This window comes from Cynocephalus volans, chromosome X, assembly GCF_027409185.1.
Source record: "Cynocephalus volans isolate mCynVol1 chromosome X, mCynVol1.pri, whole genome shotgun sequence".
Classification (NCBI taxonomy): Eukaryota; Metazoa; Chordata; class Mammalia; order Dermoptera; family Cynocephalidae; genus Cynocephalus; species Cynocephalus volans.
The window spans coordinates 116,519,346-116,591,434 of NC_084478.1; the positions used below are offsets into that span (position 1 = coordinate 116,519,346).

The 72,089-nt window shown below is 36.1% G+C and overlaps 1 protein-coding gene across 5 annotated transcripts; it reads left to right on the forward strand.

Annotated features, from left to right (window-relative positions):
* The first annotated feature begins 2,817 nt into the window (after positions 1–2,817).
* PWWP3B (PWWP domain containing 3B) lies at positions 2,818–26,730 on the forward strand. Of its 5 annotated transcripts, none has more exons than XM_063083983.1 (7): positions 2,818–2,899; positions 6,094–6,256; positions 9,992–10,130; positions 12,344–12,529; positions 18,175–18,280; positions 21,170–21,332; positions 22,358–26,730. In XM_063083983.1, the coding sequence occupies exon 7, from the start codon at positions 22,579–22,581 to the stop codon at positions 24,661–24,663; it is 2,085 nt and encodes a 694-aa protein (XP_062940053.1). In that variant the 5' UTR covers positions 2,818–2,899; positions 6,094–6,256; positions 9,992–10,130; positions 12,344–12,529; positions 18,175–18,280; positions 21,170–21,332; positions 22,358–22,578; the 3' UTR covers positions 24,664–26,730. The 5 variants fall into 5 exon arrangements, with proteins under 5 accessions (XP_062940053.1, XP_062940052.1, XP_062940055.1 ...); XM_063083982.1 differs by having other exon boundaries at positions 2,845–2,958; XM_063083985.1 differs by having other exon boundaries at positions 2,845–2,958; positions 21,175–21,332.
* The last annotated feature ends 45,359 nt before the right edge of the window (positions 26,731–72,089 follow it).

The window sequence follows — 72,089 nt, forward strand, 5'->3', positions numbered from 1 at the left end:
CTCTTGAGAGAACTTACTATTAGAAATTATATGAATAAACAAGTGGAGCAACATCAAACTAAAACTTTTCTTTACAGTAAAGGAAGCAATCAGCAAAACAAAAAGGCAACCCACGAAATGGGAGAAAATATTTGCAAACCATACATCTGATAAGGGGTTAATACCCAATAAATATAAGGAACTCATACAACTCAATAACAATAATAAAAATCAAATAAGTTGATTAAAAAATAAGTGTTGATGCTGATGTGGAGAAAAGGGAACCCTTTTACACTGTTGATGGGATGGTAAATTGGTATGCTCATTACAGAAACCATTATGAAGTTACCTCAAAAAACTGAAACTAGAACTACCATATTGTACTAGTCTATTTCTGTTGCTTATAACAGAATACCTGAAACTGTGTAATTTATAAATAAACTAAATTTATTTCTTACAGTTTGGAAGCTGGGAAGTCCAAGGTCCAGGAAACACATCTGGTGAGGGAGGACCTTCTTGGTGGTGACTCTCTACAGTTACACAGTGTCACATGGAGAGAATGGCCTGAGCAAGAGAGCTAACCTTCTTACTCACACCTTGTAAAGCCATTGGAACCACACCCATGATAACTCATTACCTCATGAATAGATTAATACATTCACCATTCATGAGAGCACAGTCCTCATGATCCAATCACCTCTCAAAAGCCCCACCTTTCAAATAGCATAATTGGATTTCCCACCCTCTTAACACTTTTACAATAGAGATCAGAGTTTTCAATACATGAAGTTAGGGGGGACACGTTTGACCCATAGTGCATATGATCCAGCAACCCCATGTCTGGGTTTATATCCAAATGAAATAAAGTCACTTCTAGAAGAGATATCCAAACTTCCATGTTCATTGCAGTATTATTCAGAATAGCCAAGATATGAACACTCTAAGTGTCTGTCAATGGATGAATGGATAAAGAATAAAAAGCACACACAAACACATACACACACACACACACACACACACACACCATGTGCACACAATGGAATACATTCAGCCTTAAAAAGAAGAAAATTCTGCCATTTGTGACAACACGGATGAACCTGAAAGACATCATGCTAAGTGAAATAAGCCACACAGAAAGACAAATACTGCATTACCTCACTTATCTGTGTAATTTTAAAAAATTGAACTCATAGAAACTGGGAGTAGAAGGGTATTTATCAGGGGTTGGGGTTGGAGGAAATGGAGAGATATTGGTCAAAGGGTACAAACTTTTAGTAATAAAATGAATAAGTTCTGTACAAAATGGACAGCATGGTGACTGTAGTTCATAATAATGTAGTGTATATTTGAAATTTGCTAACAGAGTAGATTTTAAGTATTCTCACCAACTCACCACAAAAAAAAAGGTAATCATGTAAGGTGATGGATATGTTGTTTAGTTTGGTTGTGGTAGCCATTTCACAAAATATACAAATGAGTATATCAAATCATCACCTTGCACTTCTTGAATATATACAAATTTGAATATATACAATTTTATTTGATAATTATACCTACATAAAACTGAAAACCAAAAAGAAGGAAATAAATCATATGAAACACTACAAGACCAAAATAAATAGACTTTACTCTGGGAAAAATCAAAATACTTTCTATGTTAAGAGATCCTCAGGAGGAGCCGACCAACATTCCCAACACCCCATTTCTGTTAGAGCTAATCAAAATTTTACTTGCCCAAGAGTGCATTTCTCTCCATTTTTGCATTATCACACATGTTGAGGTAACTTAGCAAGTGCATGAATGTTTAGAATTGTTATCTCTTGAAAATAATGAACAAATTGTAATAAAAACAAATGGAATAGCAGATGAAACCAAAATGTCAGTTTTATTAGTAGGGAAAGATAAATTACAGGATAATACTTATTGTGAGAGTGAAAGGGGACTAACAGATCCGCAGACATCGGCAAAACTATCCATCAGCTTACAAGCCTGTCTCTCCAGTCTAGAAAAAGCAGAGAGCCCTCGGCTGTGCTGCTTGAGCTCTCCTCACAGGGAAGTAAATATCAGGAGTAGGGAAGAATGTTGTGAATTGTCCTTTTGTGTCTGTTGTCCCTTTCTGTACTCTGTTGTTAATTTCTTTGTCATTGAAATATAATAACTGATGGAGGCATGTTTTTTGTTCATCCAATCATATGCATTGAAAAGCAGTTTAAGTTGTAGTTGATTTTTGAATTTGGCTTATTGTGATTTTACTGTTGATATTTTTTTTCCAATTTCAGTATAATCAGATTTTGTTTGAGGATTTTTTTATGTGGAAATGTCCTAAGAAAGGAAATATAAGAAATTTGAATAAAAAGAGAGACATGTTATTTCCCAGATTCAGATTCAAAATTGGAAAGAATTAATTCTAACTAAAATAAAGTATTAATTCACTGCAGTCCTAATCAAGATTCTTAGCATGCTTTTTTAGCGAAGCTTGACCAGTTCGTCTTAAATTTACCAGAAATAAAGTATGAGAGGCCAGAAAAAAAATGTAAGATATGTAAGGAATATCTTCAGTACATCTTTATTGTATGAAAAAAAAGATTTGCTACCTCTTTTTTCTTTCTTTCTTTTTTTTTTTTTTTTCCAGGACATCAAGCACCCTAGGGACTGAATGGAAATTGAACAGACATACGTTGCCAATATGCTTTAAAGTTGTTTTTTAAAAATCCACTTCTTTCGTTTAACTGTATTTCAGTTTAACTTGGTTATCCTCCTCCCTCTAAATGAAGGGAGGACCTCCTGCTTTCCCCATCACGGAGAGGGGGCGGAGCATCGTCTAGAAGCTTGGGAGCGAGCTGCGCCTGGCCAGTCTTGGAGGAGGGGCTGCATTACATACAAGATTCGTAGGCTTCCGCTGAAGAGGAGACGCTTGGAGGTAATGGCTGTCGTAAAAGCTAGTTATTTCTGGAGACTTCTTGAGGATTTGGAGTAATGGTAAGAAAAGAAGGGACTGCTGCTTTGAAGTAATGGGAAAGGAGTGTTGTTTTCTGAGAGTCGTTGTTTCTTACCTGGATTTTGTGTTCCTCCAGATATATTAAAAGTCCACAATGGGGGAGGTGATGATCAGATTACACCTGCGGGGGCGGGGGGGGGGGGGAATTATTCATGAGGTTGTAAAAGCTAACTTTTGAATAGGGCATTTTATGTTTAAGTCAAAAAGCAGTAGTGGCTGAGATAAATGCTGAAACAAATCTAGGGAAATTAATCTTATTTTGAAAAAAAGAAATGACAATCAAATGAAAAACTAAGTTGTAAGTTGGGAATGTTTTTTTTTTTAAATATTACTTTGGATGTGTTAATTTTCTAACAAATCTTACTGTTTTGGTGGAGTTTGGATAATAATCTAAAGTAATGTGTAACTGTAGATTCAAGTACCTCTGAGAATTAGCAATTTGGTTATTTGTCTGAGCATACTCAGCCTTACTATTGCTTTTTAGTTGAGCTCATAGAAATAGAGAGTAGAATTTTGTTTACTAGAAGCTGAAAAGGGTAGCAGGAGGGGAGGTAGGGAGAGGTTGGTTAACTGTGAGAGCTTACAGCTAGATTAGTGGAATAAGTTCCGGTGTGCTATAGTACTGCTAGATGACTATAATTAACAATAAGTTATAGCATATTTTCAAATGGCTAGAAGAGAGGAGTTCCAAAAGTTCTCAACACAAAGAAATGGTAAATGTGTGAGGTGATAGATATGCTAATTACCCATGTACACACGTATCAAATATCACTGTGTACCTCATAATATGTACAATTATTAGGTGTCAATTAGAAAATAATGATAAAAAATTTTGAACTGCAAAGAAAAAAATGCTTTTTCAACGATTTGCAAAAGATGATCTTTGTTTACATCTCTACCTATCTACGAAGAGAATGGCATATTCCTATTTGTACTGTAATATAAAAATCTGAGAGATCATATAAAACAATAGACATATTTTAATATAATAAAACACAACACACAATATATCTAGTAATAAAAGATGTCTAGTATTAAAGGATGTCCAGGGAAAAAAGAGGAAATTTTCCACTTCTTCCACATTTCACCTAGCATGTAGTTCCTATGTGAGCATGGAAATAACTGAGATGAGAATTTAAAATGATGGAAAGAAAAGCTACTTCCTCAAAATGGTGTACACATACATAAACATGGAAAGATGTTCAAATATGTGGGTGAATAAATGTAATTTCAAATAGTATATTCAAATATATATGTGATGAAGGAAAATATCAAAGGGCTTAGACTCAAGTGTAAGCAGTAAACAACTCAGGAATAAGAGTACTGACGATGTGTGTTTTTTTCTTTAGGTTGTATGTACTTTTAGATTCTTTCCAAAACAGCAAGGGAGCTGAAAAGGGAATAATCTGTTTTGTTACAGACCCTTGAATAGATAGTCACACACACTCCATTATCTTTTAGCTGAACTTGGATTTTTCTGTGGATCTCAGAAGGCTGGTTACCTGGTTGCTTGTCCTTTTTTTTGCAATTCAAATTATTTAGGCCATAGTCCAGACTCTTGTTCAAGCAGAAGATATTTATTTGTATACTCTTGAGAAAGAATTCAAAAAATGTTTAAAACATATTATGGATTAGTCATTTGGGATAGTATATCCATAATATTGAATTCTGTGCAGCTGTGAGAAGAATGAGTGAACTCTAAGTGCAATGATAAGAAAAGATGTCCGGGCTGGCCCCGTGACGCACTCAGGAGAGTGCTGTGCTCCCGCCGCGGGTTCGGATCCTATATAGGAATGGCCGGTGCACTCACTGGCTGAGCACGGTGCGGATGACACCAAGCCAAGGGTTGCGATCCCCTTACCAGTCACAAAAAGACAAAAAAAAAAAAAAAAAAAAAGATGTCCAAGGTATATTCTAAAAATAACCAAATTGCAGAATGGCCTGTATCATATAATCTCATCTTTTCAAAAAAAAAAAAAAATGTGTACATTAGTACAATGTATGAGAGAGAAATCCGGAAATACAATGCTAATTTATTATTTGGAGATATAAGCATAGTTGGAGAGAAGAAACATTTTAACCTTCTGTATTATTGCATCTGTCCATTTTTAAAAGTTATTTTGAAAAGAGCAAGCTTAATTTTCGTTACAAGAAAATGAGAGAAAATTCTGTAAATGTGGAAAAATCTTATAAAGTAATTCACAAAAAATGATGTAGAAAGTATTTAATCTACATAGAAAGATGTTCAAATATATTATTGGAGAGATAAAATGTCTTGTTTCCAAATCAATGCACGTTTATAAGTATCTATAGGAAAAATCTAGAATTTTATAGAGCAAACCATTATATTTGACTATTATGGAAATTTGCTTTTTTTCTTTGGAAATTCATAAGATGAAGAAAGATATGCAATATGCATGAGATATATTATAATGGAAAATATTAAAATGAGGATATTATAATCCCATTTTTGTATAACACACACACGGCTCTTAAACTGAGAATGAAGAATTCTAGAAGCCTAAGAAGGCTACTGCCTGGATGGCCATGGTTCCCACCCTTCCTCACTAAAGACCTGAGTTTCTGCAGTTCTGGTTCTGGCCACCAGATTCCAAGTTTCCTAACTCTCCAGGCAACCATTTTTATGAAGTGGACAAAGCGTGAAATATATTTTATATTATCACATTATGAGACAGCATGTAGAGTGTGATTGAAATATGTTGAAAAATTGCACATGTATAACACAAAAACTTCACACAAGGACTGATGTAAGGATTCACACAGAAAGTATTAAAAAAAAAAAAGCCACACTGAATTTTGCCTGTAAAAGACACAAAGCAATTGTTACTTCTCTTCTCTCATGTCTCCACCTCATACTTTTCATTAGAGAGATGATTTTAACATGAACCATTAACATAGCCATGTCTCAGACAGCATTTCAAATATTGAGAACAAAAAGGGATATAAACATGGCATCTACACCATGGGTGAGATTTCACCCTCATTCATGTGTTTCAGAATAACATGCCTGCTAGAGTTTTGGTAGGAAAATTTCTTCACACTTTTTCTATTATACTTTTTCTAGTGGTTTGATTTACTGTCTTCTTTTTGGACAGCCTAGGTTAATATCACAGATGCACATGACCTGGGGAATCTACATGTAACACCAGTTGAGCCCCAGAAAGGCAGTGCAGCCACAGAAGTGCTGAGAAGAGGAAGGGCCCTGCTGGTCAAGCAGTGGGACTGACAATCAAGACAGCTGGATCTACGTAACAGTGGGTAAGGTTTTTCCCATTTCAAGAAATATTTCATGTTAACTTGATGCGAACATGGGGAATAATGTATTTTGCTTCTTACTTCACAGTCAGAATTTTACATGAAAAGCCACATTTCATATTAAAGTCATGTTCAGTTAAGAATTTAGGGTACGATTCACTTTACTCCCCACTCTGCAGCCATAACATTTTATAATTAAAAGTCACGTCTTCTAGTTTTGGGAAAGAATCTCATGTATTAAGCCTCTATGAAAAAATCATTCAAGAGGATGTTCAGATGTCTACCTGAGGTTCCGGCCAATGGCCTAACTTCGCAGTCCTTGACAACTATGCTAGGTTGTCATCACCAGATACTAGGTAGCCTAGTTACAAAGGTTTCTTAAGACCTTTCTTAATGTCTTTTCACCTTCCTTAGACATCTGTATACGCTCTTGAATAATACTTTGCTGTCATTTAACACATTTAATTCTTTTTCAACTACCATCACAAATATCTAATTCCAAAGGACATGCTTTTTCTAAGGTTGTTGGTACTAAATCCTATTGTCTGTGTCCTTGGGATCTCCTTTTGTTGCCTTGTACAGACAGGGCAGCACTAGCTGTTTAGAAAACGTTAAAACTTAGCATTCCCTTGTGATTACCCAGAGGGGTCCAAAAGGCCTAAATTATTTAAGAACAAAAATAATACCCCTGATACCACCAAAGCCACATTCCCTTTCGTACACATTCCCTTCTTATTTTACAACAGAAAAAAAATAAAGATGGAGTATTGTTTGTGTTATCATAATACTTTTCTGTTTTTGTTCCCCTCTCCCCAAATATGTTCCATGTCTCTGAACCTGTCTGTCTGATACCCACTATTTATTCTTCTGACCTGCATCTTATCTCTATTCTCATTGTCTACCTTCTCTCTACTAAGCATAGTAAACCTCTTATCTAATCCCTTTTCTTTTTTTTGCCACGTTTTAGTCTAATCCAGTTACCATCCTCTGAAAACACTTTATTCAAGGTACTTTGTGAAGTTTCAGGGGGATAAAAAGAGTCTACAGCAAGTGAGAACCATTTACCAGCCCTAAGGCAATAGAATGAGGCTTCTTCAAAAGCACTGCTTTTCTAGAAAAGAGCTGAAACTCTTTTTGTATTGTATCATTAAATATAGTTTAATATGTGATATTTGGACAATGTAGATTAATATCAGAGATGCACGTGACTCAGACATCTTTGTTAACTATGCTCTCTAGGATGTAGAGATGACAGGCTAACATAGTTTCAAGAATTTGAAAGTTTTCTCTTCACTCAGCTAATAAAGGTTTCAAACCCACAACTGTCTAACTTCCTGTCTGTTTGAAAACTTAAAAAATATAATCTTGTCATAATGCCTCTGGTACAAACTTTTAAAGGCTAGACATAGGGTCCTGCCAACAGAAATCCATATCTCACCAAAGAACCCTTGATTTCGTTTCCAGGTTTAGTTACCAGAATAATTTCGACCCAGCCTGACCCTTCTGTTATGGGTCTCTGGAAGAGTGGTTTCTTCTTTCTTTAGAGTCCCCAAAGCAGATAGTTTTCTTTTTCTCCATTTGTTTATTACAGGAAGAGCTGTGTCATAGTGCAGCTATATCTCTCTAACTTGAATAGTTAGAATGCGGCAGGAGATGTGTTTACCTGTTTAGTGTGATAATGGGTGGGATTGTGAGGACCTCACCAACTTTAATTACATCTTATAATTTTTGTTTTTAAACTTAGCATAATCTTAAGAGACCTAAGCTTCAGAATCAGTATCCATCAGCAGTGTGTAGGCTTTAATGCTTCCTGGGAAATAATACCTCAAAGTTAGAAGCAATAAAAATCTAAATTTAAGTCCTAATACTTCAGTATTTTGTGAATAAAAAAAGCTCGGCAAAAGAGGATAGAAATTCGATTTCCCCATATTGAATTGGCAATTGCAAACAGTAAAACACAGGAACAAGGATTTGCCAATTGTTAATGAGTGTGGAATGAAATAGTCACTTCTCTACATAACAAATGATTTTCAGCCCCTGTCCAGGAATAGTTATATCGGAAAGGGAAGTTACTGCCAGGTTCCTGCAACACAAAAAAGACTCGTCATAAGTGCTCTCAGACCAAGTGAATGCTATCATGCAGATATGGTCAGTGCAATATCATAGTGCAAACAACTATTTTTAAATTTGTGTGGAAATATAGATGTATGAGAGAGATGGAGAGAGTTCACAGGTAAGTGTGCTAGTTACTGAAGATAGATGTAGTTCACCAGGTGTTCACCAGGAGGGACATGAGATTAAGAAGCACTCACTCTGGGGTAATGTTCACCAATTTCCTCACAATCTGGAAGTGAATGACATCATCTTTGGTTCTGTCAAAAAGACAGGATTCCAAGCCCAGGAAGCAGGTAAGTACTGGTGGAGAGATGACACATCCTCCTGTTTTGCAGTCAGATAGACTTTGGCTCTGATTTTGTCTTGCCCTTTTCCCAGTTTTGTGACCTTGGGCATGAGTGAGAATGCCCATCCTTGTCCCCTTGCTGACTGGTCATTGTATTATTTCTTTGCTTCTTTGTTGGTCAAATTAGGTAGAAAAATGACATCTCATTGCCGTTCATATTTGCATCTTTTTGATTATTAGGGAAGGTGAATATCTTTTATAGATTGGTCAGTTTTAATTTTTAATTTGAATGTTTGGGTTTTGAGGAGCCCTCATAAGTAGCACCACCCTTTCTCCATTGAACAAATTGATGTAAAACAAATGGGGTTGCAGATGGAAGCCAAAATGTCAGCTTTAGTACAAGAGGAGGTAAGTTGTGGGGTATTGATTAATGTAAGAATCAAATGGGTCTTAAAACATAACCCCCAATATAAGCAAGTCCATCTAAACAGCCTTAGAGGCTTGCAGCTGTGCAAGGACAGAAGTACCTATAGTTCCAGTGCATGAGCTTGCTCACAGGAAAGTAATAGGAAGAGTGGGTAAGAATTACTCTCAGAACATCGTGAATTATCTATGTTTTCTGCCTTTTTTTATTTGCTTTTTATTTCCCTTGCCCGCTTTTTTTTTTTTACTTTGCTATTTCTTTCTTATTAAAATATAACAGCTACTTTAGATTAGAGATATTTTTCTCTGAAGAGTTTTTTCGAGTTTTTTCTTTTATTTTCAACTTTGTTTTATTGTGTTTTTGACATAGAGCTTTTTGTTGTTGTTTTTGTTTTTGTTTTCTCAATTTCACTATATTCGGATACATCTCTTTAAGGATTTGGGATGATGTTTTATATTTAGAAAAGACTTTAAGAAAAAATCTATGAAACTTTCTGAAGCATGAATGCTAAGACCCAAATAAAAAGAGAAACATATAATATCCCAGGGCCAGGAGAATTAAAATTGTAGAGAATGAATTATCCACAAAGTAGTATATTAATTCACGGCAGTCACAAAAAAGGACCTAGTGGGTCTTTTTAATAGAGCTTGACCAGCTGTATCTTAAAATCATTCGTTGCAATAAGGTGCCAGAATAGCAAAAAAAATATGTAAAAGACATTCTTAACTGGGTCTTCATTATATGATAAAGGCATTCTACCTATTTTATTTTTCAGGATATCACCCAGCCTTATAGTTTGAATGTAAATTAGAGACACTTATTGCATTCTGGTTTCACGTGCTTTAAAAATTAACATCTTTTCCCTTTAAGCGAATTTCGGTTTAACTTGGCGATTCTCTTCCCCCTAATGGAGGGAAGGCAAGGCCCCCTTCTTTCCCCATCACAGCCAGGGGGCGGAGCCTTCTCTGAGCAGCTTGGAAGTGAGCTGTGCCTGGCCAGCCTTGGGGGAGGGGCTGCATTTCGCGAGGCTGCAGCTGACAAGAAGCTTCAAGGTAATGGCTGTCTTAAAGCTAGTTATTTTTCTGGGAATATCGTCGGGCCTTGATATTAAAGTGAAAAAAAAATAGAGATTGTTGTCTGGGAAAGGTGGGAATGGAATATGGTTTGGGCTGAATTGCTGTTATTGGGACGAAATGAATCCTCTGGAATGTTTGTTTCTCCCGATATTTTTAAAGTCCACAGTGTGGGAGTGGGTGATCAGATTACAGCTTCTAAATTAAGACTCTCTGTGAGGCATGCCGTTAGTGTTAAATTTTTACATGGCACTCCATGTTTCTATCTGCATTACAGATTTTTATTATATTTTGATTTAAACATTTGTTTCTGTACCCAAAAAATAACATAGAAAATTGTAAACATATAAAGTGAATGACATACACAGACATAAATATAAATGTACATGAACATGAAGAGGGATTGAGATAACGCTGTTGAGTGATAACACTTGTAAAAAAAATATGCATTTTCTTTATGGACGAAACTAGACTCCTGTGTTAACAGTTAGCATCTCTGAGTGTTGAGATTACTGGGATTTTTAGAATTTATTTTTAATTGGTTTCTGCATTTTTAGAACTGCTTTATTCCATGATCATTTTTATAATTAGAAGAGCAAAATGAAGCGGAGTGTACCCAATTTGTTTCAGACACATAAATATTCATAGACACACATAGACACGCTGTCATACCCCCCTTGCCTTTTGCCAGTAGTGGAAATTTTCCTGGACCTGATCAAGTGTGTAGCTTGATTGCTGTGTCGACTACAGCTCTGCATGCGTCGTCCCTGCAACCCATCCTTTTAGGCCACAGGTACAGCCGTGGTCAGCAAGAATCATTTTTCTGTATCATCTAAATTTAAGAGTGAGACGGAGAGAGGATTTAGTTTATTTTTATAAGCAGTTTTAAAAGTATTACGTGGCATGGTACAGTCATACAATGGAATGTTGTATTGCTGTCAAATAAAGTATGAACGTCTAGTGATTTGAAAAGATGTCTGAGAAGTAGCATTAGGAAAAAAAAAAAAAAAAGCAAACTGCAGAATAGCAAGCACCATATCACGTCATTTAAAGATAAAAGGCTATGTGAAAACAATATGTGTAACCAAATCAGAAAAAAATTAAGGCAACCTACTAAGGAAATTATTTGTGTGGTTGGAAAGACAGGACAGGCTTTACTATCTCTATTTAAAAATAATCCTTAATACATACTTAGCATTAACATATTTAGTATATGACAAATTTAGTCATTTTTAACAATACCAGAAGAAAGATTGAGATATAAATTTCATTTGAAGTGATCTATTGAAAAAATCACTTTGAAAATACTTATTGATTTGGAATACGTTCAGACCATGAACTTGAGCAGGGTAAAAAGCTGGTTTGAAATGGTATTCATTTATTTATATATGTAAAAATATATGGAAAGATATACAGGAAATAATGTTGTCTTTCCAGAATTATACTTTTTTAAATATATATTTCTCATATTTTCAATTTTGAGTAAGCATGTGATTATTTTTCCTATCATCATACCATTGGAGGTGAAAATATTCAGATTCCAGTTTTGTGTAATGCATAACAAAACTCTAAACTTGAGCATGGTATATTCTAGAAGCCTGAGAAAGCTGCTGGCTGGCAGGATGTAGTTAGTTCCCAACCTTCTCCCACCAGAACATGGTAGTAACAGTTCTGGTTCTGGTCACAAGATGGCGCTTGCCAGATATCCTAAATTTTCTCCAGGCAACTATTTTTTTGAAGTGAGCAAACAAAGCAATGAAACGTATTTTGTGTTAGCAGACTATGAAACACCATGTAGAGTGTGATTGAAATTTCACTGAAAAAGTTGTATGTGTTAGAAGAAAAAGCTCCACCCATAGACTGATGTGAGGACTCAGAATTTATAAAAAATACCACTACGTAGAGCCTGGCCCATAGTAGATACAAGGCAATTATTTGCCTTCTGTCATGTCTCCACCTTGTTATTTCCTAGAGGAGATGATTTCAGCATGAACCAAATAACACAAGTGTGACACGGAGAGCATTTCATAATATAAGAACAAGAAGGAAAATAACATGGCATCCACATCACAGATGAGATTTTGCCTCATTCCTGTGTTTCAGAGTGACATGCCTGCTAGAGTTTTGGTAGGGAAATTTCTTTACATCTTTTGCATTTAATTGGTTTGATTCCCTGTTTTCCTGTTGAATAGCCTAGGTTAATATCACAGATGCATGTGACCTGGGGAATCTGCATGTAACACCAGTTAAGCCCCAGAAAGGCAGTGCAGCGACAGAAGTGCTGAGCGGGGGAAAGGCCCTGCAGGTCAAGCAGTGGGAGTGAGAATCAAGACAGCTGGATCACAGGGCCAGACCCACCACGATCCACATGACAGTGGGTAAGGCTCTTCCCATTTCATGAAGCATTCCACGTTAAAAACATGTTAAGTTGAGAATATGGAGTACAATTTATCTTACTTCTGGCTCAGTAGCTATAACATTTTAAATTAAAATCCACAGATTGTAATGCTGGGAAAGATTTAAATATGCTAAAACCCTATAAGGAAATTATGCAAATGGTCATAATGATGTCTACTTATGGAAGACTTGCATGTCCCAGTCAGCTACCTAATTTTCAAGAAATCCTTGAAAACAGTCCTGTCCAATAGGTTGCCATGACAGTCATTCTGGATCTCTGACTCCTAAGCTTATTTCTTAATGAGGTTATTGTGCTGTTCTCTGGGTTAGTCCAGGAGACACAGACCTTGGTATCTGGTAGACAGGGCAGCAGTGGCAGGTTAGAAGAGTTAACAGAAGATTCCCCTAAAATAAACCTCAAGAGGCCCCAAAGTACCAAAATGTTCGCTAACAGAAATGGTGTCCCTGACGAACTCCCCAACTCTCCCTGACCATCTCTCTCCACACACACATGTGCATGCATATTTATTCCTTATATGTAATAGCTATAATAAGGGCCATATACTGTGTGCATTTGTTTTTTTCCAAACATGTGAAATGAGAAGACAGAAAAAATATTACATTATAAAATATATAATCAAATAAGTACCTTCGTTTAAAACCATATACAGTAGTCCCCCCTTATCTGCAGTTTTGCTTTCCACAGTTTCAGTTACCCGAGGTCAACCACGGTTCTAAAATATTAATGGAAAATTCCAGAAAGAAACAATTCATAAGTTTTAAATTGCACACTATTCTCAGTAGCATGATGAAATTTTGCGCCATCCTGCACCATCATGCCTAGTACATGAATCCTCCCATTGTCCAGCGCATCCACGCTGTAGATGCTGCACACCTGTTGGTAACTTGTAGCCTTCTCGGTTATCAGATTACTTGTCTCAGTATTGCAGACCACGTGTTCAAGTAGCCCTTCTTTACTGTATAATTGCCCAAAAGCATAAAAGTAGTGATGCTGGCTATTCAGATATGCAAGGAGAAGCCATAAAGTGCTTTCTTTAAGTGAAAAGGTGAAAGTTCCCAATTTAATAAAGAAAGAAAAAAATCATATGCTGAGGATGATAAGATCTAAAGTAAGAATGAATCGTCTATCTGCAAAATTTTTTTCTACTGCTAGGAAGAGAGACTGGAAAGCACAGTGACTGAGGTAAGATAGAAGTTCATTGTTCCACTAAGTTAAAGAGATTGAAATGAGGTGGTCTCCATGATGCTATTCAGGTGCTTAGGATCCCTAAGTGAGTTGCATTCTTTTTCTAAGTCACTTCTTGGTCTGAAATGTCTGTCCGAACTCTTGTCATGGTCAAATCTTAGGAAGCAAGAGAAAGAGCTAAAGTGAAAAAAAGCCTAAGCTGGCTGTTTATCCCCCTTTGGAGGTGCCTTCTCTAGAATCTTCATAGCAATTTCTGCTTGTATTCTTTGGCAAAAAATTCCATCACATGGCCATAGCTTGTAGTGAAGGAGTCTAGGAAAGGTAATATTTTAGGAGCTCACACTGCCACCCTGAATACAACTGGGCTTCTGCTAATACAGAATAGTGCAAAGAGTAGATTTCAGGTGGGCAACTAGAGGTTTCTGTCCCATTCATTATAAATATAATACACAGTTGTAAAAAAAAAATTATATAAATAGCAGAAGTCTAGAAAAGATTGAAAGGGAAAACTTCATGTGGCAGAGAGAATGCCACATGTTCACCAAATTCCGTTTCATTTTCCTCCTGGGGTCACAGGTAGACTACATTCCCTTGCCTCTGTGGCAGTTGGGGCTCCATGCCTGGCCTCTAAAACCTTCCACAGGACTGTCCATCCTCCCTCTTCTTTTGACAGGTGAGCAGATGCAAAGAATGCAGTGTAGGACTTCAAGGCCCAAGAAGATGGTAGAGTCACAGGATAGAAGAAGTTTGGATCTCTTAATGACTGCTTAGAAAAGAGCATCCTCTACCCTGCTTTCTGGTCACATGATGACCTATATTGAACTCTGGCAAAAGCAAAATAAACTTTTTGGGGATTGAACCTCTGAGACATAGGGATTATTTATAGCACAAAGCATTGAATACTGTAATTATTAGAGCTCCCAATAATACACCAGCCTAGAGATGACCCTCATTAATTTGTTGGTACTTATTATTCCAATATTAATGCTTGTATAAAGGTTGATTTTTTTTTACTTCAACAATATACAATGTAGTTGATTTTCATGTCCCTTTACCTATTCCTCCCTCCCGCTTCCCTCTCCCTGCTTCCACCCATCAACATCATATCTGTTCACTTGTCTTAAGTTCAAAGAATTGTTATTGTTGTGTCTTCTTCCCCCCCGCTCCGTTTGTTTGTGTATTTATTTATTTTTGGCTCCCACAAATAAGTGAGAACGTGTGGTATTTCTCTGGCTTAGAAAAAATTATATTAAGTAAAATAAGTCAGGTATAAAGGTTGATTTTGAAAATTTAATCATATAGGGCTGGCCCCGTGGCGCGCTCGGGAGAGTGCAGCGCTTGGGAGCGCAGCGGCGCTCCTGCCGCGGGTTTGGATCCTATATAGGAATGGCCGGTGCACTCACTGGCTGAGCACGGTGTGGGCGACACCACGCCACGGGTTGCGATCCCCTTACCGGTCACAAAAAGACAAAAAAAAAAAATTATTCATATGTATGAGTAATACTACATATTATTTGATACAGAGGCCAAATAAAACACTTCATTCCCCAAATTATCACTAATGGTACTTAATATCTAAATGGAGAATTTTGATGAATATTAAGTGCTAAGTATATTTTAGACATACAAATAAGGACATGTATGTTAGTGGGACTGTAAATTAGTACAGCCATTATGGAGAACAGTATGGACGTTCCTTAAACAACTACAGACAGATCTTCCATATGATACAGCAATCCCACTCCTGAGGATTGGAAAACATCAGGTTGAAGGGATACCTGCACTTTCATGTTTATTGCAACTCTATTTACAATAACTAGGCAATGGAACCAACCTAAATACCCATCACTGGATGGGTGGATAAGGAAATTGTGGTATATATACACAATGGAATACTACTCAGCCATAAAAAAGAATGAAATTCTACCATTTGCAACAACATGATGAGCCTGGAGAAAATTATCCTAAGTGAAACAACCCAGGTACAGAAAGAGAAATACCACATGTTCTCACTCATAACTGGGAGCTGAATCCATGAATAAACAAATGAACAATAAAGAGAGATAGAAAGACAGAAAGAAACAATAATCACAGTAATATGTTGAACTTTTAGAAAACTAGAGGTGGAAAAGGGGAGGGGAAGGATGAGGGAGGGGGGGCTAATGAGGAATTGTTGAATGGACACAAAGAATGAATGCATTTTGTAATGACGAATAAGCTAACTATACTGATCCAACCATCACACATTGTACACAATTACTGAAAATCAACATTGTACCCCACATGTATGTATAATAAAAAATAAATTTAAAAAAACAACAAATAAAGACATGTAAATTTAAAAATTTATAATTCCCTCCACATTAAATTGCTCAAGTGAAAGCAACAGCAAAATATAAGAAGAAGGAATTGCCAGTTATTGATGAGGGTATGTGAAAAGGGTACTTTTCTCCAAACCGATAATTTTCAGCCTTTGGTCAGAAATAACCATGTATGTGAAGAAATCTCTAAAACTTTCCTGAAGGGCGTAAGAGAAGAACTGAATAAAAGGAGAGAGATACCATGTCCTGGAAGTAGAAAAAAAGAATTATAAGGAAGTCAATTCTTCCTCAAATAAGGTACAGTTTTAGTACAATCCCACAAATATCCTTAGTGGTTTATTTTAATGGAGCTTGACCAGCAGAGTTTTAAATTCACCTGTGGAGGTAGGATGCCAGAGAAGGCAAGAAAAAAATATGTAAGGAATATTTTTAACTGGGTTTTTATTATATGATAAAGTGATTATTACCTCTTAAAGAAATCATGTACCCTAAAGGTTCAAATGGAAATTAAACACACTTGTTGCCATTTCACTTCGAAGTTCTTTAAAAAAGGAACATTTTTTTTCTTGATGTAGTATTTAATAAAAAACTGGTGGCAAACATTATGTACATAAATATGATTACACTGATTAAAACAAGTTCTCGGTTAACATGTTTAAGCTGAGATTGGAACTGGGTCTATTCCAACATGAAGTTCATATTCCTTCCACCAAACCATGAGGTCTCTATAAAAAGTAGCTTTCAAGATCAAGGGAACTACTCAATAAGTCAGGAAGCTGAGCTGAGATCCTGTGTTCTGCCACTGAATATAAAAGCTCGGGCATATTATGTTTTTCTTTCTTTATTAATTCTTTTTTAATGTTTTGTTTTGTTTTTATTGGTTATGAATATTCTTGGGATACAAAGCAAATTGTTACCAGTCGTGCCTAAGATGTGATGGCCAGATCCATACTGACAGCATGTCCATTACCACAAATTGTGATAATACCCTGTGTCCCCCACCAAATTATCTCCTCAATTATGCCTGACCTTCCTCCACTTCCGTCTTTCCCCACTCCACTTTGTATCCCTAGGTATGTTCTCTCGCTGTGCAAGTCCAGTGCACCACTGTGGTCTTTCTTTCCTTCCTTTTTTTCTCTCTTAGCTCCCACATATGAGTGAGTACATGTGGTATTTATCCCTCTGTGCTTTGCTTATTTCACTCAAAATAAGTTTCTCGAAGCTCATCCATGTTGTCGTAAATGGGAGAATTTCATTCTTTTTATGGCAGAGTAGTATTCCATGGTGTATACATACCACAGTTTCCTTATCCAATCATCCATCAATGGACATTTAGGTTGGTTCCATATCTTAGCTGTTGTGAACATGGGAGTGCAGGTATGCCTTGGACATGATGATTTCCATTCCTTTGGGTATATACCCAGAAGTGGGATTGCTGGGTCAAACCTCCATACTGTTTTCCATAGTGGTTGTACTAATTTATAGTCCCACCAACACTGTAGGAGCGTTCATTTCCCTCCACATTCGTCATTCACTGTCTTTTTGATTATAGCTAGTCTAACTGGGGTGAGGTGGTATCTCAATGTGGTTTTAATTTGCAATTCCCTGATGACTAGTGATGTTGAGCATTTTTTCATGTACCTATTGGCCATTTGTATGTCTTCCTTTGAAAAATGTCTATTTCAGTTCCTTTGCCCAGTTTTTAATTGGGTTATTTGTTTTTTTGCTCCATAATTGCTTGAGTTCCTTGTATATTATGCATATTAATCCCTTGTTGGATGCATAGTTAGCAAAAATTTTCTCCCACTCTGTAGGTTGTCATTTCACTCTCTTGATTTTTTCCTTTGCTGTGCAGAAGCTTTTTAGTTTGATATAGTCCCATTTGTTTATTTTTTTCTTTTGTTGCTTGTGCTTTCGGGCTCATGTTCATAAAGTCTGTTCCCAGACCTAGTTACCAAAGTGTTTCGCCTATATTTTCCCTTAGTAATTTTACACTTTCAAGACTTATACTTTTATATTTCAACAGTTCAGGGGTCTTTCTTGACAATTCTCCCTCTTCTAATTCAGAAAAGGATTCTAATTATGCTCTTCATCACAGCCAGGGGGCGGAGCCTTCCCTGAGCAGCTTGGAAGTGAGCTGTGCCTGGCCAGCCTTGGGGGAGGAGCAGCATTTCTGGAGGCCGCAGCTGACAAGAACCTTCAAGGTAATGGCTGTCTTAAAGCTAATTATTTTCTAGTGACTTCTCAGGGTCCTAGAGTAAAGATGTGAAAAATAGGGATTACAGTCTTGGAGTGGTGAGAACAGTGTGTGGTTTTGAGAAAATTGCTGGCATTTTGAATAAACTAATCCTCTGGAATTTTTTTTTATATCCCTATGCTTTATAAGTCCACAGTGGGAGAAGGGGGTGATCAGATTACAGCCTCTAAATTAAGGCTTCAGTGCAGCATGGCTATTCATGCTAATCTATTGAGTTGGCATTCCATGTTTATATTGCTAGACATTCCGTTGTTGTTTGAATTATTAAGTGTTTATTAATTTGCACAGAAAAATAACTGATAGAAGTATTTGACAGCATGGGGGGAAATATTACTATAAACTGAGTGACACATGGGAAGGCTATGTGTGTGTTAGTTACATGTACATGAGCATAGAAAAGGGATGAAATAGGTAGTTGAATGAAGTTACTTACACATAATATATGCATATACATATGATTAGAAAAAATCTGGAAGAAAATAAATTCCCATGTTAACAGTGAGCATTTCTGGTTGATGAGGTTATATTTAATACTATTTTTTAACCTATTTCAGCATCTTTATAGTCAAAGTCTAAATGATTATTTTATAATCATAAAAGAAAAATAAAGCTGAAACAGTGTACCTATTTTGTTTCAGACACATAAACATTCATAAATAAGCACAGACATGCTCCCATATGCCCCTTATCTTTTACCAGTAGTGGAAATTTTCCCAGACCTGATCAAGCGGGTAGCCTGGTTGCTGTGTTGACTACTGCCCTGCATGTGTCCTCCTTGCAATTTATTCTTTCCGGCAGCAGATACAGCTGTGGTCAGCAAGAACCATTTTTCTGTGTTGTCTAAATTTAAGAGTGAGACAGAGAGAAGATGTGGTTTACTTCTGTATGCAGTTTTCAAGATATTATATGGCATGGTGCGTTCATACAATGGAGTATTATATATCTGGTGAATAGAAACATGAACCTCTACATGTAGTGATATGAAAATGTCTGAGAAATAGTATAAGGTGAAAAAACAAAATTATAGAATCATGTATCATATGATCTCACTTAAACATAAATATATATTGTAGTAGTATATTGTATGTATGTTACTACAATATATGTAAGCAAATCTAGAAAAACATACCTGCAAAACTATTAACAGGATTATTTGTACAGTTGGAGAGACAGGACTGGCTTTACTATTCTCTGTTTTTAAAGAACTAATAAATAATTATTTGTTGGGGTTTTTTATATCTTCAGGGATAATATTGAGATAAAATGCTATAAACTTAGAAAAAAGCCTCATTTATAAGAAGCCTCATTTATAAAAATATCATCTGGAAAATATGTAGAATGATGTTCAAGCCATGCTCTTGAGTAGGGTCTGAAGCTGGTTTGAAATGATATGCATTCATTTATATATGTAAAAAGTACTGGGAAGATATATAGAAAATATTCATAATGGTTATTTGTATAGTGTTATATTTTTTTGCATACTATACATCTTTCTGCATCTTTTCAATTTTCAGTAAACTTCTGGATGCTTTCATAATCAGAGACATTGTAGTTGAAGACATTATGATCCTGTTACAGTCCCACACAACAAAAACCTTAAAGTTAGCATAGAAAATTTTAGAAGCCTGAGAAGGCTCCTTGTGGGCTTGATGTAGTTACCACTCTTCTCCCTTAAGAAGGATCTGGTAGTGTTTGCGGTCTTGCCTATACCTCATGAGCAGGCTGCAGTTCTGGTACTGGTCAAAGGATGGTGCTTGCCAAATTTCCTAAATTTTCTCTAGGCAACCATTTTATGAAATAGGTAAAGCAATGAAACTATTTCATGCTAGTAGATCATGAGACAATATGTACAGTTTAACTGATTCTTTCCAAAAAAATTACAGTCAAGTATTGCCTAATGATGGAGATACGTTCTGAGAAATGCGGCATTAGGTGATTTCATCATTGTGCAAATATCCTACAGTGTAATTATGCAAACCTAGATGATGTAGCCTACTACACACCTAGGCTGTATGGTAAAGCCTGTTGCTTCTAGGCTACACACCTGTACAGCATGTTACTATTCTGAATACTGTAGGCAATTGTAACACAACGGTATTTGTGTATCTAAACATATCTAAAAACAGAAAAGGTATGGTAAAAATATGGTGTAAAAGATAAGAAAACGATATATTTGTATAGGGCATTTACCATGAATGGAGCTTGCAGGAAAGGAAGTTGCTCTGGGTGAGTGAGTGGGGAGTGATTGTGAAGGCCTAGGACATCACTATACACTGCACTGCTGTAGACTTTATAAACAATGTACACTTAAGCTACACTAAATTTATTGAAAAATAAAGTAGTTGCTCTACAGCATTACAATGGCTACGACATCACTAGGCAGTAGGAAATTTTCAGCTCCATTATAATCTTATGGGGGCACTGTTGTATATACAGTTCGTTAGAACGAAACATTGTTATGTGGTGATTGACTGTATGTGTAAAGAAGAAAAAAATCCCATGATGATCAATGTGAGGATTCAAACAACATTTATTTTCTGGCTCACAGTAGGCACAAATCAATTGTTACTTCCTTCTCTCCTGTCCTCACCTCACACTTTTCCTGAGAGAGATGATTTCAACAAGAACTAAATATTGTAATTGTGCCACAGAGAGAATTTCAAATATTAAGAACAAGAAGGAAAATAAACATGGCATCTATATCACGGGTGAGATTTCATCCCATTCGTGTGTTTCAGAATAACATGCCTGCTAGAGTTTTGGTAGGAAACTTTCTTCACACTTTTTCTATTATACTTTTTCTAATGGTTCGATTCCCTGTCTTCTTTTTGGATAGCCTAGATTAATATCAGAGATGCACATGACCTGGGGAATCTCCATGTAACAACAGTTGAGCCCCAGAAAGGCAGTGCAGCCATAGAAGTGCTGAGAAGGGGAAGGGCCCTGCTGGTCAAGCAGTGGGACTGACAATCAAGACAGCTGGATCTACATAATAGTGGGTAAGGCTTTTCCCATTTCAAGAAACATTTCATGTTAAAAAGTTGATAACAACTTGGGGAATAATATATTTTGCTTCCTGCTCCACAGTCATAGAATTTTACATGAAAAGTCACATTTCATATTAAAATCATGTTCAGTTAAGAATTTAGGGTACAATTCACTTTGCTCCCCACTCTGCAGCCATAACATTTTATAATTAAAAGTCATATCTTCTAGTTTTTGGAAAGAACCTCACGTATTAAACCACTGTAAAGAAATTATGCAAGAGGCTGTCCAATGGCCCGACTCCCTGGGCCTTGACAACTATCCTATTTAATAAGTGGCCACAGCAGCCATTCCCAAAATCTGTGTCTTTTAAGCTTATGCTTTTAACAAGGTCATTGTATTACTGTCTGGTTCCAGGGGATACAGACCCTTTTGTTTTTGTTTGCTTGCTTTGGTTGAACAGTGAAGCACTTGCAGCTTAAAAATTATAAAGCTGTGTGTTCGGCAACAACACTGCTTCTCAAACAGTTCCTCTTGGACATGTAGTATTAGAATCAATTGAGAACTTGTTAAAAATTCAAAATTTTGAGCTCAATCAAGACCTTCTGAATAATACTCCCAGGATGGGGCCTAGAAATCTAAGTCCTCCAGATGATTCTGATGCATGCTACGTTTGGAGACCCACTGCCATAGGTATAATGTTAGGGACACAAAATTACCAAAGTATCTAATAACTTAAGTAGATTACCAGACACACCACCACAATCTGTCCCACCTCTACAGGCAGGTACGTACGTTCACTCCTTAATAAGCTGTACAATAAAAATGGCAAGTTCTTGAATTTGAGGTATTATAACACCATTTTTCCAGTTCTTATTCCTCCCACTTACATTATGGTGCATTTTTCTTCTCTGTCTGATGCCCCACTGAACATCGTTCTTTCTTTTAATCTCTTCTCCATTTGCAATTGCTCACCTGATTTGGTGCAAAATAATTTTATTTGCTCATACTTATCTTCTTTTCCTTTTCCCTATTTCAGTATCTTCCAGTGTCGTCCCATTCAAACAACGTGTTCAAGAATCCTTGGGAAATTGAGGTGAAGGAGAACAAGCCACACAAACTGTAAACCCTTTGTAGTCCTAAGACAAAAGAGACTTGTTAAGAGTTTTGTTTTTGTTGAAATCGGCTTTAGCAGTGACAAGGACAGGCAGCCACCTCAACCTTTTATAATAACTTCTTTGCACAGAAATCCAAATCATAATGGATGCTGAGTATGTCCTATGCAATTGGCAAGACCAGTTATGGCCAGCAAAAGTTTTGTCCAGATCTGAAACTTCATCAAACAGTAAGAGAAAAAAGGCGTTTTCCCTAGAAGTTCAAATACTCTCACTAGATGAAAAAATTAAAGTGGACAGCACAGAAACAAAGATTCTGAGTAAATCTCAAATTGAAACCATTGCCTCTTCACTAGCAGTACAGTCAGAGATCAGTGATCCACCTGGAGAGGAAACAGCCTATGCAAGATCACTAAAAGCGGCACTGGATATTCTGAACAAGAGAACAAATTTGAGTCAAGAAAGCATTTCAGATGAAGAAGAGATCACTATGCTGTCTCAAAATACAGCAGAAGAGGTGTCTGATTCACCCCCTCCTAAAAAGTATCGGAAGCATGAAGGGGACTCACCAAAGTGTCCTGAAGAGAGTGAAAACCCAGCATCCCTGTTGGTACATTCAGAGAGTGATGATTCCTTGTATGATGATAAATCTCAGATGCACACAACCAGTGGTACTATTCCAAGTGAAATGGAAACAAAGTCATCACAAAACTCCAGCTGGTGCCAAACTTTCCCTTCATTTTCAGATGATGATGATGAAAAAGAGAACAAGAAAAAGATTGACATCTCATCAGTTATGTCTGTGCATTCTACAGTAAAAGAGGAGGGTGCATGTGTTAAAGATGAAAAGTTTGTTCCATCTTTGCCATCAGATATCCTCTCTGTGCCTAAAGCTTTGGAAGACGAGGCACAAAACATCTGCCCAGAGACCCTGGCTATTCCCTCTGAATGTTCTACCTTCTCAGAGAATATTGAGGATCCTGGAGAGGGTCCCTCAAATCCATGTGTGGTTGCCAGCCAGAATCAACCTTCTGTGGAAACAGAGATGGGAGCCACGACATCTGCTCCAAGTTGTTCATGGGAATGCCAGGTTTCACTTAGTCCCTCTAACCGTGTCCAGGAATACTCACTACTTCTTGCGAATAATGAACCAAATCTTCAGGGACTGGATTTTGAAGAACTTGAGGATGAAATTCAGGCTTCTGATAAGTCATCACTTCTAAATCCTGTTAATGCTTCTGCATTAGATGACAATGAGGAAGATGAGGAACTTCCACGCTTTGTTTTTCATTATGAGCCACGTTCATTTGAAACAGGAATGATAGTCTGGTTTAAATACCAAAAATACCCATTTTGGCCTGCAGTAATAAAAAGCATCAGGCGAAAAGAGAAGAAAGCAAGTGTGCTTTTTGTTGAGGCAAACATGAATCCTGAAAAGAAAGGTATTAGAGTACACTTTCGAAGACTAAAGAAATTTGATTGTAAAGAGAAACAAGCACTAGTGGATAAAGCCAGGGAGGAATATAGTGAAAGTATTGACTGGTGCATCTCCCTGATTTGTGACTACAGAGTTAGAATAGGTTGTGGCTCTTTTGCAGGCTCTTTCCTTGAGTATTATGCTGCTGACATTAGTTATCCAATTAGGAAAGTAATCAAACAAGATACCTTCAGGAACATATTTCCAAAGCTGCATAATGAAGATACTATGGAACCGATGGTTGTGACTTCCCAAGCCAAGAAAATGTCCTTCCAGAAAATTCTCCCTGACCGGATGAAGGCTGCTCGGGACCGAGCCAACAAGAACCTGGTGGACTTCATCGTAAACGCAAAGGGAACAGAGAACCACCTTCTGGCCATTTTAAAAGGCACAAAAGGATCCAGATGGCTGAAATCATTTTTGAATGCAAAAAGGTTTACTCCCTGTATTGAAACATACTTTGAGGATGATGATCAGTTGGATGAGGTGGTGAAATATTTACAAGAAATCTACAAACAAATAGATGAAAGAATGCTGACTCTAATAAAAGATGATAAAATTAAATTTATCCTGGAAGTTCTTCTGCCAGAAGCAATTATTTGTTCAATTTCTGCAGTTGATGGATTAGATTACGAGGCAGCTGAAGCAAAGTATCTAAAAGGACCATCCCTAGGCTACAGGGAAAGAGAATTATTTGATGCAAAAATCATATTCGGAAAAAGACGGAAACCATTAGCAAAAGAAGCTCCTTAAATCTCCTGAGAGTTGAAACCATAGCAGGGAGCATTCATAGATACTAGTTTTTCAAAATCTCTGAATATTAGCTGTTCTAACTGCAATGAGATTCCTCAAACAATTACAGATAGATCTACCGTGTGACCCAGCTAGTCCACTGCTGGGAATATACCCAGAGGAATGGAAATCATCATGCAGAAGGGATACCTGTACTCCCATGTTCATTGCAGCACTATTTACAATAACCAAGAGTTGGAACCAGCCCAAATGTCCATCATCAGATGAGTGGATAAGGAAACTATGGTATATCTACATAATGGAATACTACTCTGCTATAAAAAAGAATGAAATACTACCATGCACAGCAACATGGATGGACTTATCACTTATCTGTGGGAGCTAAAATAAATAAATATTCAAACAAATAAAGGGTGGGGGGGAAGAAGACACAACAATCACAACAATTCCTTGAACTCGTTAAGACAAGTGAACAGATATGATGTAGTGGTGAGGAAGTGGGGAAAGAGGAACAGGTAAAGGGACAAGAAAATCAACTACAATGTATATTGAGAAGTTAAAATGAAAGAAAATTTAAAAATCTCTGAATAATTCTCTCTAACATGTAGTTTCTGAAAATGGAAGACATTGGGTAATATGTTCACTTTTTTTTTGAGATCTTTAGGATCTGTAGGTATCACTACATCTTCCTTTCCTTTTCTTGCACTTCTTCTAAGTCAATTTTGTCAACATATTTCAGCAGGTCTACTTTCCCATACATTTTTAGAATACATAATTACTAAATGATTTTAAGGGAAAGTACCGTTTTGTTTTATGGCATTTTTGTGTGTCTGCTGTATAGTTAAATACAATGTGCACAGTCATTTTAATATTAAAATTGCACTGCTATTAGATATTATGCAAGATGATTAGAAAAAAGTCTGAAAGAAACTTCAATTATATATTTTTGCTTAATTTTTATAAAATATTGGGTTTTCTCTTAAGATAGTTGAATTATTTTTCCTGCTATGCCTATTTATTTTTGGAAAAAAATATATCTCTGAGACATAACCAAAGATAGATATGCTTTGCTATGTATTATAACTAACTATAATTGCTTTTGCAAGAAAACAATCTGAAACTCAAAAGTAAGTTAAATGGATTACCTGCATGTAGTCTATATGTGTCTGAATAACATCTCAGCATGCAGAAGATAATTCTGGTAGCCGTAAATAGGATTCTTCATTCTGCACTTCCCTGAAATTCTATTTTTGGAAGTGTCTATCCTTCAATGGCTGAATAGTTTCTTAAAACAGACAGGCTTCTGGCTGTCTTCATAACAGTGAGTGGATCTTCTTAATATAGCTGTCTGACCACATATTTAAGGCAGCTAGAGTAATTGTATTCACAGTCTGGCCACTCTAGACCTGAGTCCAGGCTGACTGCTTAAGAGCCCATCTAGTTTGATAAAAGCCGTAGAAAAATCAAGCACTTTGTTCTGAGTCTATCTCCAAATATGTAATTTGTCGCAAATGAAGCAAGCTTTATTATCTGGCTTATTTGTAGATTAGTTTCAATTGGTTCCAATAACATAAATGATAACTGGTAAGTCATTCCAAACAGCTTAGAAGGATTAGATGGACCAGAGTCTGGGAATTTGGAATTAGGTCACAGAAAAAGCCTCTATTTGGCTAAATATGATAATTATATAAATATGGTTAAATATACAAAACTAAAAATCTGAAGCCAATAAATTGTTTATCCTAACTTGAAACAAGATTTTCTGTGAAAATAAATGGTAGCAAAGCTATTTTATTTTTAAAACTTGATGTGAAAATAAATGCTAAGGGCTTAACATAAACTTGTGCATTTTTACCTCTTAGAGTGAGACAACTGTCACTTTTGGGCTCTTGTTATGTGTTCACATGGCTACATGTTTATGTAAAATTTGCCAAAGTTTGGTGTTTTGATTTGCAATAACTATTATATCCTTCACCCTGAATGTTCACTTCATCATACTTCAGATTGTGCAGCTACATAAGTGCTGTTTATGTAAACTAAAAACTATGTTACATATATATACACATACATAAATATATAATTTGTTTGTAATTTTTGAATATTGTAGTTGTCATCATTATAATGCTTGTTATAAGTTATCATTCTAAATAAATAATTCACTTTCGTGATTGATTTTGTATTATTTTAAAAGAAAATCTTCCCAATTTTATAAGCTGCAGATCTCACAAAACTTCCTCTGGACCCTGCCAAAAAAGACCAAGACTCCTCCAGGTATACAGCCTATACCCATTCACATACCTTCCTAGTGGCCCTGAGAAGTGTTTGACAACAGACCATCACCACACTATATGTGGACTTTATACCCTGGGAAAACACACTTTATTTACTCTATAACACTATGTCCCTCTGATTTCAATATATTACCCACCTTTAGTTTTCTCAGTGGAGCTATCTCTATCTCCTAGTTGTAATAATTTCTTTGTTACCACATTCATTCATTCATAGCTTCGTGAGTCAGGAGAGCAAGGGATGTGTGGTTTAAAGCTCTGCTCTGAGGATAGATTTTAGGTGCCATAGAAAGGAGATGTTAACTGCCAGTGTTTGAAACCCAGAGTCAAAGACATTTTCATATTTGTGAGTTTCTGGGTGTCTGTTTCGGGTAAAAAGTGGACACCTGATTCCTCCTGAGATGCTCTTTATCTTGTGGCATATATTGAAGTGAAGGAGATGTGCCTCAGACCTGCATCTGTTCTCTTCTTTCACTGAGCCATTAAAAGGTATTTGGGGGTTGGAAGTGGATGGGTTTGTCTTCCAACTCAGTGTGAACTCAGATCCTTTCCAGCTTGGGTAGTTGGTAAGGCAGGACCTAACATTGTTTTAAGTTGGATCTCTAACATAGGTGTGTGTGTCTGATGGGAAACCTGACCTATCATCCATCCTAATCCATTGAATTAAGGAGATCCTCATCTCCTTCAGTCATAAGACAGACTGCTGAATTTCAAGCCCAGATTCTAACTGTAAGGTCTGCAGAACTGCACAGAGACTGCATGCACAATATTGACAGGTCTCTATATCTATCTATGTATCTATCTATCTATGTATCTATGTATCTATATCTTTCATCTATCTATCTATCTATCTATCTATCTATCTATCTATCTATCTATCTATCTATCTATCTATCTATCTCCTGATAATGAAAAAGTAAAACCCTGAGATCTGAAATAGCAATGAATATGAGAATCTTGAATACCTACAGTCCTCTGAACCCTCAGCCTGCCAGAAGCAGCCCCATAAACCCATGCTATTGGAGAGCAGCCTCCATGTTCCTGGAGACAAGACAATAACCTTATCTAAGGGAGCTACCTCAAAAGACATTGCTTGTCTTACTCAACATCCAGCACTAACATTTTTCATTGTTTCCAACTTATGACAAGGGTAAAGTATCATCACAGCACAATGAGCAAGATAGTCTCTAAACATGTGGAAAATACCTTATATTCAGAAGCAGCTACAGGAACTGGCTAATAAGTACAAGCATGTACTAGGATGATATATGTTGGAATGGATTTTGAGGATATAAAACTATCAAGAGAAGAGAGCAGAATATAAGTGAATATAGGGAAGAACTTATTGACATGGGAGCACACACCTGTGACTCAGTGTTCAGTGACCTGGAGCTGGCCTAATATACTGCTGGTGTGGCATCTTTAAGTTTGGACAATATCAGCCTGCTCGAACTTCCTTGCCAGAGTACTGAGGAATTGGTGAGAAGGTCATAGGGAGTGAGGGTATTAGAAATTATTTGTTGTGTGAGACAAGAGGACCTATCTCTGAAATATTTTTCCTAGGAGAGCAGAGAAGACACTATGATAATAAAGAATGTGTTGGTGAGAAGGAGCACTGACATTTTTGAGAAGCTCAATATTAGCTCTCCTCTGCAAACTACGGTTGTAAGTAAACTATGTTGCAATGGGGACGATAAGATTTAAAAATCGGAGCCCAGGTGGTGGCACAAAACCTCTAGGGAATGTTAGGTATCATTACCATAATGGGAAGTAAGGTCAGAATGGTGTCAGGCTAATTTAACTGACAAATCTGTGGCAATGCCTTATAGATAGAAGTGTTCCAGGGCTGGATGTATGGACAGCTGACGGGTGGATAACTTCCTTGGTACCAAAAGAAAAAATGTGACCTGGCAAGCCAAAGTCTGATGTTAGCAGCTACAGTAGAAAATTATGGTCCTCCACCAAGTTTGCAAATCTTCAGTGCAAGCTGCCCTGTAATTCAGGCCATATGCTTCGGTATATCTGATAGTGCTTAAGGTATCTATAGTGGATGAGGATATAGCATCTAGTCAATTCCAAGCCATCATATGGGAGTTGCAATACAGAATTATGAGGTACTGAAGAAAATCTATATCTCCTGTAAACTACTTGCCATTTAAAAAACAGCTCCTACTATAGAATTAAGGCTCAGTAGAGTGCCTGACCAAGAGATAGCAAGTGACTATATGATAGGAGCTGCCCATCATAAGCTGTATATCATAAGATTCAAGTGGTAAGGTGTGGCAGGCTCAACAGTAATCCACCCCATGATGGAAATGCTACATTTAGGATCCAGCCTGAGAAGACACAAATAAATCAGCAGATTGCACAAAACCCCAATGGCATTGACCATTGTTGTGATGATGCCCTTCCCTCGAACCACTCTTATGGCCTTATGGGGTAGGAGGTGACCAACTAATGGAAGGAGATGTCAGCATTAAATGATGATAGTTTTAAATGGACTGCCGCCACACTTCAGCTTCAGTTGGAGTAGCCCTAAAGAGTAGTGTTGAAGGAATAACTCCCAGTTGGCAAATCTGTGAGCAGTACACCTGGCACTTCACTTTGTATGGAGGGAGTAGTGGCCTGAGGTGGTCTCCTATACTGTGTAGAAAAACTTAGCTGGTATGTCAGTCTTGGAAGGAGAAAGATTGGAAATTGAAGATAAGAAAATCTGGATGAGAGGCATGTGGATGGAACTATGGGAATAGAAACAAATATATGCATCTCTGTGCCTCATATTAATGGGTATGCAAGATAATTGAGTGTGGAAAGGCACTCACCAACCAAGTGGATCTAATGACTCATGCCAGCTTCTCTCCTCAATTATCTTGGTTCTGGCACATGAATCCATGAATTGTCATGGTAGCTGGGCTGGAGCCTAAGCATGAGCTCGACAGTATTAGTTTTCTCTTGTCAAGGGTACTCAAGCTACTGCCACTGCTGAATGTACAACTTCCCAAGAGCAACATCTGATGATGTGCCCACAATTCTGCACCTTTCTTCAAGGACACCATTCAGCTACTTGGTTCCATGTTGAATGCACTGCACTGTTTTATCTCAGATGTGGCAGTTATTCTTCTTAACAAAAATGTATACCAAGTTCAATCCCATGGGATCATACACCACTTGCCTATAGTGGTGTCCAATTTAATAGCGCATCCTTGTTTGACTTTTCTTTCTTCCGTGTTTCACCACTCATTTTTCTCACTGTGACTGACTGAAACCACTTGCCAAATAAACTATTCACATGAAAATCCTTGTATCAGGCTCTCTTTTGTGGACACATAGGCTAAGACAAACAGCAATAATTATGTATGTATTTTATAAAATATAGTAGGCGTCACTGTAACAATAATGTATTAAACATTTTAAACATTCAAAAATGAAAGCTACTAAATGTTAATAAGTTTTCAAGTTCTGGACAAGATGAAGTACACCCATTTTTCCTTATTCTTTCTGCTAAAATCTGTAACCTAAGTTTTCACCTTGGAAACTAGAAAAAGAAGAACACAATAAATCTAAAACAAGCAGAAGAAAGAAAATAAATATTAGAGCAAAAATCAAAAAGCTTAGAAAGGAAAATAATAGAGTAAATGAAATATAAAGCTCGTTCTTTGAAAAGACCAATAATTTTGATAAGACATTATCCAGGATAACCAAAAAAATGAAGACACAAATTACCAATATCAAGAATGATATTGAATATTACACTTCTCGCTGTGTAAAAGAGATGCAAAAAGATTACTCAAAACACCATGAATGCTACGAGAAGCCCAAAGGGACTGCACCTCAGCAACTCCTCTGTTAGAATTAGAAACTGGGTACAGCCCCGAGTTGGTTTTTGCTTCAGTTTTTAATTGAAAAAAAAACAAGGTAATTACAGGAAAAGAACAGGTGGTTAATCAATCATAATAAGAACATACAGAAATTGGCTATGTAACAATCTTCATCCAAGCATGCACGGTTCAAAATAGTTTAAACAATATACCATCCAAAAAATCATAAATCTAAGCTAGGTGACATGCAAAAGAAACAATAAGACAATCATGAAAGTGCCTGGCTTCTTGAGAAACTCAAAGAAACAGCTTAAAGCAAAATGTGGAACAACCCCCATGTACTCACTAATCTAGCAAAACATCCTTGGAAATCTTAACTCACATGTTTTCCCATCATTTAAGCTTTGTTGTATTGAAAGTTATTCCTCTCAGAATAATCCCTGTTTTGTTTCATTTCTTTTGCTCACATTAAATGCTTTAACTACCAATGAACCCATTATATTAACAATCAGTGTATATAATCCCTTAACTAAACAGTGATTAAAATTGATTTGGTGGGCTCTTGTCCTCCCATGCATGTCCCATACATGCATTACCTAAAAACCCTATACTAAAAATAAACTGAGAATCAACATATATTTGATTAGAATTGATTTGGTGGGCTCTTGCCCTCTAGCTGCAGGCTCTTGCCTCCTATCCAAGGACTTTTATCCCTTCATTACCTAAAAACCCTATGCTAAAAATCAAATAGGAGTCAAGATTTCTAACCCTCTACAATTTACGAGAGAGAAGACAAATTACTAATATCAGGAATGAAAGAGGGGACATCATGGCTAATCCCATGGACATTAAAAGGGTACAAAATACTATCAACAACAGTATGCACACAAATTTAATAAATGAAAAGGGACAATTCTTCAAAAATTTTCGTTTTATTTTACAACATTTCTTTTGATTGCATTTGATATTTTAATATATAGGATTCACATTTTTTTACATGAAAAGGCAATGCTATCAGATATTAAGCAACAGTAATTTAAATTTTTTAATGTATATTTCTTTCAGACATATCAATTGAGTATTTTTATTTTTTTGCTTCGATGATATAAACCTTAGGATTTCTTCTAAAGGTAATTCCTGAATTTCCCTTATTATGCCTATTTAGTTTTAGAAAAATAGCTTTGAACCATCATATCAATGACAGAGATGTGTTCTTGTATATGAGGGTACTTCAAAAGGCTCATGGAAAAATAGAATTAAAAGATAATATGAATCCTTCCATAAACTTTTTGAAGTACCCTAGTATTATCACTAATGTCAGTTGCTTTTCCAAGCACAAAATCTGCAGTTTAAAGATAAAGTTAATGCATTATCTGTATGCAGTCTATATATGTGTGAATAAAAATCTCAGCATGCACTAAATCATTTTGGCAGCCTCGAGCAAGATTTTTCACTCTACACTTCCCTGAAATTCCATTTCTGGAGACTATCCATTCTTCAATGCTTAAATTATTTCTTAAAACAGACAGGCTTTTGGCTGTCTTGCTAACTGACAGTGATGGGATCCTCTTAATAAAGCTATCTACTCCCATGTGGAAGGCATTGTATTCATAGTCTGTCCACTCTACACCTATGAGTCCAGGCTGGCTGATTAAGAGCCCATCTAGTTTGATATAAACTATAGAAAAATCAAAGCACTTTGTTCTGAGTATTTGATCTCCAGATACATAGTCACTTGTCTCAAACAAGCAAGTTTGATCATCCAACTTATTTGTAGAATAGTTCCAACGAGTTCCAATAATATAAATGCTGACTGGAAGTCATCCAAACTGCTAGGAGTAGATGGGCCAGAATCTGGGGATGTGGAAACAGGTCAGAGCAAAAGCCTCCATTCAGCTAAATATGAAAATTATCCAAATATGGTTAAATATACACAATTAGATGTTAAAATCTGAAGCCAATGCATTTTTTGCCCTAACTTGAAACAAGATTTTTGTGAGAATAAATGTTAGAATAGCTAGTTTATTTTAAAACTTAATGTAAAAATAAATGTTAACAGCTGACCGAGGACCTGACTTCATTTTTACCTGTTAACGTAAGTCAACTGCACCACGTTTGATGGCATTCACATATATATTTTTTCACATTAATGACTATGGTAGCTGAAAATATATATACCCCTGAATTTATGGGAAGAATAAGATTTTTTTTCTAATTTCTCCCTCACTTTACAAAAGATCTATTAATAAAAATTATATTGCATTGTCTGATGGATGGGTATTTACCCATTTTCCTTTCACTTAGTAAGTTAATGTTTTAAGAGGGAGATAGACGTTCAGCCAAGATAATTTCACATAAAAATTGTAATATGTTATACACATTTACAATGTTTATTTCAAACTGTGATGTAGAATTTTAAAAAAATATTTGTTCAACTGGAGTCACTGAAACTGTGGAGTAGGGAATTCCAAGGATCCGTCTATCCACTAAAGTAATAAATGTGCTGGCAAAAACTGTCAAAATCAACTCTTTTGGAACTCAGAATCTAACCAAAAACATACAACAGTAACCCAAATATCTATGGATAGATGAATGGATAAATAAAATGTGATATATACATACAATGGAATATTATTCAGCTGTAAATAGGAAGGAAATCCTGTCATATGATACAACATGGATGAACATTTTGTGGTCTTATTCATATTGTTTGTCCAGTCCTACTTCCTGGAGTCTTTCCCTGATGTTTTCTTTTAGTAATTGTATGATTTGGGGTCATATATTTAAGTCTGTAATCCATTTGAGTCGATTTTGGTATATGTTGAGAGGTACAGGTCCGGTTTCTTTCTTCTGCATATGGATATCTGATTTTCCCATCCCCATTTATTGAAGAGGCAATCTTTTCCCAAATGAATGTTCTTGTTGCCTTTGTCAAAGATCATTTGACGGGTTTTCTGTTCTGTTCTGTTGATCCAGGTGTCTGTTTTTATGCCAGTACTATGCTGTTTTGGTTACAGTAGCATTGGAATATAATTAGAAATCTGGTAGTGTAATGCCTCTGGCTTTATTTTTTTTTTTCCCCAGATTGCTTTGGCTGTTCAGGATCTTTTGTTGTTCCATATAAATGTCTGGATAGCTTTTTCCATCTCAGAGAAAAACGTCGTTGGTATTTTGATGGGGATTGCATTGAATCATTAGATTGCTTTGGGTACATGGACATTTTCACAATGTTAATTCTTCCAATCCAAGAGCATGGTGTGTCTTTCTACTTTTTTGTATCCTCTTTAATTTATTTCAGTAGAGTTTTGTAGCTCTCAATTAGAGATCTTTCACCTCGGTGGTTAAATTGATTCCTAGGTTTCTTGGTTTTGTTTGTGGGTTTTTTTGGTTTTTTGGGGGTTTTTTGTTTTTTTTGTTTTTGGTGATTATTGTAAATGGGCTGCCTTTCTTGACTTCTTTTTCTGCTAGTCCATTACTGGAGTATTAAAATGCTACTGATTTTTGCATGTTGATTTTCTATCCTGCAACACTACTGTAATTGTTAACCACCTCTAAGAGTTTTTTGGTAGAGTCTTTAGGTTTCCTTATATATAAGATCATGTATTCTGCAAACTGGCACAGTTTGATTCAGCTTTTCTAATTTGGATACTCTTTATTTCTTTCTCTTGCCTAATTGCTCTTGCTAGCACTTTCAATACTACATTAAATAGGATTGGTAATGGTGGGCATCCTTGTCTTCTTCCTGTTCATTCAGGATGATATTGGTGATTGGTTTGTCATATATGGCTTTTATTGTGTTGAGATAATTTCCTTCTATACCTAATTTGCTGAGAGTCTTTATCATGAAGGGATGTTGAATTTTTTGAATGCTTTTTCTAAATCATATGGTTTTTGTCCTTGGTTTTGTTGATGTGATGCATCATATTTATTGACTTGAGTATGTTGAACCACCCTTGCATCCCAAGGATGAATCCCACCTGATCATGGTGTATACTTTTTTTGATGTGTGCTGTATTGTGATTGCTAACATGCCATTGAGGATTTTTGCATCTATGTTCATCAAGGGTATTGGCCTATAATTTTCTTCTTTTGTTGTCTATCTTTGGTAGTAGGGTGATGCTGGCCTCTTAGGATGAATTTGGGAGAATGGTTTCTGTTTCAGTTTTTTGTAATACTTTGAAGAGAATCGGTATTAATTTCTCTTCATAGGTTTGATAGTATTCAGCTGTAAAGCCATCTGATCCTTGGCTTTTCTTTGTTGGAAGATTGCTGATTACTGCTCAATCTCGTTGCTTGTTATTGGTCTGCTCAGGTTTTCTGTTTTTGTGGTTCAGTCTGGGTAGTTTGTATGTGTCCAGAACTTTATCCATTTCCTCTACGTTTTCATATTTGTTGGCATACAGTTGTTTATAATAATCTGTAATGATTCTTCATATTTCTGTGGTATCGGTTGTAAATCCCTTTTCATTTCTAATTTTTGTTATTTGGGTCTTCTCTCTTTTTTTTTTCTTTGTGTTAACCTAGCTAATGGTTTGTCAATTTTATTTATCTTCTCAAAAAACAACTTTTTGTTTCATTCATCTTTTGTATAGTTTTTGGCGTCTCTATTTCATTTAGTTCTGCTTCAGTCTTAACTATTTCTTTCTGTCTACTACTTTGAGGATTAGATCGTCGCTTTTTCTAGTTCTTTGAGGTGTGGTGTTAGGTTGTTTATTTGAAGCCTTTCTATTTTTTTGATGTAAGAATTATTGTGATAAACTTCACTCTTAGTACTGCTTTTGCAGAATCCCACAGGTTTTGGTATGATATATCTTTATATTCATTACAGTCAAGAAATTTTTTGATTTACTGTTTAATAACTTCTTGGACCCATAGATCATTTGGGAGCCTGTTGTTTAGTTTCCATTCACTGGTATAGTTTCCAGGGTTTTGCTTGTTATTGATTTCCATTGTTTTAATCCTTTGTGGACTGAAAAGATACTTAGAATGATTTAGATTTTTAAAATTTGCTGAGGCTTGATTTGTGACCTAACATGAAATCTATCCTGGAGAATGTTTTGTGAGCTGATGAGAAGAGTATATATTCTGTAGTTGTTGGATGAAATGATCCATAGATACCTGCCAGGTCCAATTGGTTTAAGGTGTAGTTAAAATCCTGTGTTTCTTTGTTGATTTGTTGCCTAAAAGATCTGTACAATGCTGAAAAAGGGGTGTTCAGGTCACCCACTTTTATTTTATTATGGTCTATCATTTTTTTTAGGTTTAAGAGTGTTTGCTTTCAAATCCGCATGCTCCAGTGTTCAGTGCATACATATTTATGATCTTTATGTCTTCTAACTGGATGAGTTCATTTATCATTACATAGTGGCCTTCTTTGTCTCTTTTTATGGCTTTTGGTTTAATGTCTATTTTATCCAATATAAGAATAGCTACTCCTGCTCGTTTTTGGTTTCAATTTGTGTGGTATATCTTTTTTCCATCCCTTGACATTTAGTCTGTATGTGTTTTAACAGGTGAGGTGAGTCTCTTGAAGACAGCATATAGTTAGGTCTAGCTTTTTAATCCAATCAGTCAGTATTTGTCTTTTGAATGCAGAGTTTAATGCATTTACATTTAGGGTAGTGGTTGACAGGTATTGCTTTACTCCTGTCATTTTATTGCTTTTTGTATAAATGTTTTAAATACTTTTTGTTCTTTCTTCCCCTTTTATTTTTTATCTTCAATGTTAGTTGGATTTCTGAGGTGACATGACTTAGTTTCTTTCCCTTTCTCATTTGCACTTTTGTTTTAATGGCGATTTTCTGTTTCTTGTGTATCCGTGATAGTGGTTACCATTTTTCCGATTATGGATGTAGGACTCCTTTGAGAATTTTTGCAGGTCTGATCATGTTGTGGTTAACTCTCACAATTTTTGTTTGTCTGGGAAATACACTATTTCTCTCTCATTTCTGAAGGATAAGCTTTCTGGGTATAGAATTCTTGGCTGGCAATTTTTTTTTTCTTTTAGTATTTTGAATATATCACCCCATTTTTTCTGGCCTGTAAGTTTTCAGTTGAGAAGTCTGCTGTTATTCTGATGGGGGCTCCCTTATAGGTGACTTGTCGCTTTTCTCTTGCTTCTTTTAGAAATCTCTCTTTGGGGGGTTATGGTCAAGATGGCAGAGTAGTCAGTTCCTGGTGTTGCTGTCTCCCACAGAGTGACCAATTTGCAGCTTTTGAGGAACAGAGACAGAGGACCCAAAAGCTGTGCTGGAATGGGCAGGAGTCACCCAACACAGGACCCCAGGTCAGGTGGCTCCCCATTTTGCAGAGATACTTTAGAGCTTCTGGGCCCACACACACTGAGCCTGCCAGCTGGAGAAGGCAGGCAGGGATGGGGCAGGACTTCCAGTGAAGGCCATCCCATCTCCGTGAGCAACCTGAGAGGCTCTGGGCTCCCAAGCTGCAAGCCAGATGAGGCATTGAAGCCAGGTGGGGCAGGACTTCAGGTGCAGGTTGTCCATGTCTGTGAGCGACCTAGGTGGCTCTGGCATCCCAAACCCCAAGCCAGATGACCTGGTGAAGGCAGGTGGGGTGGGACATCGGGCCCAGGCCATCTGTCTCCCTGAGTGACTTGAGAGGCTCTGGATTCCTATGCCCCCTGACCATCCAGTGAAGGCAGGTGAGGTAGGGCTTCTGGTCGAGGCTAGTTTCTGCTGTCCAGAAGCAGCAGTCCCTTAAGGATCAAAGCCAGATAACAGAGTAAAATGAGTGAACGCTGATACCCCCAGACACAATGACAAAACACCAAAGGAAAGAAACCAGAAATATGAAAATTCAAGAAAGTACATCACCAACAAAGGAAATTAATAACTTTCAAGCTCTATATGCTATAGAACAGGAAGTCTTTGAAATGAAAACAAGGAATTTAGAGTAACTATTCTAAGGAAACTAAATAAGATACAAGAAAACTCAGTGAAACAACACAATGAAATGAGAAAAAACATACAGGATCTGAAAGAAGAAATGTACAAAGAAATAAATGCTTCAAAAAAGAATATAGCTGAGCTTCTGGAGCTGAAGGATTCATTCAACAAAATAAAAAAACATAACGGGGAGTTTAACCAGCAGACTTGAACAAGCAGAAGAGAGAATTTCTGACCACAAAGACAGGCTATTTAAATTATCACAGACAGACCAGAAAAAATAAAAAAGAATCAAAAAAATTTAAGAAAAATTGAGAGACAACTGACAACCTTAAGCACCATGGGTTTTCCAGAAGGGGAGGAAAAAGGAAATGGCATTGAAAACATATTCAATGAGATAATAGCAGAAAACTTCCCAGGTATAGGGAAAGTCACAGATCCCCAGATTCAGGAAGCCCAAAATCACCAAACATTCAACCCAAAATCTCCTCTCCAAGACATGTGATAATCAAACTGACAAAATTCAAAGACAAAGACAAAATATTAAAAGCTGCAAGAGAGAATCAGCAAGTCACCTATAAGAGAGCACCAGTCAGAATAACTTCAGACTTTTCATCAGAAACTCTAAAAGCTAGAAAGGAGTGGGATGATATATTCAAAACACTAAAGGACAAAAATTGCCAGCCAAGAGTACTTTACACAGCAAGGCTATCCTTCCAAAATGAAGGACAAATAGTATATTTCTCAGACAAACAAAAACTTTAGGAGTTCACTATCACACGACCAGCCCTACAAGAAACTCTCGAAGAAGTACTGGGTTTGATACCACAAAATCAACCATGAATACACAAGAAAGAACAATATCAACCAGAAAAACAAAAATGCTAACAAAAGAGGAAAAAAATAGTTTATCTATCACCCCAAGAAACCAACAAATACAGAAGACCAACAGAAAATTTGAAAGAAAGGAACAAAAGATACTTAAGACATCTAAACAAAAATCGGTATAAATCCTGGGAGTAAATCAACATTTTTCAATAATAACTCTGAATGTAAAGGAACTAAATTCTCCATTCAAAAGACACAGACTGACTGACTGGATTAAAAAGATAGACCCAACAGTATGCTGTCTCCAAGAGACTCACTTGACCTGGAAAGACACACATAGACTAATAGTGAAAGCATGGAAAAAGATATATCATGCAAGTAGAAATGAAAATCAAGCTGGAGTAGCTATTCTTATATCAGATAAAATAGACTTAAAAGCAAAAACCATTAAAAGAGATAAAGATGGCCACTATATAATGATAAAAGTATCTATCCATCAAGAAGACATAACAATCATAAATATATACACATCTAATGTCAGAGCAGCCAGATTTACAAAGCAAACACTATTAGATCTAAAGAAAGAAATAGACACTAACATCATAATAGTGGGGGACCTGAACATCCCACTCTTCAGATCATCTAGGCAAAAAATTGACAGAGAACCACAAGATCTAAACAACACTTTAGACCAATTGGTCTTGGCAGATATCTACAGAACATTCCACCCAACAACCTCAGAATATTCATTCATCTCATCAGCACATGGAACATTCTCCAGGATAGACCACATTTTAGGTTACAAAGCAAGTCTTAACAAATTCAAAAAAATTGGAATCATTACATGTATTTATTCTGATCACAAGGGACTAAAATTAGAAATAAATAATAAATGAAACTCTGAAAACTATACAAACTCATGGAAATTAAACAACATTCTACTTAATAACATGTGGGTCCAAGAAAAAATTAAACAAGAAATAAAATAATTTCTTGAAACTAATGAAAATAATGACACATCATACGAAAACATGTGGGATACTGCAAAAGCAGTTTTAAGGGGGAAATTTATCACATTAAATGCTTACTTCAGAAGAATGGAAAGATGACAGGTGAACAACCTAACACTTCACCTTAAAGAATTAGAAAAACAAGAACAATCCAAATCTAAAGTTCGTAGACGGAAAGAAATAATTAAGATCAGAGCAGAACTAAATTAAATAGAAACCCAAAAAACAATACAAAAGATCAATGAAACAAAAAGTTGGTTTTTTGAAAAGATTAATAAAATCGACAAGCCTTACAAAGACTAACAAGAAGAGAAAAGACCCAAATAACAAAAATTAGAAATGAAAAAGGTGATATTACAACTGACACCTCAGAAATACAAGGACTCTTGAGAGACTACTATAAACATCTATATGCCAACAAATTTGATAATCTGGAGGAAATGAATAAATTTCTGGATGTATACAAGCTACCAAAACTGAGGCAAGAAGATATAGAGAATCTGACCAGTCCAATAACAATAAAAGAGATTGAAGCTATTATCAAAAGGCTCCCAACAAAGAAAAACCCATGACCAGATGGGTTCAATGCCAAGTTCTACCAAATCTTCAAAAAGGATCTTATACCAATGCTCTACAAATTGTTCCTAAAGATTGAAACAGAGGCCATTCTGAAAACTCATTCTATGAGGTGAATATCCCCCTGATAACAAAACAAGGCAAAAATGCATCAAAAATAGAAAACTACAGGCCAAAATCCTTGATGAATACAGATGCAAAAATCAGCAATAAAATACCAGCTAATAGAATATAGCAACATATTCAGAAAATTATACACCATGATCAGGTGGAATTCATCCCAGGGATGCAAGGTTGGTTCAACATATGCAAATCAATAAATGAGATACACCACATTTAATAAAAGCAAAGACAAAAACCACATGATCATCTCTAGTGACACTGAAAAACATTTGACAAAATTTAACATCCTTTCATGATAAAGACTCTCTAGAAGTTAGGCATAGATGGAAAGTATCTCAACATAATTAAAGCCATATACAATAAGCCCAATGCCAATATCATCCTGAATGGTTAACTAGACAAGGATGCCCACTCTCACCACTCCTATTCAACATAGTGTTGAAATTACTAGCCAGAGCAATCAGAGAAGAGAAGGAAATAAAGGGCATCCACATTGGAAAGGATGAAGTCAAGCTGTCCCTTTTTGCAGATGATATGATCCTATATATTGAACAGACTAAAGCTTCTATTAAAAAAATTATTCTTTTTTAAAAAATTTAATTTTAGGATCATGTCATCTGCAAACAGGGACAGTTTGACTTCATCTTTTCCAATCTGGATGCCCTTTATTTCCTTCTCTTCTCTGATTGCTCTGGCTAGTACTTCCAACACTATGTTGAATAGGAGTGGTGAGAGTGGGCATCCTTGTCTAGTTCCTGTTCTTAAAGGAAAAGCTTTCAGCTTTTCCGCATTCAGGATGATATTGGCAGTGGGTTTGGCATATATGGCTTTAATTATGTTGAGATACTTTCCCTCTATACCTAACTTATAGAGGGTCTTTGTCATGAATGAGTGCTGAACTTTATCAAATGCTTTTTCAGCATCTATAGAGATGATCATATGGTACTTGTGTTTGAGTTTATTAATATGGTGTATCACATTTATTGATTTGCGTATGTTGAACCAACCTTGCATCCCTGGGATGAATCCCACTTGATCGTGAGGAATAATTTTTCGTATGTGTTGCTGTATTCTGTTTGCTAGTATTTTAGTGAGGATTTTTGCATCTATATTCATCAAGGATATCGGCCTGTAGTTTTCTTTTTTGGTTATATCTTTACCTGGTTTTGGTATCAGGATGACGTTTGCTTCATAGAATGAGTTTGGGAGATTTGTGTCCGTTTCAATCTTTTGGAATAGTTTGTAAAGAATCGGTGTCAATTCCTCTTTGAATGTTTGGTAAAATTCTGCTGTGAATCCATCTGGTCCTGGGCTTTTCTTTGTTGGGAGCCTTCTGATAACAGCTTCAATCTCCTTTATTGTTATTGGTCTGTTCAAATTTTCTACGTCTTCACGGATGGAATACTACTCAGCTATAAAAACGAATGAAATACTGCCATTTGCAACAACATGGATGGACCTTGAGAGAATTATATTAAGTGAAACAAGTCAGGCACAGAAAGAGAAATACCCCATGTTCTCACTTATTGGTGGGAGCTAAAAATTAATATATAAATTCACACACACACACACACACACACACACACACACACACACACACACACGCACACAAAAACCGGGGGGGGGGGAAGAAGATATAACAACCACAATTATTTGAAGTTGATACGACAAGCAAACAGAAAGGACATTGTTGGGGGGGAGGGGGGGAGGGAGAAGGGAGGGAGGTTTTGGTGATGGGGAGCAATAATCAGCTACAATGTATATCGACAAAATAAAATTTTTTTAAAAAATTAATTTTATTTTGTCAATATACAATGTGGTTGATTATTGTGGCCCATTACCGAAACATCCCTTCGTCCTCCCTCTCCCACCTCCCTCCCAACAATCTCCTTTCTGTTTGCTTATCCTATCAACTTCAAGGAATTGTAGTTACTGTGTCTCCTTCCCTTCCCTCTCAGCTTGTTTGTGTATTTTTTTAATTTATTTTTAGCTCCCACAAATAAGTGAGAACATGTGATATTTCTCTTTCTGTGCCTGACTCATTTCACTTAATATAATTCTCTCTAGGTCCTCTATAAAAAACTTCCATAGAAACTCTAATGCCTCTACCAAAAAACTCTTAGAGTTGATAAATGATTCCAGCAAAGTTGGAGGATAAAAAGTCAACACACAAAAATCAGTAGCATTTCTGTACTCCAACAGTGAAAATGTAGAAAAAGAAATCAGGAAAGCTAGCCCATTTACAATAGCCACCAAAAAATAAAATATTTAGAAATAAAATTAACCAAGGATATGAAAAATCTCTATGAAGGGAACTACAAACCAATGTTGAGAGAATTTAAAGAGGACACAAGAAGATGGAAAGATATCCCACGCTCTTGGATTGGAAGAATTAACATTGTGAAAGTGTCCATATTACACAAAGTGATCTACCGATTCAATGCAATCCCTATCAAAATTCCAATGGCATTCTTCTCTGAGATGGAAAAAGCTATCCCGACATTTATATGGAACAACAAAAGACCACAATAGCCAAAGCAATCTGAGGAAAAAAAATAAAGCTGGAGGCACAACACTACCTGCCTTTAAATGATATTACAAAGCTATAATAACCAAAACAGCACAGTAATGGCATAAAAATAGACACACAGACCAATGGAATTGAACAGAGAACCCAGAAACCAATCCACACAGCTACAGCCATCTGATCTTTGACAGAGGCAGCAAAGCTACATACTGGGGAAGAGACTGCCTTTTCAACAAGTGATGCTGGGAAAACTGTATAATCATATGTAGGAGAATTAAACTAGACCCATATTTTTCACCACATACCAAAATCAACTTAAAATGTATTAAAGAATTAAATATACATCCTGAAACAATAAAACTACTTAAAGAAAACACACAGGAAGCACTCCAGGAAATAGGAGTGGGTACAGAATTCATGAACAGGACCCCAAAAGCACAGGTAACTAAAGGTAAAATAAACAAATGGGATTATATCATATTAAGAAAACAATCAACAGAGTAAAAAAAAACAACCAACAGAGTGGGAGAAAATATTTGCGAAATATACATCTGACAAAGGATTAATATCCAGAATATACAAAGAACTCAAACAACTTTACAACAAAAAAACAAATAACCCAATTAAAAAATGGGCAAAGGAGTTGAACAGGCATTTCTCAAAGAAAGATATATGAATGGCCAACAGACACATGAAAAAGTGTTCAATATCCCTCACCATCCTGGAAATGCAAATCAAAACCACACTGAGATACTGTGTCACTCCAGTTAGGATAGCTAACATCCAAAAGACAGAACGATAAGTGCTGGAGAGGTTGCAGAGAAAAAAGAAATCTCATCCACTGTTGATGGGGTTGCAAAATGGTGCAGCCTTTATGGAAAATGATATGGAGGTTCCTCAAGCAATTACAGATAGATCTACCATATGACGCAGAGATTCCACTGCTGGGAATGTACCCAGAGGAATGGAAATCATCATGCTGAAGGGCTACCTGTACTCCCATGTTTATTGAAGCTCTATATACAATACCCAAGAGCCACAACCAGCCCAAATGTCCATCATCTGATGAGTGGACAAGAAAATTGTGGTACATCTACACAATGGAATACTACTTTGCTATAAAAAAGATCAAAATACTACCATTGCAACAACATGGATGGACTTGGAGAAAATTGTATTAAGTGAAACAAGTCAGGCACAGAAAGAGAAATACGACATGTTCTCACTTATTTGTGGCAGCTAAAAATTAATAAATAAATAAACATACAAACAAATAAAGGTTGGGGGGAAGAATACAGAATAACCAGAAAAATTCCTTGAACTATTTAAGCCAAGTGCACAGAAAAGATGCAGGGGGAATGGGAGGGGGTGGAGAGGAATGGGTAAAAGGGGCATGAAAATCAACGTATTTTGAGAAGTAAAATTTAATTTAATTTAAAAAGAAAATTTGGCATATATATATACAATGGAATACTACTCAGCCATAAAAAAGAATGAAATATCATGATTTGTAAGAATGAATATGCTAATAATAAATAATTTTTTTTTAAAAAAAGAAATCTCTCTTTGTCGAGCTTTGCCAGTTTGACTGTCATGTATCTTGGAGAGGACCTTTTTGGATTGAATCTGTTTCACGATCTTTGGTCTTCCTGGATATGACGTTCTGTGTCTTTCCTTATACCTGGGAAATTTTGTTATTATTTACTTGAATAGGTTTTCCATGCCTTTTCCTTTCTCTACCCTTCTGGAATATCCATGACTCAGATGTTTGTGCACTTGAGTTCGTCCACTAGGTCTCTTAGATTTTCTTCATGTTTTAAAATTCTTTCTTTCCTTTTTTTTTTTTTTTTTTTTTTTTGTCTGCCTGGGTTATTTCAGAAAGTCTATTTTCAAGATCTGAAATTTTTTCTTCTGCTTGCTCTAACCTGCTGCTCAAGCTCTCTGTTCTGTTTTTAATTTCATTGAGTGAATCATTCATTTCTAGGAGTTCCGTTACACTCTTTTTTAAGGGATTAATCCCTTTGTAAAGTTCCTCCTTCATATCCTGGGTATTTTTTCTCATTTTACTGTGTTTTCTAATTGAGTGTTCTCTTATCTTTTTGAGTGTTCTTAAGATCATTGCTCAGAACTCCTTTTCAGAGATTTCAAGTGTCTCCTGCTCTGTGAGGTTTGGTACTTGAGAATTATCATATTCCTTCAGTGGTGTCATATCTTCTTGTTTATTTGTTGTTCTAGTATTTTTTCATTGGTGTTTGGTCATCTGGTAGGACACTTGTTTCTTCTATTACTCTTAAGTTGGTTGTGAGGAAAAAGACTTCCTCCTCTATTTATAGGCTCTACTGGTGACTCTTCTTGTATCAATTCAGTTGGATGTTCAGTGGGCAGCCTGTAGGATGGTCCTTGTTGCCACAATGGTGTTTAGCAGTCCTTGTGGTGGCAGTAGGTGTGGCAGTGGCTGTGGTAGACCACCTTGGCTCCTGCTTTGGCTGTGGGATGGTATTTCTGGGGCTTCGGTCTGGGTCCCTGGCAATGTGCAGGATGACACTCACTTCCACTCCTGTTTGGGCTGTAGGCGGGATTCTCTGGGGCTTGGGACTGGGCCCAGTGCAGGACAGCACTCACCTGGGCTCCTGCTCGGCTGGTGAGCAGGCCTTTCTGGGGTTTTGTCTGGGTCTGGTGTAGTGGTGTGGAGGATGGTGCTCACCTGGCCTCCTGCTTGGGTGGTGGACAGGTCTCTCCAGGACTTGGGTCTGGGTCCTGCGTGGTGGTGCATGGGATAGCACTCACCTGGGCTCCTGTTTGGGCGGTGGGTGGGCCTCCCAGAACACATTTTAAAAACTCAGAATTCAATAATAATATAAACAGTCTAACATAAAATGAAACCTAAAATTTTAATACATATTTGTGAGGCACAGAGCTATCAGTATTTGTATGCAATATGTGATGATCAAATCAGGATAGCTGGCATATTCATCATTACAAAACATATTCATTCTTTGAGTCCATTAACCATTCTCTCCCTAACCCCACAAATATGTATAATTAATTATGTTTCAATTAAAAAAGAAAAAATATCCAGCATAGAAGAAAATACTTAAATAAATAATACTATGTAATGCACACTCACTGTCAAATATTATGCAGTCATTAAAAATGTTTATTAAAAATTGACAATTTCTATATGTACAACTTTGCCTACTGCTATCATAATTTACTATATAATGGAAAATTAAGTAGTTTTGCATGTAACATTAAATATTATATACTGTGTAATGTATATTACATACTATTATAGAATAATCTATAATATAAAACTGTATTAATATTTTTAATGCATATTATATAATATAATATTAATATTGACAAGACATTAATATTAATATTTTATATATTGTTTAATTGTGCATTCTATTAATATTAATGTATTATATATTATAATAATCATATGTAATATATTCTATAATATATCAATATGTAATAATATACAATGTATACAATTAAATAGTATTTCTTATATAAAAAATTAAATAAAAGCTCAACATGATAATAAATGGCATAACATAAAGTGGGAAAATAATTTTCAACAGACATTTTGTTAACAAAAATATGCAGATAGTAAATTAACACATAAAAATATGCCTAACATCATTAATTATTAAGAAAATGCTAAATGAAACCACAATAATTTAGAACCATACACCTAAAATTAAAAAGATTGAGCATGCCAAGTAATGGTGAGGATGTAGTGAGACTATAACTCTCATAACTGCTGGTGGAAATGTAAAATGGTACAGACACATTGCAAAACAGCTTGGTAGTTAATTAAAATATTAAACACACACCTACCATATTATCTAGTCATGACACTCCTAGATATTTACCCAAGAGAAATGAAACCATATGTCCATAGAAAGATTTGTGCACAAACGTGCATAGCAACTTTATTTGAATTAGTCAAATATTGTAAATGCGAGCAACACATTAAGAAGTTAATGAATAAAAATACAAAATGTGCTATACCTCTATCATCTACCTACCTATGTATTTTATTAATTAAAATGTATTACTGACATATGCTAGAACATGGATGAATCTCAAGATAATTATTGTGAATGAAAGAAGCCAGGCAAAAAAATACTTACCGCCTGATTACATTTATATGAAATCATAGGAAATGCAAAGACATGGGTTCCTGGACAACAAGACAGGGGTTGTAAGGAGTGGGAAAAGGGAGAGATTACAAAAGGGAGTGAGGAAACTTCTGGGAATGACTGAAATGTTCATTATCTTTTTTTTTTTTTTTTTGGTCTTTTTCATGACCGGCACTCAGCCAGTGAGTGCACCGGACATTCCTATATAGGATCCGAACCCGCGGCGGGAGCGTCGCCGCACTCCCAGCAGAGCACTCTCCCGAGTGCGCCACAGGCTCGGTCCAAATGTTCATTATCTTGAGTGTGCTAATAGTTTCACATGTTTATACAGTCAAAGGGTCTTCAAAAAGTTCATGGAAAGAGTCATATTATGTTTTAATTCTATTTCTCCACAAACTTTTCAAAGTAACCTTATATGCCAGACATTACATTGTATAATTTAAATTTATTCAGGCTATTGTATGTCAATTATACTTACATACAGCCATTTAATAAAGTAAAGTGATGGAAAAAGCCATATCATGCAAACACTAATCAAAAGAATGCTGCAGTGGATATAGTAATATCAGAATAAATTAGGTTTCTAAACAAAGAACATTAACAGAAATAAAGAGAAACATAACAATGGTAAAGAGGTCAATTGATCAAGAAGAAATAAAAATCCTATATGGGTATGTGCTTAATAACTGAGCTTCAAAATATATTTGCAAAATAAAAAAGATAGAAATTAAAGAATAAATAGAAAGTACACAATTACAGTTGGAGAGTCTATTATTACACTCTCAATAATTAATAGAATAATTTAAGCTTGAAGTAAGCTTAAGTAAGCTTAAATAAGCTTAAAGAAGATCTTGATAAGACTATCAGCTAACTGACCTAGTTGACATTTATAGAGCACTCCACCCAGCACCCCACATAATAAACATTTCTTTCAAGAACCCATGGGGTCATTTACCAACAAAGACCATATTTTGGATCTCTAAAGAAACCTAAACAAAATTAAAATAATTAAAATCATGGAAAGTATATACTCTGACCGTAATGAAATCAAACTAAAAAGAAATTATAGAAACACATTTTTAAATCCTCATTGTTTTAAAATTAAACAGTACTCACAAATAACCTAACATGTCAAAGGGGAATCCATGAAAGAAATTAGAAAATGTTTTGAAAGAAATAAAAATGAAACACAATAAATCCAGTTTTTTAGATGCTTCTGAAGCAATACTTAGAGGAAAATATATAGCATACATTTTCAGAATAAACAAGAAGAAAGATCTCAAAACAATTATCTAAATTTCCACATTAAGAAAGTAGAAAAAGAAGGGCTAATAATACCCAGAGCAAACAGGAGGAATAAAATAATAAAAATAACAGCAGAAGTCAATTAACTTGAAAGCAGAAAATCAATAAAGAAAATGAAGGAAGACACCAGCTTATTATTTATAAATGTTAAGAAAATTGACAACACTCTGGTCTGACTGATCAAGAAAAAAAGAGAAGAAACAAGTGACCAATTATCAGAAGTTAAAGGTGGAACATCACTACAGATACTACAGACATTAAAAATACAATAAGGGAATATTATAAACAAGTTTATTCTAATAAATTCAGTAGCATTAATGATATTAAATAGTTCCTCAAAAGAGAGAAACTTTCAGAGGTCACTCAAAAGAATCTATAGCCTTAGTAGTCCTATATCTATTGAAAAATTACATTTATAGTAAAATCCTTCAAACAATGAAAACTCCAGATCTCAATGTCTTCACTGGGGTACTTTATGAAATATTTAAGGTATAAATATTACCAATTCCATACAAATTCTTCTGTAAAACAGAAAGGAAAAGACATCTTCACATCTCATTTTATGAGAACAGAATTTTACTGAAGGCATAAACAAAAACATTGCAAGAAATAAAAACTACAAAGTAATAATTCTCATTAATGTACATGCAAACATCCTTTAAAATATTGGAAAATTAAATGATTAAAAAGATACATAAAAATTATAATATATCATCAACAAAAAGGAACTACCCAGGAATCCAAAGTTGCTCAAACATTCAAAAATGAATTAATGTAATTTGCCATATCAACACACCCACATGCATGCACACACACACACACGTGTGCCTTTTCAACCAATACAGAAAGAAGCATTTTACAAAATTCAACATCCATTTGTGATAAAATCTTCCAACAACATGGAATAGAAAGAAACTTTCTCAAACTGGTAGAGCATTCTGATAAAAAATGATGAAAGACTGAATGCTTTTCCCCTGAGTTTGTGAATTAGACAAGGAAGTCTGCTCTTACCACATGTATTTAACATCATATTAGTGTTCCTACACATTGCAATAAGGCACACAAAAGAGATAAAAGACAGATTTGAAAGGAAGAAATAAAACTATCTTTCTTCAGATGTCATAATTCCTCTCATAAAAAATCCCATTGAGTTCAAGGAAAACTAGTCTATCTAATAAATTGAGTTTAGCAAGGATAATCTATAAAAATCAATCATATTTTTATATACAAGCAATGAAATATTGGAAATTGAAATGAACAAGTAGTACTTTTACCAATTCACCCAAATTTGAAATACTTAAGTATAAATCTATCAAAATGGTTGCCAGACATCTATGCTGAAAAGTACAAAACATTGCAGAGAGAAGTTAAAGACTAAGATGAAAGAAGAGTTATAATGTGTTTACAGATTGGAAGTCTAAAAATTAAGATTTCGGTTCTCCCCAAACTGTTCTGACTCAATGCAATGTCAATCAAAATCTCAGCAGGCTGTTTCTCTAGAAATGGAAACGCTGATTCTAAAAGGTATATAGAAAAGCAAAGAACTTAAAATAGCCAAAACAATTTTTAAAATAAACTTGGAGAACTAACTATACCTGATTGCATGATTATTTAAAGCTACAGTAATCAAGGCAATATGCTGTTGGCAAGAGTACAGACACATAGATCAATGGAACAGAAGAGCAAATCCAGAAACAGAAATATACACATATAGTCAATTTATATTCAACAAAGACATCAAGGTAATTCAAAAAGGAAAAGATAGACTTTTCAACAAGTGGCGCTGTGTCAACTGGACATCTTAAATGTGGGGGAAAAAGTGACCCTTGACCTAAATCTCACACCTTACACAAAAAATTAACTCAAATGTGGGGGGTAAGGGGTGTATGGTAAATCTCTATACTTTCTGCTCAATTTTACTGTGAACCTAAAACTGCTCTAATAGAACAAATAAATACACATATAGTTTAAAAATTAACTTTAAATGGATCATAGGTCTAAATATAATAGGTAAAACTACAAAATTTTTAGGGGAAAACAAAGGTGTAAATTATAGTGATCTTGGTTTAGGCAAATATTTTTAAATAAGACACAAAAATTATGAATGATAAAAGAGCGAAAAGATTAGTTGTATTTTATCAAAGCAAATACTTTACAAGTTTATTTTTCAATAGACATAGACGAAAAAATGAAAAGGTATGCCACAAGCTGGGAAAAATGTTTGCAAAACATGTATCCATTAAAAGACTCATATCTCTCTTTCTTTCTCTGTCTCTCTCACACACACATTCCTTCATTATAAGATAGATATCCCAATAATAGCTTCAAAAAATATTTGGGCAGACGTTTTACCTAAGAAAAATTTTAAAAGGAAAAAAATTAAAATAAAAAAGCATATGTTATGGAAACATAAATGAAAACCAAGATATTGACAATAGCAAATGATGGTAAAGATTCAGAGTAAGAGGGACTCTCACTCACTGCTGGTGACAATGTAAAATGGTACAGCCACTTTAAAAAACAGTTTGGCAGTTCTTAAAATAAATTCATAAATGAAATACTTTTTTGTTTTTAATGTGTTATGCTTGAATATTTTAGTGCTTCTGGAATCTGCTGCTTCATGCCTTTTATCCTATTTGAAAAAATATTGAACACATATTCTACAAATATTAGGTTTTCCATATCTTCCCTCCCCTTTCCCTTTCAGAGTCCAATTATACATCTCTTAGTTTTTTGTCCTACAGTCTTTCATGAACTCATACATATTTCCCAATTTTGTTGTCACTCTATGTTGCTGTCTTTATTACATATTATCTCTCCTGCAAATCAATTCTGTAGCATTCACTGTGTCTAAGCTGCTATTGAGTATAATCTTTGGGTACATTATTTGGAAAATATTTTTAGATATTTCGTTTCAAAAATTCTTTTGGATTCCAAAATTTTCACTTGGATTACTTTTAATATCCTTTTAGTTCTATCAGATTTGCTCTCTAAATTTAAAGCTATGTTGTTGAATACATAAATTTTCATGATGAACAATTCATTTAATCAATATGAAATAGCCCTCAAAGAAGTTTGAAAAAATGATTGTTTTTAAATTGTATTTGGTCTGATATAATTTTTTACAGTTGTGGTGTTTCTATTCACTTACCTCCAATATACCTAAGTGACTTTAAAAAGTAATATTATGCAAAATGAATTCTCCATGTAAAATCTTACAATATGGTATGAATGATCATTGCCATTGTCATCCACGTCATTCCTCATTCTATACATATAAAGAGATTTACCATAAGGAATTGGCTCACACGATTATAGAAATTGAGAAATCCCACATCTGCAATAGGCAAGCTGGAAACCCAGGAAATCCAATGGTATAGTTTTACTCCAAGTCACAAGGCCTGAGAACCAAGAGAGTCAGTGGTGTATGTTTCAGCCTGAGTCCAAGTCTGAAGGCAGGAGACCAGTGTCCCAAGCTTGAAGACAGTCAGGCAGAAAGAGAATTCTTCTTAATCAGGCTTTTGTTGTACTCAGGTCTTCAATAAATTGGATAAAGACGACCCACATTGAGAGGGACAATCTGCTTTACTTCATATACTAATTCAAATATTAATTTCACCCAGAAACACCCTCACAGACACACCCATAAGTAATGTTTAACCATATATCTGGGCATCCCATGGCTCAGTCAAGTTGACATATAAAATTAATCACCACAAGTTCATTACTTGTCAACTTCACACCCATGCATACTGAATCTCCAAATAAAGACAACAACAAGGTTATAATTATGGCTAACATGATGCAACTATCCTGTGTATAACCAGAAACACACTAATTCCTTCCTCAGATGAGGAGGTAAATTCTTTCAGTGATGTTTACTCTTCTCCTTGATATCCTATAACTTAAACACTATGATGTAAAATTAACAATACTTAAATACTATGATATTAAAACCAATACATCTTATGTTACATGATAAGGAAATAAGACAGGGAAGAAAACAAAGATATCACATACACACATACACTCATGAAAATAGGAGGAACACTCATGACAACTACAGTTCTTAGTTCTGTAACTGGATACGTGGTATTGCTGGTATTTATAACTACCTCCTTTCACTACCCATTTTATATTCCCTTTGCCTTTAAAAAACACCTCAGCTGGTCGTGGTTCTTTACTTGGAGGGGTGACCAAAACCTGCATTCCTGAAAGGTCTGGGCCATTAGCAGTCCTGCATGGATTAGGTTGTTATAGTTTTCTATTGACCTTAATCACAGGGCATAGTAATACTAAGAGACACTGTAAGGTATCTCCTGCATTCTAGATATAGCCTTTCTTAAACTCCATTGTGAAGCAGAAGTCTAATTTTCTCTAGAGAGTCAGTATCAATTACTCCAGCCAGCACAGTAATTCCCTTTGTTTATGGATTCAGAGACATCAGGAGTTATAAGTGGTTGGGTGGCAGGTTTTTTTACTTCATCTTTATTAAGGTATAATTGACAAATAGAAATCGTCTATATTTAAGGTGTACAACATGATGTTTTAACGTGTACATATACATTGTGAAGTGATTTCCACAATGAAGCTAATTAACGTATCCATCACCTCACAGTTACCTGTTTGTGTGATGAGAATGTTTAAGATCTACCTTATTAGCAAAATTTAAATATACACTGCATTATTACTAACTATAGTCACCATTCTATAACTTTGCTCTTCAGAATTTATTCATCTTATAACTGAAAGTTTGTACCCTTGACCAACATCTCCCCATTTATCCCAACCATAACTCCCAGTAACCACCCTTCCATTCTCTATTTCTATAAGTTCAAATTTTTAGATTCTGCATATAAGTGAGAACATGAGGTATTTGTCTTTCTGTGTCTGGCTCATTTCATTTAGTATAATGTTGGCCAGATTCATCCACATTTTGCAAATCAGGATTTCCTCTTTAAGGTGAATAATATTTGAGTGTGTGGGGTGTGTGTACAAGGGTACTTCAAGAAGTTAAGATAATACGAATCTTTCCATGAAATTTTTGAAGATACCTTGTGTATATGAAAACACACACACACATATACACACACCATGTTTTCTTTATTCATTCATCCATCAATGGATACTTAGGTTTTCATGTCTTTGCTATGGTGAATAACACTTTAAGGAACATGGGAGTACAGATATGTATTAGAGATAGTGATTTTCCTTTGGATATATATCCAGAAGTGGAATAGCTGGATCATATGCTAGTATTATTTTTAATTTTTCGAGGAACCTCTGTACTGATGTACATGACAGCTGTATAATTTACATTCCCACCATAAGTATAAGGGTTTCCTTTTCTCTACATCCTCACCAACAGTTGTTATTTTTTTGGCCTGTTGAACCATGGACTAATTGTGAGTTTTATGGAGAGGACTGTTACAAAAAATGTTTAATTGAGAGGATTCTCTCTGGAGTTAAAAAATACTCCCTGTAAATGAAACAGAAATAAAGACTACGAAACAGAAAAGTTATACTGAAAGTAACAGAGCTAGTGAGTGGCAGAGCTGGAACTCAAGCCCACATATGTCTTACTGGATATCTCTCTTATTAAAAAGCACAGCTGTGAATGACGCCAACATGAGGGTCGTCAGGATACACAATTAAATTTTAATGTCAGATAAACAAAGATTTTTTTTAGTGTAAGCATGTCCTGTGCAATATTTGCTGTGTATCTGACATTCAAATTTAACTGGGCATCCTGTTATTTTACTTACTAAATCCGCCAATCTTACCAGCATTTATCTTCTGTGATAACTATAAAGGTTGGAATGTGTTTCTTGGTTTCCTTCTCCATTGTCTTCTTACTTAAGAAATGATGGGGCTGACCCCGTGGCGCACTCCGGAGAGTGTGGCGCTGGGAGCGCAGCAGCGCTCCTGCCACGGGTTTGGATCCTATATAGGGATGGCAGGTGCGCTGACTGGCTGAGCGCGGTGCGGCCGGTCATAAAAAAGACAAAAAAAAAAAAAAAAAGATGAAAACATTCACTCAGTTTATTTACAGGTACATTTCTGAACTTGCCTAATACATACCCTGTGGATCCCAGGAGGTTTGAGATGGCTTCTTCTTGCTTTTGAGTTCCTCAAGCGACCACAGAGGAATTCCTTCTTGCTTGTTGATAGGAAGTAGAGCTGTGTCCAGCTGCAGCTCAGTCTCTCTAACCTGAATAACCACGTATTACAGGAACTGAGTTTGTGCTTACCCATTCTGATAAGTTTGGGTGGCCATCCTCAAATGTACCTAAATTTTATTATTTTAAATTAATCTTAACATAGAATATATGTAAAACCTCTGTAGATTTTACCATTGCTTAGGGAACAGCAAAATCCCTAAAATGCCAGGCTCATATTTATCTTCTGTCCTGTGTTCCCTTGTACCAGAGCACTATGAAGCAGTTTTTCTATTCTTTGTTTAACTTTAAAAATTTATATTTAATTGGCAAGTGAAGATTGTATATATTCAAGGTGTACAACATGATTATTTAATGTATGTGTGCATTGTGTAATGATTACAACAATCTAATTAACACAGCCATCAGCACTCATGCTGTACATGAGATCCCCAGAACTTGTTCATCTCATAACTTAAAGTTTTGTACCTTTTGACCAACATCTCCTTATTTCTCCCACTCCCCAACCCCTGAAAACTACCTTTCTACTCTCTGCTTCTCTGAGTTTAACTTTTTTAGATTCCACATGTAAGTGAGATCATGTGGTATTTGTCTTTCTGTGTATGGCTTATGTCACTTTGCATAATTTTATTCAAGTTGTTTTCCATGGTTCTTGGTACGATCAGTGATTTTTTTTATCCAATCCTGGGCATTTTGAATATTATGTTAGGAGATTCTTGGTCCTAAATGAATATTTCACTTCAACAGGAAGTCACCTTATTTAGGTCTAGCTTATAGATCCTAGCCAACTTTTGTAACCTTTAGTTCAAATAGCAACTTTGTGCTTGGTTGGCTTCATTCTGGCTCTGCTACTATCACACTCTATCCCTGCAGGCTCAGAGTACGTACCCAAAGCCATTGGGTGGGAGTCCATGAAACACTGAGCCCTGGTTGCTGATACTGTGCTGGACTGACTCGCCACAGCTTCATGCATGGAGTTTGGGATGGATCCCTGGTTGGGCCCTACTGACTATGCTGCTGGGGTGGAATGGGCCACCACTTTTCAGTTATTGAGTAGGGCGGGTCTCCCAGCTAGGTGTTTGACAGCCTGCTTTTTTTCAATGCCTTTGGCCAGAAAGAGGCTTTTCTTGTTTGTTTGTTTGTTTTGTTTGTTTGTTCTGTGCCTGTTGGAGCTTCCTAGTTACAGGCCTCTCTGGTGCTCAGGAAGGAATATATTGAAGACAAAAAAGAAAAAAAAGCCAAGAGACTCACAGTGATGTCTTTCCTCAAATCCTGAGTTCTTTGGCCTGTCAACTTCTTTTTTCCACCTTCGGAGTCCCTAATGTTTCTCTGTTGAATTATCTGTCCCAGAACTGGAAGTCAGTGTATCTTTTCTGAATTCATTTTCTTCATATTACCATTTTCATAAATATTTTTCCCAAAATTTACTAGTGTCTTTAGTCCAGGCTTTCCTCAGTGGCTGGTTTCCCAAATACTGGATATGGAGGTTTGATATTCACTAAATTTTCTTTTCCCTATCTTGTTCCAAAATCACAAAACGTCCTTGGTCAGGGCCTCATTACACTCCTGGGAACTGCAGTAATCAAGTATTTCCATTATCAACAAAGATCTTGGTGCAGAGAAAGATCTCATTCTAACATATTACTCAGATTCTGCTTCCTCATTAGAGTCATCTCAATGTTCAGATTCTAACAATTTTTGTCCTACATCATTCATTCATTTAGTTTTAGCATTATGAGTCATATGTGAAGCATCAGACTGTTATGCAAAGCTCTGACTCAGAATGAATTAAAGGTGCAATAGAAAGAACATTTTAATCTTGTGAACCACATCATCTGAAGCTATTGAGGGTTCGTCATAGGTTTGGGCTGTATGGATTTTGAGATCCCTTTCAGCACAATCATCTGTTATTTCAGGTTCTAAGGTGGTGCTGAAAAGACACTAAGACCAGATTTTGTGTGGCTGACAGGAAACCCATAATGAATAACAATCCTTCCTTTCACTATAACTCATTGTTTCAAAATCTTTTTGTTTTACTCCAATCATGATTTTTGGGGAATTGATCGTATACTCTCTTCTATTGTTATATTCACTTTACCCATTCATTGCATTGATTGTGAGGATGAATTTGTAGTTCCCTGTTTCCCCTGAAAACTAATATAAAACTGATTGTTATGCTGATATTCTGGTTTCTATGACCACTGGGATATGCTCTCTAATGGCCAGAGAGAAACAGTTTGCAAAGATATTTACAGGCAGAAAGAGTGACATACAGGAATCTATAACAAGCCTATTGGGAGTCTACCATCACTATGACTGTGTTGTTATGTGCGTTTCTATCTGTGTGTGTTTGAGGCAGTAAGTTAGTTTATTGGAGAAGCTGAGTCTGATCCCCACTGTAACTTGATAGAGACTGGCAGCTACTCATGAGGAAAGCTGAAGAAGCTGAGTCACCAGTTATTCATTGAATTCCCTTGTTTCTGTGTCCTAAAATAGCCTGACGCCTGTGCAGGGAAACCTTAGTTAGCCTTTGATAATTGCAATTAAATTGTGTTGGTGGACATAGAATAAAATTTGGAAAATCTGAAAGAGGGCTAAATTAATTTTATGATTTTATAAATTTTTATAATATTTTCCATTTTAACATTATATATTAAAAATTCCCCTGACAAAATTGGTGCTACTTATTAGGGGGAAATAAAAGAATTTTAGTGAAGACCTAAGTTATCCTATGTATTCAATACCAAAATAATCATTAGCCAAAAGTTCCTTTGAATTATAGAAGACAATTCTAAAATTTATTTAGTGTCACTAAAATGCCAAATAGTCAAAATATTTTTGTTATGTAAGGGAGGCAAAATTTTGCCTCTACCCTCTTCGAGTTTTCAGATGGGCTTCATAATTAAGTTGACATAAAACAGATTAAAACGGAAATAGCATCCTCTCCTCCTGGACCCAGAGGGAGAAGCCAGCTCCCCATGGCATGCCCCCCCCCCGAACTGAGCCCAGGAGACCTAAGAGGTGGTGTGGTCCACCCCCCTTCTCCCCGGGATCCAGAGGAAGATGCCAGCTACCTGCAGCATGCCCCACTGAGTGGTGAGTCACGTGGCTCTATCTACAGCCACATATTCTGGAACAGGAACCAAGGTGGTATAATATAGCCACTACCACACCTACTCTCAAGCATGGACGATGCACCACCACAGTAGTAGCCAGGACCACTCTATAGGTAACCTACGGCTCATTTGACTACACTGATAGAAGAAGAGTCACCAGTAAAGCCTGCAAATAGAGGAAGTAATCTTGATGCTCATAGCCAACCTCAGTGTAACAGAAGAAGCAAACCCTCTACCAAATGACCAAACGTCAACAAAAAAACACTAGAACTACAAATAAACAAGAAGATATGACAACACCAAAGGAATACTGTAATGCTCAAATTTCAGACTCTATGGAACAGGGAATCCTTGAAATGTCTGAAAAATAACTCATAGCAATGATTTTGAGAAAACTTGAAGAAATAAAAGAAGATTCAATTAGAGAAAACAGTGAAACAAGAAAAAAATATCCAGAATACGAAGGTAGAAATCTACAAAGAGATTAATACCTTTAAAAAGAGTATAGCAGAACTCCTAGAAATGAAAGGCTCATTCAATAAAATAAAAAACACAACAGAGAGGTTGAGCAGTAGGGTAGAGCAAGCAGAAGAAAGAATTTCAGATCTCAAAGATGGACTTTTTGAAATAACCCAGGCAGACAAAAAAAAAAAAGGAAAAACAAATTAAAAATAATGAGCAAAATCTAAGAGAGAGTAGACAACCTTAAGAACTCTAGTATCTGAATTGTGGGTATTCCATTCCAGAAGGGGAGGAGAAAGGAAAAGGTATTGAAAACCTATTCAAGGAAATAGCAACAGAATACTTCCCACGTATAGGGAGAGATACAGACCTTCAGATCCAGGAAGCTCAAAGGTCCCCAAACAGATTCAATCCAAAAAGATCCTCCCCAAGAAACATTATACTTAAATTTGTGAAGCGCAAAGACAAAGAGAGAATTCTAAAAGCAGCAAGAGAAAAGCATCAAGTCACATATAGGGGAGCCTCCATAAGACTAGCAGCAGACTTCTCAATCAAAACCCTACAGGCTAGAAGAAAGTGGAATAATACATTCGAAATACAAAAAGAAAAAAAAAATTGCAAACCAAGAATTTTTTACCCAGCCAGGCTCTCCTTCAGAAATGAGAGAGAAATAGTAATAGTACATTTCCCAGACAAACAAAAGTTGTAGGAGTTCAACACCACACGACCAGCCTTGCAAGAAATTTTCAAGGGAGTCCTGCATCTAGAATCTGAGTAATGATGACCACTATCACAAATACACAGGAAAGAGCAAAAACAACCTTTAAAACAAATCTGCAAACAAGAAAGAGAAAGAAGTTAAATCATACTACGTTAAATCTCCAACTAACATTGAATAAGGGAAATAAAAGAGGAAGTAATGTTCAAAAGATATTTAAATCATCTAAACAAGAAGCAATTAAATGACAGGAATTAAATAATACCTGTCAATAACTACCCTAAATGTGGATTGCTTAAACTCCCAATTCAAAAGACACAGACTGACTGATTGGATTAAAAAGCTAGACCCAAGTACATGCTGTCTTCAAGAGACCCATCTCAGCTGTAGAGAAACACACTGACTAAAAGTGAAGGGATAGAAAACAATATACCATGCAAATGGAAACAAAAAAATGAGCAGGAGTAGCTATTCTTATACAGGACAAAATAGAGTTTAAAACAAAAAATAAAAAATAAAAAAATAAAAGAAAACAAAGAACACCACTATATAATGATAAAAGGGTCTATCCAGCTAGAAGACATAACAATCATTAATATATATGCACCCAATACTGGAGCACCCAAATATATAAAGCAAACACTCTCAGACCCAAAGAAAGAAACAGGCCCTGATACATTAATAGTGGGTGACCTGAACACCCCTCTCTCAGTATAGGACAGATCTTCCAGGAAACAATTCAACAAAGAGACACAGGATTTAATCTGCACCTTAGACCAATGGGACCTGGCCGGTATATATAGAACATTTCAGCCAGCAACTACAGAATATACTTTCTTCTCATCAGCTCATGGAACATTCTCCAGGATAGACCACATATTAGGTCACAAATCTAGTCTCAGCAAATTTTTAAAAATTGAAATCATTCCAAGTATCTTTTCAGAACACAATTGACTAAAACTGGAAATTAATAATAAGCAAAACTCTGGAAACTATACAAATGCATGGAAACTAAACAATAGACTCCTGGACAAACTATCGTCCAAGAAGAAATTAAACAGGAAATGAAAAAAAAATTGAAACTAATGAAAATCAAGCGACATCATACCAAAACCTGTGGGACACTGCAAAAGCAGTACTAAGAGGCAAATTTATTGCAATAAATTCTTACATCAAAAGAATGGAAAGACTTCAAATAAATGACCTAACACTAAGTCTCAAACAACTTGACAAGCAACAACAATCCAAACCTAAATACTAGATGGTAAGAAATAATTAAGATCAGGGCAGAACTAAATGAAATAGAGTCCCCCAAAACAAAAGAAAAGATCAATAAAACAAGAAGTTGGTTTTTCAAGAAGATAAATAAAATAGACAAACCATTATCTAGGTTACCACACAAAAAAGGAGAAGATCCAAATAACAAAAATCAGAAATGAAAAGGGAGACATTACAGCCAACACCACAGAAACACAAAGAACCATTAGAGACTATTATACACAACTATATGTAAACAAATATGAAAATCTGGATGATATGGATAAGTTTCTAGACACATACAAACTACCCAGACTGAACGAAGAAGAGAGAGAAAACCTGAATAGACCAATAACAGGCAATGAGTTTTAAGTGGTAATCAGCAAACTTCCAACAAAGAAAAGTCCAGGTCAGGATGGCTTTACAGCCAAATGCTATCAAACTTTTAAAGAGGAGTTAATACCAATTTTCCTCAAACTATTCCAAAAAATTGAAGATGATGCTCCTCTCCCAAACTCATTCTATGAGGCCAACATAAATCTAATACCAAAACTGGATAAAGATACAACAAAAAAAGAAAATTACAGGCCAATATCCTTGATGAACATAGATGCAAAAATCCTCAACAAAATATTAGCAATCGCAATACAGCAACACATAAAAAAATATATACACTATGATCAAGTGGGATTCATCCTTGGGATACAAGGATGGTTCAACATACGAAATTCAATAAATGTGATACAGCACATAAACAAAATCAAGGTCAAAGACCATATGATTATCTCAATACATGCTGGAAAAGCATTTGACAAAATTCAACATCCCTTCATAATAAAGACTCTTAACAAATTAGATATAGAAGGAAAGTATCTCAACACAATAAAAGCCATCCATGACAATCCCATTGCCAGTATCATTCTGAATGGGGAAAAACTGATGGCCTTTCCCTTAAGAACAGGAACAAGACAAGGACACCCACTCTCACCACTTCTATTTTATATAGTGCTGGAATTACTAGCCAGACCAATCAGATAGTGAAAGAAATAAAGGGAATCCAGATTGGAAAAGATGTAGTCAAACTGTTTCTATTTGCAGATGACGTGATACTATACATAAAAAAACCTAAAGACTATAAAAAAACTCCTAGAGCTGATTAATAACTTCAGTAACAGCACAGGATACAAAATAAATGACCCCAAATCACTTGCATTTACATACTCAAATAATGAACTAACAGAAAGAGAAATAAAGTGAGACCATTTACAATTGTCATAAAAAAAAGGATGAATTTAACCAAGGAGGTGAAAGATCTGTACAATGAGAACTACAAACCACTACTGAAAGAAATTAAAGTAGACACAAAAAGATGGAAAGATATTCCATGCTCTTGGATTGGAAGAATTAACATTGTGAAAATGTCTATACTACCCAAAGCAATCTGCAAATTCAATGCAATCTCCATCAAAATACCAATGAAATTCTTCACAGAAATGGGAAAAAAAATCTTAACTTTCATATGGAAAAACAAAAGACCCTGAATATCCAAAGCAATCCTGAGCAAAAACAATAAAGCCAGAGGCATAACACTATCTGATTTCAAATTATGCTACAAAGCTATTGTAACCAAAACAGCATGGTACTGACATAAAATTTGAAACTCAGGCCAGTGGAGCAGAATTCAGAACCCAGAAATCACCCCTCAGGCTTACAGCCACCTGATACTGAACAAAGGCAACAAAAATCTACATAGGGGAAAAGACCACCTCTTCAACTAGTGGTGCTGGGAAAATTGGATATCCATATGCAGAAAAATGAATCTGGATATTCTCCTCTCACCATATACTAAAATTAAAGACTTAAGTATAAGACCTGAAACTGTAAAATTACTAAGGAAAATATAGGTGAAACACTTCAGGAATTACATCTCATCACAGACTTTATGAAAATGAGCCCAAAAGCACAAGCAGCAAAAGAAAAAATATAAAATAAACAAATAGGACTAAATCATACTAAAAAGCTTCTGCACAGTAAAGGAAACAATTAACAGAGTGAAACGACAACCTACAGAATGGGAGAAAATTTTTGCTAACTGTGCAGCTGACAAGGGATTAAAATCCAGAATATACAAGGAACTCAAGCAATTACACAGTAAAAAAAACAAAAAACCCAATTAAAAATGGGCATAGGAGCTGAATAGACATTTTTCAAACAAAGACATACAAATGGCCAACACGTACATGAAAAAAAGCTCAACATAACTAGTCATTAGGGAAATGCCAAATTAAAACCACATTGAGATATCACCTCACCCCAAGTAGACTGGCTATAATCAAAAAGACAGAGAATAACAAATGCTGACAAGGGTGTAGAGAGAAGGGAATGCCCCTGCACTGTTGGTGGGACTGTAAATTAGTACAACCACCATGGAAAACAGTATAGAATTTCCTCAAAAAACTACAGATAGATCTTCCATATGATCCAGCAATCCCACCTCTGGGTACATACCCAGAGGAATGGAAATCATCATGTCGAAGGGATACCTGCACTCCCATGTTCATCGCAGCTCTGTTTATAATAGCCAAGACATGGAACCAACCTAAATGTCCATCCATGGATGATTGGATAAGAAAAATATTGTATATATACACCATGGAATACTATTCTGCCATAAAAAATAATGAAATTCTTCCATTTGCAACGACATGGATGAGCCTGGAGAAACTTATGTTGAGTGAAATAAGCAAAGCACAGAAGGATAAATACTACATTTACTCACTCATTAAATGGGAGCTAAGAGAGAAAGAAGTAAGGAAGGAAAGTCCATAGTGGTGCATTGGACTTGCAGAGGGAGAGAACATTCCTTGGGATACAAAGCAGAGTAGGGGGGAAATGGAGAGAGGGAGGGAGGCGGGGGATAACTGGGTGGGGGACATTGGGTACAAACACAGTTTATGGTAAGGTGCATGCTGCAGTATGGATCTGGCCTTCACATCTTGGCCACAAGGGATGACAGTCAGCTTCGTATCTTATGAATTTTCATAACCAATAAAAAAGGGAAATAGCATAAAAATGTATAGTAGGTTTATAAGAAAATGAAGGCCCAAATAAGTAGCAAAACCTAAATGCTACTTATACTAGCTTGAACAAAGAGAGGAAATTATTGAAAAGTAACTAAATTACGTGGAAAGGCAAAAGGAAGATAAGAATTATTTTGACTAGGTCTGATTGTACAGAATTCTTTCAGCTGTGACTCCCCAATGAATAGCATTCTTTTTTTCTGGTACAGGGAGGACGTCTTTCACATGGGAGGTTTATCTCCAGTTTTCAGGAAGAACACGGGAGATTAGAAGGCCTTTCTTACATCTGCTGTTTCTCAAGTGCCTTTAGCTCAAAATAACCTTTATGCCAAAGTGCCATATTTTGGAGTAGCATATTCTGCCACCCTTCAATTACATAGGACAGTTATGAACTGCCCATTTATTACAATGAAGAAGTTTCCTTAGTCTTTATTTCTGGAAAAACTCCATTCAGGTGTCTTTAAATTTCCACAGGCTACATAGTACCTACAAGAAACTCTAAGGTAACAGCTTGGAATTTTAGTGATTTGGATTTGGGACAGTAGTGACAGAAAGTAAATTTTAGTCCATGGGTACTGGTGTTCATAGGGGTCATTTTAAGAAACGTGCACCTATTTAAAGAGATCCGCATATCTAGGATTTTTTTATGTCCTGTGTTAATCAACCACCTGGGTAAGCATTTATCAGAATGTAGCTTCCAAATTAATAATTCTGTAGTGCATAGCTATATACTGGATAACTGAAAACTACTTTTTGTTTAGTGCTTTTATTTCAACCTAAGAGCAATAGTAGAAAATGAATTAGTATTTTTGTTAAAAGCATGGGAAAGAAAAACTTCTAATTTGGACAACTTATTTTTTTATGATACTTACAAAACTATGAATGTATGGAGCATGGGCTGGGAAAGATTAATATTTGCTCTTTATATTAATTTGACTTTGTATTTAAACATTAAAACAAGTTTTATAATATTGGGATCAGGATAAATTGAGCTGTTTAGATGCTTGTAAAAACGTAAAATCTCTGAGATTTGGAGGCTACTTTAACATTGGTGAGTTGTTGTTCATTATCATGAACTAATGGCCAATGATAATGCAAAAGGGAAAGGGAAGGGAGAGAGAGAGAAGAAAAAATGAAGTGAGTGGAATGAGATATTTTTGGTTACAGAAAATGAAATTTCTGGAAGTTTATACACAAACTTGGTAGTAAAGAATATGTTGAGAAGGGGCCACTGGGTGATGGGATAATTCATTTGCACATTTTCGATTTAAGAAATTTTCCTTTTTTTTTTAATAAAAAGCATGTATCTTTTTATTATTTTTATTTTTGTTTTTATTATACATACATGTGGGGCACAACATTGAATTTTAATAATTGTGTAGAATGCGTGGTAGTTAGATCAGTATAGTTAGCTTATTCATCATTACAATACGCAGTCATTCTTTGTGTCCATTAATCAATTCCACATTAGTCCCCTCCCTCTCCCCCTCCCCTCCCCTCTTCCACCTCTAGTTTTCTAAAAGTTCAACATATTACTGTGATTGTTGTTTCTTTCTTTCTTTCTCTGTCTCTCTTTATTGTTCCTTTGTTTATTTATGGATTCAGCTCCCGGTTATTGGGGAGAACATGCAGTATTTCTCTTTCTGTACCTGAGTTGTTTCACTTAGAATAATTTTCTCCAGGCTCATCCACGTTGCTGCAAATGGTAGAATTTCATTCTTTTTTATGGCTGAGTAGTATTCCATTGTGTATATATACCGCAATTTCCTGATCCAGTCATCTATGGATGGACATTTAGGTTGGTTCCATTGCCTAGCTATTGTAAATATTATGCATCATTTTTTATCAGAAAACATACGGAAATTTATATTTTGAGGGTAGTAAAACATACAACATCAACATGATTCACACTTTCTAAAAAACACATAAATATGAACCCTGAAGTATGTTAAGATATGCTACAGAATTTTTAAAAATAAAGACTTTAATCATAGAAATAAATCCATGAAAAAATAAAATTCTGTAGGTATATAACCGTTTTTAACTTTTTAAAAGCATTTCCAATGACCGTTCATATGATCAGAGTAAAATGAGCTTAAAAAAGCATACTTTATTTAATTGCAAAACAAACTCTCCCACACCTGTACAAACACACACACATATACACACACACACACACACAAACACATTCTTTAACACAAAAATCCTGTGGTTTGGTGGCAATGAAATTTTCCATGTACTTCTCACTTCATGCTTACACATACACATAAACATGACTATGCCCACACATACAAACACAAATTTATACTTTAGTAAGAGTATAATATTTCTGTTTATTTATTTTCTGTTTTTCACTGTTTACTGACTGCCATAGGTGTGTTTCCCTTGCCATTCTGCTGTGTAGACAAATTGTGTCACACATGCCATTCATCTGTATCTCTATATTTTCTTAGGAGAAAGAAGATATTCACTTTATCTTGCAAATGTTTGTGATGCAGTATGGGATATGAGATTTATGTATGCATATGCATTCAGTTAACAATATGCTTGATTAATAAATGATTTCATAATCTATAGAATAAGGGAGAGCAATGTCAAAGTGTATGAAAAAGAAAATTCCAGAAGGAAATGTACTAAATGATTGCATTTCTGGGGAAAAAATAAATGACAGTAAGATAAAATGTCACTTGGTTTTACACCTATTCTTCCACGTCTTTTACCTATGTGTGGTTGTATGTTCTGTGCACCCAAATAAGATTGCATACAAACCCAGCATCTATACTTGGCTGGAGGTCCAGGATCTGTTTTACACCAACTAGCAAGTTCTGGCTTTTTTTCCCTACTTTTTATAGAAAAATTAGAAATGAGAGTGGAGGAATTTAATAATTTAAAATGAAATCATGACACAGTAAAAATCAGCTATTCAAAGGCAAGGAGGAAGTGATGAATACCAAAAAGAGACAAGTACCTGCTCTGGTTGTAAATGAAACCAGGTTGCTATTTGGATTCTTCACTTCCCACTTGTGTGATCTTGGGAAGCAGCAAGTGCCAGTTTTCTCAGACTCTAGCCAATCGTATGTTTGCTTTCTTCTTTTGTTTTGCCAAAAAGAATACATAAAAATATAGAATGCCTTTCACAAATATGTTCCTTAAATAATATTGATGAAGTTATCTTCTTGCATATTCACTGGCCATTGTCCTTTTTTGTGTCCTTATTCTGAAATCGAAGATGTGCAATAAACCTCATTTCCCTTCCTCACGCAGTGTGTGAGAAAGTTGAGTAAACCATCTAAATATTTACTTGCTTGTGAGTTAAATGCTCACAATCGGAGATGGAATATATGGACTGAAATCTAATGCCCCCATGGACCATGTGTAGCTCCACATTACTAGGAATTACCTTGGATTTTTGACTCCTGCATTTATCCTTTTTATTCCAGATGAAACCCAGTGCACTTTTGTGTCCTCTTATCAATGCTTGTATTGAAGAGATGTTGATATTTTGTCTATTTGTCAGAAAAGGAGACGAGGACATAGAGCAGCTAAGGAAACCACTTAATGCCACACATGGTTCAAGTACCAGAACTGCACTCAAACCTCATCTAACTTTCTGAATGGTTCTCTGCTTGGAAAGCTTACCCAGGAAACGGTCTCACTATTTTGCATTCATGAGAAATGATAACAGCAAGAATGTGGGTCGTGACATTGCCTTGTGTTTCTCCTTATAGAGAAACTGTTGAAAACTTTACTTTGGATACAGGCATAATTCTGTCCCAGCCTGCATGACTCCTGTGAAGCTCAGGAAGAACATGGTGGCTTCTTGAATAAGAGTCCCCAGGATGAATATGAATGAGGAAGGGAGTTTTCTCTTTACTTCTGTGAAAGTTGTCAGAATCAAGAATCCCTTGTGTTAAAGAAAAAAACAAAACAAAACAAAACAAAAAAAACCCTGCCATCTAGAGCCAGGGAATGCCATGGAGGGGGGTTCTCTTGCATAAATACCTGATAACAAGAACTGTCAGAAAAGACTGCAAAAACCCCAGCCTTGCACAAAGGCCATCACAACCTTGCACAAACACACACACACACACACACACACACACACACACACACACACACACACACACACACACACATTTCTACAAGGACATCTGCCCAGCCACTGCCTGTTCAAACTTGGACTGCTATCACCCTTATTGATCGTGGAGAGTACTAACATTAATAAAGCAAACGTATTTCACAGGACCTAACTTTTTAAAATTATGGGCTGGCCCCATGGTGCACTCGGGAGAGTGCAGTGCTTGAGAGCGCAGCGGCACTCCCGCCGCAGGTTCGGATCCTATATAGGAATGGCCGGTGCGCTCACTGGCTGAGCACAGTGCGGGTGACACCAAGCCAAGGGTTGCAATCCCCTTACTGGTCACAAAGAGACAAAAAATAAATAAAATAAAACAAAAATAAAAATAAAATTACACATAGAAATGTTAAGCTTGCAAAAAACAGGAAACTTTCCCCAGGCTAAAGTTTCTGTTGCAGATAAAGAATTGTAACACAGCAAAATTGCTGGCTCAAAGGGCAGATGTCCTTGGTGCAGGTTGACCTACTGATTGATACGTTGGGAAAGTTACTTGATTGTTACGTAAACATATTGAGTAAATTGCTGTAGGAAAAGAAAGCGTTTACTAAGAACAAGCTTTTCTTGGTGGATCGACTTAACCTTTTACAAATTGCATTATGGAATTTCACTTTGTTTATTTCACTGATATTACTAGTTTCCATTGTTAAAACTATACTTAGCCATAACTCTGCCCATGTCCTTGTGTTCTTTGTAATGATTAAATCAACTGAATTTTCTTGTGAAACTTCCTTGTCTTTACAATAAAAGGGAGAAGCTAACTTTGAATCGGGGCTGTCACATTCAGCTTTCTCCTCCTAATGGGGAAATTACTGAAGTGCAGTCATTCTGGGCTTCTCAATGCACTCACAGTGCTTTGAGAAATCAAGTAATTCTTTTTTAGGTCTAAATTACACAGGGGGAACTATAACAATTGATACTTGCAGCCAAGGATAATTATCTCAAAACAATTATTCAACCCTCTTCATTTTTCCTTTAAAACTTTTGTATTTTTTTACCTCCCTGAACACGCACATAGTTTACTATGGCATGTGAATTCCTATTGCAATGCCTTATTGCTAAAAAAATATTAATTTCCTTTTAATATTTTTATATTTTTAATAGAGAGCTCACTATTTCTTTTTATTTTTTGTTTTATTTATTTATTTATTTATTCCTTTTTTGTGACTGGCCACACTGCGCTCAGCCAGTGAGCACACTGGCCATCTCTATATAAGATCCGAACCCGCGGCTGGAGCGCTGCTGCGCTCCCAGCGCTGCACTCTCCTGAGTGCGCCACGGAGTCGGCCGGAGAGCTCACTATTTGTTATTTATTTATTTATTTATTTATTTTTTTTTAATTTTTTTTTTGTCCTTTTCGTGACCGGCACTCAGCCAGTGAGTGCACCGGCCAGTCCTATATAGGATCCGAACCCGCAGCGGGAGCGTCGCAGCGCTCCCAGCGCCGCACTTTACCAAGTGCGCCACGGGCTCGGCCCTTGCTATTTGTTATTTAGACTAACACTTCTTAAATCTTAGAGGAACTGCATCATAGAGAAGTTGATTTCCTCTAAGCTGAATATCTATGTGTGACAGCAACTGTATATATTTATGTACACTGATAAACTTGTATGCTTCTCATCAATCGTCATTAAATTTATTCCTAAAATCCTTAAAACACAATATCTGCACAAGTCATACAACTGAACATTTTTATCTATGGCAGAATATAGATTGCAACTTTACCTATGAGATTTAAATTCCAGAATCCTACAGGTAGAAATTCATTTGTCAGTGACCACCAAACACAAAACACTCTGTGGGAATTCAATCTCTTTTGAGTTCTCCTTTCCTTCTCCTATTATTTTCTTATATATATTTTTTTTTTCCAAATATTGACCTGCCTGTTTGGGCCAAGGCAGTACCTCAATGTGTGGCTTGCTTCCTGTACACCTGGAGGGTTTGATATCTTTCCCTTTTCTGATCATGACATTTCTCTAAAGTATCCTGAGAGTCCATGGGCATTCCACCCATGCCAACCAACTTACCAGGACAACAGCCCCAGAGACCGTCATGAAAAAAGTGTCTGTGATCATAACTCATTAACTGATCAGAGGGAAAAAAAAAAAACATTTTTCCATACATTGTCATGGCTCTGTGTTCTGAACTGAGTCATCACAATTTCAGGTTCTAACATTAGCTCTTCTACATCATTCATTCATTTACAGCAAAATGAGTCACACGAGAGCCTTTTCAATCTGGTTCAGTGCTGATATTCTGATGATAAATTTAATGTGTCATGGAAAATATTATTCATCTTGTGACTCAGGCATCAAGGCAGTTTCTCTGTTGACTGGTGTTACAATGACTTATGCCTGGAGTTTGAGATAATTAAGCAATGTCAGGAACTGACTAGACCTTCTGTGCACCAGGGTATGCTTTCAGGAATTTCCAGACACAACATTAATAGACTCGATTGTAGGTTCTTTCTGGCTAATGGAGGCCAAACATCAGAGCCCTCTTGACACAGAAAGCAGTCCTGAGGTACTCAGTGAATGGCATCACACATATACTTCTGATGCCACCTCCCATCCTTGAGTCTAGGGAGAAGGTGTGGCAGCTGAGTATTGGAGGTAGTCTTCGGGGCTTGCAGATTTGGCATTCTTCCACAACCTATAATGCAATATTTTGGTTCCAAGTAAATTTTGACAGTGCGTCTGATGAATAATATGAACCTATTCACAATCCTATACTTTCTCCATTGTCTATTATTTGAACAGTTTGTTCCATGAAATGTCTACTATTGAAAAGTAGCTAGTATGTTATGATTTTTTCATTCACTCATTACTGGGATTGGTGTAGGTGTGAGTGGCTGACAACTGATTTATGAATAAGAATCCGAGGGTGCATGTATACTACCCTTTTCTGGACAATACTACTCTAATGCAGGAAATATAACATTTTGGCTTTTATGATAAGTCTTTATGCTATTGTGTTCTGGTGGATGGATAAGATATAATTACAGTCAGGGAAGGCTGAAAATCTGAATCAATTATATGCCTATGCAAATTCTATCATGATAGTGTGCTTGTGTGAGTCTGTATTTGAGGATTGAGGTATTTATTGGGGGATAAGGGTGTCTGATCCTTTCTGTTGTGTCGGAGAACCTGGCAGCTCTTGCTGCAAGCAGCCTGTAGAGGCTGAGTCACCAGGCAGTGTTTTTCCATCCTTGAGTCTGTTAGCAAAGATGACAGAACCCCTATGCTCTGGGGCCTTTTGATATCTGATTTCATTAGCAGAGATCTCTGATCTTTTCTAAGCAAGGATTCTTGTTTAAGAAAGTTTTTTTTTTAGTAATGTTAAAATGTGTCATAAGTCAATAAATGTCTAGATAGATTAATAATCATTTTTGTATTTTAGAAAACACACAGAAATTAAAGTTATAAAATAGGAGTCGGCAAATATTTTCAATGAAATGCCAGATATTAGATATCCCAGACTTTGCGACCATACAGTCTCTGTTGCAATTACTCAGCTCTGCAATCGTATCAAGAAAGTGGCCAATGACATGAATATAACAAGTGAGGATAGCTATTTTCCAGTAAAATTAACTCAAAAAAAAGAAGTGGCAGGCCAGATGCAGGCCTCAGGCCATAGATTGGTGATGCCGCATATAAAGAATTGGATGTTTAGATGTTTGGAAAAAATCCAACATTATGTTTCTCAACTCCAACTTATCATCATTTTGTTTATTGTCGACACAGCTGAGCATCACTTTGGAAACCAGTTCTCTATAAGAAAAACCACGTCTTTTCTAGCCAATAATTTAAATCTCTACATGGCTTTTCTGTACTTGTGGCATAAAGCACAGGTTCCTAAATAAAGGCTGTTTTATGTTTGTTTGCTGGTAGATGTTCTTGATCATGGAGCTAGTGACTCATTTTGTGTATCAATAGTGCTTTGAAAGAGATATGTAGTTGCTTCAATACTTGTTGCTGACTTTCCTGTATGAAATGTGCTTTAAGAAGTAGCAGACATTAGGTAAGGGATATCTGAATCCTGCAGTTCAACATTCCTTAGTGTGTGCATCGATGCTTTGGCCAGGACACTTGACAACACTGTTGATCCTTGACCATCTGGCTCCCTCTTGGATCTGATCATTGATAATGCTACATGGAGACTGGAAACCTAGGGAAGACAGTAGCAGGTTGCCATTCCCTTTCTGCTTCCTCTTGCTGTTAGTGTCACCACGCAAAGGCCATTCCTCCATCAGTGACGTGTGGTTTCATTAGGGGCAAAAAGGACCAATGTGCATTTTCCTCTAAGTTCAGGGACACTGGATAAAGACCCCTCTCAGAAAGTTCAACAGCAGCAGCATGCTGGTCACATTTCTCTCCTCAAGGTCTGATTCCTATCCCTGAAGATGTCTCCTCTGAGCTCCTGAGGCTCTATACTAGGCAGGCAGCTCCCCCTCCCCAGAGATAAGTACCCAAGTTTGTGGGGCCATTTTTCTTTTCTCCTCTAAAAATCTACTACAAGCTTGGCAGCCCCCTTTCCTCAACATCTGGTTCCCAGCAACTTGGGTCCCTCCCACCCCATTATGAATTCTCATGACCCTCAGACCTTCCCTTGGTTTGCCCTACTTCAGGAATGGGAATTCCTGCCAGCACTTCCAATCTCCATATAGTATTTTTCTTCTCTTAATGGCTATGTCCAAGTCCCAAGTCTATTTAACCAATTCCCTCTATTAAATCCATATTCTTGAAAATCTGGTGTTTTCTTTAAACAGAAACCTGACTTCAGCCTGTCTGATGCACATGTATTTCTGACTGGCTCCAGTCTTTCCTTTTCATGACTACTTATACTGCTGTTGATACTTTTCATAATTTTCAGGAACAATTCTCTACCATTTTCTCTTTAAATACTGCCTCAATCTGTCTTCTTAAACCTCTAGGAGTCCAGTTACATA

Bases quoted from the DNA above. Each gene is read 5' to 3' on its own strand.
- PWWP3B (XM_063083983.1), top strand. From the start codon at position 22,579: ATGGATGCTGAGTATGTCCTATGCAATTGGCAAGACCAGTTATGGCCA.